This window comes from Chionomys nivalis, chromosome 1 (assembly GCF_950005125.1).
Source record: "Chionomys nivalis chromosome 1, mChiNiv1.1, whole genome shotgun sequence".
NCBI lineage: Eukaryota > Metazoa > Chordata > Mammalia > Rodentia > Cricetidae > Chionomys > Chionomys nivalis.
The window spans coordinates 193,948,922-194,021,010 of NC_080086.1; the positions used below are offsets into that span (position 1 = coordinate 193,948,922).

The 72,089-nt window shown below is 40.9% G+C and overlaps 1 protein-coding gene and 1 non-coding gene across 3 annotated transcripts; both read right to left on the reverse strand.

Annotated features, from left to right (window-relative positions):
• Positions 1-2,887: 2,887 nt before the first annotated feature.
• Positions 2,888-3,018, reverse strand: LOC130889750 (small nucleolar RNA SNORA3/SNORA45 family). Its single transcript, XR_009058634.1, has one exon. It is a non-coding gene; the product is annotated as a small nucleolar RNA SNORA3/SNORA45 family (small nucleolar RNA).
• Positions 3,019-8,757: 5,739 nt separating this feature from the next.
• Positions 8,758-42,966, reverse strand: C1galt1 (core 1 synthase, glycoprotein-N-acetylgalactosamine 3-beta-galactosyltransferase 1). Of its 2 annotated transcripts, none has more exons than XM_057780748.1 (4): positions 42,689-42,966; positions 20,293-20,529; positions 16,651-17,318; positions 8,758-13,379 (listed from the first exon to the last, which is right to left on the reverse strand). In XM_057780748.1, exons 1-4 carry the CDS (start codon positions 42,693-42,695, stop codon positions 13,176-13,178), a joined length of 1,116 nt encoding a protein of 371 aa, XP_057636731.1. In that variant the 5' UTR covers positions 42,696-42,966; the 3' UTR covers positions 8,758-13,175. The 2 variants fall into 2 exon arrangements, with proteins under 2 accessions (XP_057636731.1, XP_057636740.1); XM_057780757.1 differs by lacking the exon at positions 42,689-42,966 and adding an exon at positions 42,304-42,367.
• Positions 42,967-72,089: the final 29,123 nt, after the last annotated feature.

Genomic DNA, 72,089 nt, shown 5'->3' on the forward strand with positions numbered 1-72,089 from the left:
ACAGAAACGTATTTGCTCACAGTTCTGGAATTTGAAGACATGCTAATGTGTTGGCATGGCCACATTCTCTCCGAAAGCTCTAGATAGAATTCCCGTCTCTTCTGGCATCTAGCGGCTCCTCGCATTCCTTGGCTTGTGGGATCTCATCTTCAGCCTTGACTGTCTGCCCAGATGACCTTCTCCTATCTCTTGAAGGACATCAGAATTAGCTCATCTTAAGATTCTTAGCTAATTATCTCAGTGAAAGTATTTCCAAATAAGAACACTGTTGAACCACAACAGAGTTAAAGCCCAGGCTCCTTCAGCTTAAGTTTGGTTACTAACCAAATGGATCAATTAATTCCTGCACTATACAGTTTGATGATTCCAGAGAAAAAAAATTAAGGACTCAGTCAAAACAGTGTTTGGAAACTATTCTGGTACCTGCAATATGTTTACAAATGGAAGGAAAATACAGACTAAACATATTTACATTTTATCTCTTAGTTCTACGTACAAGTCAGACTGTTCAGGAAAAATGAAAGTGCCATTCAGTGTAAAGACACTGACCTGTACATGCTGTTGCCATATGTGGCATGAACTGGCATCTTGATAAGCTTAGTGACTCCGGGGACTGTTTCTGGATTTTCACAATAAGTAGTTTGTACATCTTTAATCTATAGATAATAGCAGGGATTTTGATTGTTTTTGTTTTTAATACGAAGAAGGACTCATCCATTGTCTTCTATCTCAGTGAAACACAAAGGAAGAACTAAGTCAGGACAGATGTGATTCAAGACATGGGAATAATCCAGGGCTCCAAGGCTTAGAGAATTAACATCAGCTACCAAACATTTCTGTCCTCGGGGCAGACGGAAGGAAGGCTGCCATGAGAAGGCTCTTGGTCCCTGGATGATCTGACCATCGCTGGCTTCATGGTGACCCTTCCCTCCCCTGCCCGCTCTTATCCTTCTATCCTCATGGCAAGACACACAAGGAACCTCTGCCAGCTGTCAGTGCTGAGAGCCCTCCTCTTCCTGGGTGCCTGAGATGCTGCTCGAGGTGTCTTGTGGCTGTTCTTTACCACTGGCAGCTACAGCACCAATGACTGAGGGACAGGAGCTCCTTTCCTCCCTGAGACAATCTCTACTATCAAAGAGATATGCCAGGTTTTTGAAAAAATTCAAAACATAGCATTCCAGTTCTACTGCCATCCTATGCACGCAGAAGGGTGCACGTTCACCCTCGTGCATGTCTTAGTGCGTCCATTGGGCCACACTTTTCATCCTAAATTCTCTCTTTTGCTTCATGGCCTGTGCTATCTTCGCATTTGCATTTTAATAGTTAACAGGCTATATTTTTAGTTATTTTGGAATTTTATGACCGTATTTGGCATATTCTGTTCCTATTTCTTGAGGAATGCATTTCACAAAATTTCTAACTTTTGAAAGCTCAGTGGAATTAAGACCTCACTTGTAAGTTTTGTTTTTGATTTTTAGAAACCAAGGTGTATAACCACATTCTGTTATCTTAATTTTGTATTGAAATAATGGGATAATCAGGACACACCCGTCTAGTCTTTTTCTACTCCTCTGGTTTTAAGAGGTGCCACCAGTTTTCATAGCCATGTCCCCTGACTTTTCTTACTTGCCTTTAAATTTGGGATCCAGTTTGACTTTGCCCAGGCCCCATGAGAATGGGGTAGGTTTTGTTTTTAGCACTGGGCATTGTTACAGAGAACCCTAAGGTCAGTTTGCTATTTCTCCTTCTACCTCTTCCTGCCACAGAAGTGGTGACTTTGTTGTTACTTAGATCCCAGGCCACTTTGACTCTAGGTCAGTCTGCAGATTCTCAAGAACTCTATTTTAAATATATGCATAATATTAAAATAGTGTTAACTACACTTTGAAGCTGCTGGTCTATTGTTACATATGCACAGTAGACTCTGAAACTAGTTTTAGATAGTAGAATTTAGAGTTCTATTTCTTGAATTTTAATCCTTGAGCCTTAATGTTTAATTTTTGATAAGTGGTTGATCTCATCTCTTACTAAATGAATTTACTGCTTCCCCCCACCCCCCAAAAAAAGTTTTCAGGGAGTATGTAAAGGGTTACAGTTTACTTTTGGGGGGTGGTGAATTTCCTGATTTGTACTTTTCTGTGTTTTGATAACACTAACAAAAGAGAGAGAAGCACTTTAAACATTTTAAAAGAAAGGATTTCTTTGGCAGACATCGCTTCTTGGTCTTGACAGCTGGTATGGGCTGATGGGTTTATGTAGAGAAGTAGAACCCCCTATCCGGGCATGTGGATTCTGGGTGCTTCAGAAGCCTAAGCTTTCTTGGCAATGTGTGGCTATTGCATGAACAGGTGAGTGCCATACTGAGTCTTCACACTTAGGGCTGGATCTGGGCAGGGGTGCTTCCGGATGCTGCTCAAGGCATCTTCCGTCTTCTCCTGGGCTGCATCTGCTCTTTCCGCTCTCCTTTCTCGAGTGCTTTCTGGTCCCTGAGATTCTGAAGTATCATCCTCAACTGTGGCATCCAAAAGAGAAAGGTCCTGGTCTCTCAGCGAATTTTCAAGATGCTCCACTATCAATGGGTGAAGAACCCAACTATTCTATGACTAATCACCTTACTGCTCTTTCTTAGGTTACTTAGCATATGGGTTTCTGCCCAGTTGTTTGTAATATTTATACAAATTTTCTTTTCTGCATTCTGTGGTCATCTTGAAAGGACTTACTTTACGCATGTCAGGATGTGAAATCTGGGTTAAAGAGATCACCCCAGAAGGACTTATAAACTATTCAGTAAGATCATTTGTGAGGGACAATATTGACAACACGACTAAGCTTGACATAACTGAGAGTGAATTTAAGTAGGTACCAATCCTCTAATGTGTGAAGTAAGGCACATTTCTGCCCTGAGCACTAACACAGGCATTGGCTGCTCCTGTCAGTACATCAAGACCAGAAGATCCTCTCTGAGAACTCTAGCCCACCAGGACATAAGCTGTACCAGGGGATGACTCTAGTTTTGGCAAGAGTGAAATTTTGATGGGATATTTTACTAGTAAAGCATTTTTAATCATGTATCTTGATTTTCTAAGTACTAATATGCCAATATTATATCAAAACCTATGTAACCATAAATATGCACATACATAAAGTACAATGTAATAAAAATCGACAAAATTATTCCCATCCACCACTGGACTATTTGAAGAGCAGTACTATAGAATTGGCTGAGAAGGAAGAAATTACTTCTGACCGTGTTGGTCTAGGATGACTTTATGGAAGAGATCAGATCCATTAAAGAAAAATCCAGATAATATAGGTGGATCCTCACTGAATAGAACTTACCAGAAAAAAAACAAAACACTTAACTGACCAGTGGTTCTTTTTCTGTTGTTCCTTTATTAGACCTTACAGTACATAGTAGTGATTAATGACCTGTTTCATTGACATGTTGAAATGTTGATCCTGCTACTTCTCATCCATTCAGACTTGGATAAATTACTTCATCTACAAACAGTTTATATCTGCTACTAGGATTATGATTAAAAGTATCACCCAGTAAAATAATACAGTGTAAAGTAGCTATCAAGACTCACTGCCTGGATGCATAATCTTAATACATATAACTACCTTTACATTTTTTTATTTTATACCTCATAGAAAATGAGTTCTCTGAGACCAACAACAAAAGAAATCATTTGTCTGTTATACAGTTTGATGCTTTACTTGAAGTAGGCACTCAAATATTGGTTAAAATGTTTGATTAGGAGCTGAACTTGCGTGCAGAGTTAACTATTTAAGTATCAGGAAACTGTTGTAAGGAGGAGGGCCCACATGCTTGTCCTGGCCACCTGGCTAGCTTAGACCTGAAATAATCACACAGAAATGTATTAATTAAATCACTGCCTGGCCCATTACCTCTAGCTTCTTACTGGCTAATTCTTACCTCTTAATTTAACCCATCTCTATTAATCTGTGCATCACCTCGAGGCCGTGGCCTACCAGCAAAGTTTCAGCATGTCTATCTCTTGCGGCTCCATGGCATCTCCCTCTGACTCCGCCCTTCTTCCTCCCAGCATTCAGTTTAGTTCTTCTCGCCTACCTAAGTTCTGCCCTATCAACAGGCCAAAACAATTTCTTTATTCATTAACCAATAAAGCAACACATAGAAAGAAGGCCCTCCCACACCAGTAAACAATGTAAATATCAATAAACAGTAAGGGAATGATATGGTAGGATCAGGCTCTGGAGGATCACAACATCCTCAAGTACTCTGTGATTCAAGAGGTGGCAATGGAACTGGGCCTGGTGCCACAAGCTTGTAATTCCAGCTATTAGGATGAGCACAAATTTAAACTCTGCCTAGACTACAGTGTGAATATTTAAAAATACAGATTATATATGAATATCCATATAATATTCATAATATACATACATTACACACACACACACACACACCACATATTTGAGATGGGGTCTCCCTATGTTATATCCTGGTCAGCTTAGGGAGACTACCATCTCAAATTTTAAAGAGATGGTTTGGGGACCATAGTTCAATGGCAGAACTATGGGTGGCAGGTTCGAGGCTCAATCTCTACTGAAAAACATGAGGTAATACAGCAATGAAGTTGTGTGAGAGAGGATTATTTTACTACTAAAGATGGATACCGTACTTGTTTACAAAGGTGTTTCTCTCCCAACTGAGGTAGATTACAGTGCGTGTGTAGTTTTTTTTTTTTCTTTATACCAAGAGATGTTTCACTTTGGGAAACAAATATTCTCCTTTTCTAGTTATTATTTGCCAATTTCCACAAATCTTTAAGATTAAACTTAACTTGCTCCATGATGTCAGAGGCCCAGGCATTTCAGAAAGATGATAATGTGCTAATTAAAAGAAATGTATCTAAACCAATAAAACCAATACATAGGTCCTTGAAACCACTGAGTGTAAGGTGAACTGGATTTCAAATCTGCTTTTTTTGAGTCATTGCACACATTCCTTCCCAATGCCTCCTGTCTATACTCCTCAGTCTGCCTTAGACTAAATCAGGCCCTCAGTGAGAACCAGGAGACAACCGTGGTCTTCTTGCTACCTTCCCACCATGTCTGAAGGAGCTAGCCATGCTTCCTTACAGCTGGGAAACAGCTGCTTCTCAAACAGGACTTGAAGTTTTGGATGTCAAAGACTGTTGGCAGTGCCGAGACATCTGTTATACAATACCAATCATTATTTTCCATTGTGATGTGAACGTCACCTTCATTAACTGGAGAATATTCTGCCTCATTGTTTCAAACAAGTGGGCAAGCATGTCTGATGTGTTCCTTGGAGCTCCTTTAAACAGCGCCAGTCAACATCTCAAGTGCCCGTTTGGCTAAAGAAGATGGTATCAACCGTAGTTTTGAATTAAGTTTATTTTACTGGGTAGTAAGAACTTAAGTATACATATATACATACATTCACTAAGTGGGTTTTAGAAACATTTCTGTAGGGAAGAAAAAACCCTCTAGATCATGTTAGCATGTATTCTCAGTCTTATCTCAGTGACAGATAGCAAAGTTGCTTAGTTACATTTCTCATTTAACTACCTAATAAGATAGAATTTCAGAACTGATTTTCAAAATATTCCTGCTGATAAGAAATGGGAAGAAGTTATAATGTTAGCAATGAGAAGACAACTGGGGTGCCAGTGGAGATGGGAATAGGGGGTGAGGTTTGAAGAAGCAGAAATCAAAAGGCAAAGGGCAGGGAAATTCAACTAGACAAACAGGTTTCTAAAAGTTACTCTGTAAACCAGAAGTCATCTCTGGTCAATTATTCTAAACACATTCATTCACCTCACTGAGAAAGCTGTTTAAATTCAGCGGGAAAGAAGCCAGAGCTTTAATATTTTAAAGAGAAATGGAATTATTAAAACAACCATAACCATACTTGCAGTGGTTTGAATGAGAATGGCCTCCATAGCTCCTATGTTCGAATATTTGGTTCCCAGTTATGGAACTGCTGGTGAAGGATTAGGAAGGTGTGGCCTTGGAGGAGGTGTGTAACTAGAGGTGGGTTCTGAGATTTCAAGATTCCTCTAAGATTCCTAGAGCTCTTTCTCTCTGCCTCGTTGTGGAGGAAGATGTGACCATGTTCCTGTCACCATGTTTTTGCTCTGCCATCATAGACTCTTTAACCAACTCTAGAAGTTTGACAAGAATGATCCCCCATTGGCTCACATCTCAATACTTGGGCCCCAGTTAGTGAAACTGTTTGGGAGGGACTAGGAGGTGTGTTCTTGTTGGCAGAGATGTGTCACGGAGTTGTGCTTTGAGGTTTCAAAAGATGTCTATATTCCCAGTGTGTTCTCTGCTTGGTTAAGATGTGAGGACTCAGGGGTTCCTGCTACCATGCCTTTGTTCCACCATCCAGGACTCTAACCTGCTGAGACTACAAGCCCAGTTACATACTTTCTTTATAGGCTGCCTTGGCCATAGCAATAGAAAAATTACTCAGTAATTTTTTAGTAAGATATATTCAGTAGTTTTTTATTTTTTCTAGTACTATAAGGTTCTACTTCTGGGAAATTTACCATCAAATCTGTATGTATTCATATAAATACTTAAAATGACAAAATTAGCATCATAATTTATTTCATTTAAATAACATTTTTTAAATTTATTTTACATACTGACTGCAGTTTCCCCTCCCTCTGCTCCTCCTGGCTCCCCACCCTGCTTCCTATCCATGCTCCTTTCCTTCCACTCCTCCTCTCTTTCCATTCAGACAGGGGCAGGCCTTCCACAAGCTTGAACAACAGCGATGGCACATCCAGTTGGAGCAGAACCGAGCTCCTCCCCCTGCATCAAGGCTGGGCAAGGTAATCCAGCCTGGGGAAGAGGTTTCCAAAAGCCAGCTAAGCACCAGGGACAGGTCCTGATCTCACTGCCAGGAGCCTTACAAGGAGACTATGCGACACAACAGCCACACAACCCTTTCTCCAGGAGCTCAGCCCAGTACTCGGATATCTGCATCTGCTTCCATCAGTTCCTGGATAGACTCTCTGGTGACAATTAGAGACGTCACCAATCTGATTACAGTACAGACACCCTCTCCACTATTGCCAGTTTTATCAGGGGTCATCCTTGTGGATTCCTCGGGGTTTCCTTGGTGCCAGATTTCTCCCTAACCCTGAAATGGCTCCCCATCAATGTCTTTTTTGTTACTCTCCTTCTCCATTCTACCCCAAAATACCTCCTGTACCCCCCAACCTGCTCCCTCACATTCCCATCCCTCCATCCTCCCCTCCTGCCCCCAGTTTACCCAGATCTCTTCTATTTTCCCTTCCTAGGGAAATCCACGTATCCCTCTTTAGGCCCTCCTTGTTATCTAGTCTCTCTGGAGCTGTGGATTTTAGGTTGGTTATTCTATACTTTACCTATGAGTGAGTACATATCATGTTTGTCTTTCTAGGTCTGGTTGACCTCAGAATGATTTTTTCTAGTTCCATTCATCACTTGCCTGCAAATTTCATGAGGTCACTGTTTTTAGAGCTAAGTAATACTCCATTATATAATGTACCACATTTTCCTTATCCATGCTTTGGCTGAAGGGCATCTAAGTTGTTTGCAGAGTCTGGCTATTATGAATAATGCTGTTATAAACATAGTTGAGCAAGTGTCCTTGTGGCATAATCAAACATCCTTTGGGTATATGCCCAAGATTGGTATAGCTGGATCTTAAGGTAGATTGACTCCCAATTTTCGAAGAAACTGCCATATTGATTTCTGAAGTGGCTGTACAAGTTTGCACTCCCAGTAGAGTGTTCCCTTTACTCTACACCCTCTCCAACACAGCATTTTGGCATCTGAGTAAATAATTACAACCACAGTATGAGGTCCAAAGCTGTTGCCACATATGCCGGTATGGATGCTAATGATGAGCATATGAGGAGCAGGTTGTAATAGCTGAGTCACACTGGTTAAACTCAAGGGACCCATGAACATCTGGACCACTTGTCTAGAAAGAGTACTAAGTCAATCTTGATTTGTATCCTAAATATTGCAGACCAACTGAACATTAGTAGACCCGAGTACCAGATTAATTCAGACTACAAACACCAAGTATTCTGGCCTACCCTCACACCTCAGTGAGCTTGTACATGTGTCCAAAGTATGCTCAAAGATGGCACCCAATTTTTATATACCAAGAACAATGAATTTCATAGGCGACTGAGAAACTCACAAAGTTTCTGTCATTCATGTTGGAGTTACTTCCTCAGAGCTCTTTGAGAAACCATGCAGAAACTACTTTTTAAAACCTGTCTTTGTTCTCCTAATACCATTCCCCTCTACTGACTTATTTCCTAGCTCGAGAATGAGAACTGGAGAACAGGAACCTGTGTGTTCTGCTTGCCACTGTATTTCCAGCTGATGCCTGCTATAAATATTTACTGAATAAATGAATCCCCCAGTTTACATGAAAGATAAAAATAATTAACAAACAGGAAAGTGATCTTTGTCCTCTCCTGTCCTGCTGGCTCTCAGCTCTTCCCTTCCTCCCTCCCCACTTTCCTTCTCTCCAGGAATGTAGAGAGTAGATATTCTAATTTTAAAGGTCCGTTATTCTAAGTCACGTGTGGAACACTTTGTTGCTTTACATAATATATATTCTAGAACAATTATGAAAGGTTATACACACAGAAAAGTTTTGATAGAAGAATCCCCCAAACTATCCATAAATAATATCACCCCTTATATCAGTTAAAAAACACACAGATGGAGCAAATTTGAACATGGTCATTTATTTTATGCAGTTGTTTGAATCCACTGTTTAAAAATTCTCAAAAGGCACTTTAAAAAACATTTAAAAATACATTTTTCTGACTAATGGTGATTACTTAAAATAAGCAAGTCACCAGACATTTTTAAACCCTTCATTGACACTATTACTTTAAATAAATTTTAAATTCCAAAACACAAACATTCAATGTATAATACAACACACTGCTCAGCAGTGAGGCTAGTTTCCCTCTGAAAGTACACTTCACGTAGACCACTCACTTATAGCGCCCTGCATAGTTGCTCACACTTAACAAATGTAACCAAAACCTCAGGAGGTAAGGGAGTTTAAACAAAGCACATTCAACTCTAATGCTGCTTTTAAGTTGCTTCTCTAAAGAGACCATGAAGTTCTCATTTCAATCACTGTTAAGATTTCAATACAGCTTGATTTATAACCGTAAGTCATCTTTAATCAACAGAGGTTAGTGTGAAATATACCACACAGCTTGTCTACCACATTTCCCATGTATGTTTCTAGCAGGCCTAATACAAATCAAGTGAAATGAAGTCAATGTATTTCTTCTTTTCTTTTAGGAGGGGTAAATAACTTTACTTCCTTTAATTACTGATGTAGAATTGCTTGATGCTGAACACGGTCAATTAGGGCAAGTAGCCTGAGAGCCAGCAGACTACTATTGTATTTTTAGTCTCATGGGAAACCTTAATGTAGGAATAAAACCATCACAGATGACAGGCGTTCTGGTCACCCAAGTCAACCACAAGGAGACAGCACTATAGGGAGCTAAAAGTGGAGGTTAAGCATAAAGGAAATATCAAATACAGAATAATGACCTCATGAACCGAGAGTGCAAGGAAACAGGTAGGAAGGAGCTGACAAACCAAGTGAGGATATCTTTCAAGTACAACAGGGTCTCCATCTGGCAATGCAGTCTGACAGGATAAGAGGGTAAAACGATTCAAACTCAAGAAACAACTACGAAAATAACCAATCAGCAAACCCAATCACCACAACTCAAAACAGTATGAACTGGTCCGTGATTTTGTCATCCTTTGTAGTAGCAAACTGACCTCTGAAATTCAGAAACGTTCAAACCGTCCAAGAGTTCAAGTGGGATAAAAACCTGCTTTGTATCTATGAATTCCCACTAGAAAAACAAGCATATTACTAATAGAGAACATGAGACTTTATTAAATCTTATGCCTCAAAACCACACTGCAATTCACACGGCAGAGATCTTAATCTAAAAGATGGCAAATAAATCATTATCCCCTAAAATCTTGTTTAATGGGCTCTACCATATACTTGGGAGAAAAATTTTGCTTCATTAGATCATAGGACAGACAAAGGATTTTTGAAAGTGACAAAACTTAAGCTGATATTAGCAGAAAATTCTTGGCATATTATAAAGTAGCATTTTCAATTTCTATTGCAAATTTTTAGCAACTACTGGATATTTTCCATATTAATTTACAGATGTTTTAATGAATCCATATGTACATATTAGTACTTACTGAACCCTTTCTGCTTAGTGAGAAATGACTAAACTTGGAGAATTGCAGCTTTTGAGGGTCCTGATAAGAGTCACTATAGGAAAATTAGGAATTTTGCCGAAACCAATGATGCACGGGCGCCCTTTAAACTCTCTAACATTTTACCTTTAATATAGTATGGTCCTGGACTACACTGATTTAGACATGTTTTAGTCTTTGAAAAATGCCTCTGTCCTGGGCAGAAATCCTGAGTGTTCCAAAGACTATTTGCACCAAAATCATGTAGGTAGACAGGTAATGGTTCTCAACATGGGATTAGTAAGACTAACTTCAGGAGTTCTTTAAATGGAACTGCTACCCACTATCCTGGAGTTTCTGACTTAGGTGGTCTGGGCAGGGTGGGAGAGCCACAACAGGCTACCAGCAGTGCTAATTTAGAAGGTATTTGGTTATGAATGTATACTCCAGGGCCTCATGCTCAAAATCAACACTTGAGATCTCCATCTCAAACTCCAGGTAAGGGTGTGAGAATCACAATTTATGAATCACTATACCAATTATGTTGTTTGACCACTTGGACCATTATTGGCTAAAAGTACCAGATGTTATATAGTATTCATGTCTGTGTGTATACATATCTCATTATTACATACATACATGTATGTGTATGTATGTATGTGCATATGCACATACATATATGTGTGTGTACATATATGTACATGTATGTGTTTATATACATAAAACTAAGCCTAGAGCTGACATAAAGCACACACAGGTCTGGATCATAAATCCCGGCCTTCTTACTATCACTGTGAGTGGAAACACCTGAATTCTTTGAGCCTTAGTTCCCTCATCTATAACATGGCCTAACACCCACCTTGACGTTAACACAAACGCACAGAGTAGCGCCGTATCTGGCACACAGCGGCACCAGATGGATTGTATGTTACGTAAATATTTCCTTCAAATCTGATTTGATCATCTCATTTACCTAAATCAAATTATTTATACGCCAAGGTAACAGAGTAAAAGCTTATACTTAAAACCATGCCCTATTCTGGGCCAGATAATGTTCTAACAACCTTATGTCTATTCATTTCTATAATTCTCATTAATATCCTGTGAGGTAGGTAGTATCATTCTCCCTAATTTTTAGATGAGGAAATTGAGGCACAGAAAGATTAAGTAAATTGTTCAAGGTTACAAAAACAGTGATGGAGGAGGAACTTAGGGCAGGCTTCTTGACTCTGCAGCCCAGGCTTCACCACAGCATTCACTTCCTATGAGCAACTGTTAGTAAAGAAGAGTAACACACATGGAACACAGGTAAAGAGCTGCTCAGAGAACAGAGGAGAGAGTCTCGGGTATCGGCAGATGGCACCACCATGAGAACAACCCAAACCAAATTAATTTGTAAAGTTGGTTGATTTTCATCATGTGGACAGAGTGATCCATAACTAGCCAATGATATAGCCACCCCTTCAAATATATCACCTATAGAGGTTATGGTTTTGGCACAATAAATATAAGTTATATTTATTATTTAGCCAGTTAGAGTCAGTGGTGTAATAATCATGCAAAATTAGCATAATAAGAAATGTAAATTATTCAAAATTAAAAATCTAGTGGAAAATCTGTAAAATATTCTGTTCTACACTCAGTATTGCTAATGACAAAAAGAGAAGTTCTCTATCCCTCAGAAGCGCTCAGCAGCCTGGAGTTAGGACTGTCCACACTGCTTCTGACGCGGTTTCGAATGGGGCTCTGCTGTTAGGACCACAGCACGACAACCATCTCCAAGTGAGAATTCAGCATGACAGAATTGGTATTTACAAATAAAATAGATGCCAGTTTAGTTTGTCTGTGTTCTTTACTTGCTAGTGTTTTTAATTAATTCTGGCCAAAAGCCACATTCAAAAATTTTTGCCAGTGTTAACAGGCACATCAGACATAAAATTAATTTTAAAAGTGCTTTAAGCAAGTTATGAAAGGCACAACAAATTCCATCTCCACAGAATGAAAATAAAAGGAACAATAATTATATAGTTGGAAAGACTTCGAATAATCGATTTACAATGCCATTAATAATTCCCGAGAGTGGTACCAATACAAGAAAAGCTTGTCCAAACAGCATTAAATTTAATTAAGTTACCCACAATTAATAATGGGTGAATTTTGGAACAGAATATTATTAAATGCATGTTTTATAGAATGCTGTCAATGCGTTGAGTAAATAAGCATGAATAGTGAAAATGGTATTCAAGGGTCAGACATTTGGAAAGGAGACAACGGGGACTTGGTACAAGGTTGATTCTATATAGAACTAAGTATATACTGTAGTCAAGGCCCAGAATAATTGGAAAATGTGGTTTATTAGTGAACTTCAGGGGGCATTCTTAGTCTATTTCTTCTTGAGGAAACACTGCCAATTTTAAGTCATACAATCACAGCAAAGTTTTCAGGCGGGAACTGGGAGGCTGGTTTGTATCATACACATGAGCAGAGTGTATACTGAGTGACAGTATTTCTTTCTAGTTTTAAGGCAGATCTGTTCAGCATTGTGTTCTCACGGTGCGGCGTAGTAGGTGACCACAAACGGAACCCCTCCAGCTCCGGTGACAACAACACACACTGTCAGGAACAGAGGACAGAGCCTCCCTAGCTCTTCTATTACCATTTAAAACACAAATTCTTCATATATATTTATATTTATATATTACTGTATCAAAACACATTTTAACAGACTTCACAGCTCTTTAAATGCTTCAGATTATAGTCATCCATTGGAAAAAATTCTATATGGAATATTTACTTCCAATCAGTTCCTCACTGGGATTTCAGGATTCTGTCAGAAAGAAGTCCTTCAGTGCAATGTAGACCATTTGACCTCAGTCCACGGTCTTCTTTCAAGGGTTGTTTAATTTTACTTTTGTATCTTCATTTTTGTTTGCTTGATTAATTTCTTTTAGTATATCCTCAGGTAAGGCAGGTTGATATCTGTATAAGTAGCCATACGGACGAAGATGATAAACGAGGTATTCTAATTCATACATAGTTGTCGAATCAACATAGTGAAAAGAAACTGCAATATCAGAACAGCAACCAGGACCCTAAAACACCAGAAGCAGACAGTGTTAGTACGGGCACAGTAGCACGCATCCCCACATTCACACCAGTTACAATCCGAAACATCAAAGCTTGAGGGAGAAGACAGGGGTGCCTAACCCATCAGATAGTATAAGATGCCAACAGTTCTCTCCCTTCCCAAGAATTTAAAACCAATAAACCTGGAACTATCACAACACTTTCAACTAAAACTGTGTTTTCTTATTTTTCATGCTTAACCATTTAAAATTCTTGATTTCTTCAAATTAAAGGGGGAGCTGTATAAAGAATAAGGCTTTATTTGTCTGGCATTTTTAGTGAATGGCTCAAATACTGTTCTTAAGCATTATAAATAAAATACAGTAAGCAAAAATGAAAACCTACTTACTAAAGAGAAAACAAAGCAGCCCCTTTTGTGGGGGACTACAAGTTACTTGAAGATTGCATGACTTTCAGGGGAGTAAAATCATCAGCTATAACAATGTCACAACAGGCATTAAGCACTGAAAACAAACTGTCTACATTCTCATATATGCTAGTTAAAAAGCCCAGTAAGAAGTTCCAAATATAGTAAATATGTGGGGGAATATTTAAGATGTAGCCACATGGAGGGGGAGAGATGGTTCAGTGTGAAGAGCACTTGTTCCTCTTGCAGAGGACCCAGGTTCAGTCCCCAGCACCTACATACATGGTAGTTCACTATCACCCATAACTTCACTTCTGACCTTCTGGGGCATGGGGAACACACACATGAAAAACAGTCACACATAAAATAAAGTAAATCTAAAGCAAACACAAGCTACAACAATCTGAGGAAAACTATAAATTTAACTAAGGACTCTAAAAAGTTCTTGGGCATTTTCATTAAATTAATGAGTTATCTACAAAGAAAGGGACATCACAGTTGCCAGAACACTTTCAAAAGCAAAGTGAGGGAGAGTGATGTACATTCAATGGTTTAAAAACTTCTTACAGTAAAAGGTCCAAACCAATATGGGCCAAATCCCAAAAAAGGCAACAGCACTACAACCAGATCCCGACCCTCCCATAGGTGATGCTATGGTAGACGATGAAGCTGCACTGGAAGAGTCTAAGAAATGACCCTATGATTCGGAGAAATCGGGAGCTCTCCATCTCAACTGTGCGCTGTTTCAGACAGACTAAAGTTAATGTAAAAAAAGAAATACCTGAAATAAAGAGTAAACTACATTTTGTCATTTCTGAACTACATAATTCTGACCAACCGATCTAACATCTTAAGTTGGCACCTAAACAACTCTGTAGGCAGGTGCAGTGGCACAGCTCTGAAACCACAGCCCTCAGGATCTGAGGACCACCGCAAGTTCAAGGCCGGCCTCCTATCTCACAAGAAAGAATAAAGACCAAAGCAAAGCAAAACAAAACTCCAACACAGCAACAAAATTTGTATTCTTAGTGATTATTACAGAGAAAAATATGTGTATTAAGAAACTCTTTAAAAACAGTAATTCACACTGCAAAGGGAAAAATTATTAAAACATTTGGTACCATTCTATGTGTTTTAGAACCTTCTGATAAATTTTATAAGATTTATACAATTTCAATACTTGCATTTTGTCTTAGAATCTTCAACCTAATAGAATACATTTTTCTAAAGACAACATTTTGCCACATAAAAGCCACTATGATTCAAGTAGAAGATACTTTATTTTGTTCCTATAAAGCACACTATTAAACAGGCCCTCTTTTTACTCTTAGAAAGAAGGAAGGATTACAATATGACAAGCATTGTGTCCTTTTGCTGCTGCTATACATGTATGGAATATCTGACATTCTTTATGAAATACTGTATGTATCTGGGTATATCTGTTACATGATTCTAATAGTGAATTTGAATATATTTTTATATGGGAAGAGGTTCAGAACTTAAGATAAAACATCAAGTTTCCTTAAAGCAAAAAGAAAATGTTGTACACCATTTGGAAATACTGGCTTGGAGTGGTACCCTGAAGTGTACTATTAATATGTTAGGGCCAGAAAAAGGAAGCATAAAGGATTACTGACTTGCTTCAGGCATTACTAATCAATAACAGAGTCTGAAAAGCAAGGTTTTATAACCCTAAACTCATTAAGTAATTCACTGTACTGGTGCTTATAATGGGCATATAGGGTTTCTCCTATCAGCAACTAAATTAATTATAGCATATTAATATATTAAATTGTCACAAAGAACTCAGATGAAGAGAGATATATCAATGTTAATACATATCATGTGTAAAAGTGGAAATTTGTAAGAAGATATAAGTGCTATAATTTGATTTTAAATGTACAAAACAATGCTGACTTATTGATGCATGTACCAACATGTAGGGAAATATGAACGCTCACGTAATAAAAACTAACATTTCATTCTTGGCAGTGTGTAGCTTAGGGAAAGAGATAAGAGAACTAGACTGGAAGGGTGCACTGGCCTCAACTGTCTCTAAGACTGATGTGCTGAAAATATCTGAGACAAGTGTGGCAACAAGATTTCTACTTGGTAAAGTCAGATGTGTACATTGAGATAGCTCAAAAAAGACAACGTAACTCAGGCACAATTGTGAGAAATGCACATTAAGATACAAACTAGAGCCATACTTATTAAAAACTGTCATAGGCTATAATACACGGTGATTACAGGTAAATGACAGACAGATCACACCATTTTACAAATGAAAAAACTGAGGCCCAAAAATTAGCCAAATCTTGTACATGAAGATCATTTCAACTATGAAGTGAAGAATAGGATCTTCACCCTGGTAACTATAAGGCTCCTTATTTAGATTTTTACACGGCTTGCAGGCCTTACCCAAGTTTGGTTCCAGGTCACCACCGTATGGTTGCCCAGCCCATTTCAGGTCACACTGTGTCCTTGATTAACTTTAGTGCTTTGGTTCTCCAGTTCTTCACGTTGTGGTGACCCCCAACCATAAAATTATTTTCATTGCTACTTCATAACTGTAATTTTCCTGCTGTTATGAATATAATGTAAATATTTTTGGAGACAGAGGCTTGCCAAAGGGGTCACAATCCACAGGTTGAGAACCACCTGCCATCACCTAAAGTCACATCTTTCTAAGTGTGCCTATTCTGTAGCTCTTTGGGTAGAATGTAAGAAAACTGGAACTTGGTGTATTGACTTCTGTAAGTTAGTGGCTGGCATACAAAGGTATCAATAGATGTCTACTAAATGGCTGGCTAGGACCTCCACTCTCACCTGCTTTGCTATACTGTAGTGCATATGACTTCTAGACTTACCTCTACGGGAGGGTAATAGTTGTAGTTCCAATACCAAAATGTTTTCGGTAGGTAACCTTTGATTAAGTGGTGTTCTGGTACAAACGGGTGGAAAGTTTCTTTTCCAGTGGTGTCTCTGGAATCTCCAGCTTCCACGTTTATAATTTCCATGCACCTTCCCAGGGCTAAGTCTTCAATGGAGGAACTATGTGTACATTTCTCTGTTTTAAATGCATCTACAAATCTTCTCAAGGCTTCTTTGCTTAGTACATACCCTGCTCCTCCACTCATGTATCCCTGCTTCACATAGGGCTTAAATCTTCTCCCAAAGTAAATGGGTTGTTCAGGGTTATACTTTGACAGAAGCCATCTCAGATTGTCCAGTATGACATATGTGTCATCATCTGCTTTCATAAACCAATCAGCATCTTCTAAATAATGGTCATACACATACTGAAAAGCTTTAATTGTTTTCCAGTAGAGCTGCTCTCTGCCTTCTTTGGTTTTCAGTCCCACAGTAGGGAAGTCTTGATTTTCTTCTGAACTCATAAATAATACTTTATTACAACGCTGGGCCCATGTAGCTTTGACATGTTTGGCCTTTTTCTCTAGATTTTGAGGGCTTGTCATAACCCAACAAAGAATTTTAACTTTCTGATAGAGGTTCTCAGCAATGTCCGTGTTCTCATCTATCAAACAAACATTTTTAAGAGTTACATTTATACAGACATAAAATCCTAATAAACCTTACCCAAGAAACTTTTCATAAATTATTTCCAAGGCTCTGTTTACCCATCTGTTATTAATGACCTTGAGAAAACACAACCTAAAATCCACCCTCTGAGAAGCTGGTTGGAAGTGCAGTAGTGTAGCATGCTCCACGGCAAACCCAGCAGTCTATATTCAAAGACCATCTCATATACTCTTGCTACTTAACACTAGGAAGAAAGTAACAGAACATTCTTGGGAATTTCTCATTGCTGTGAATGGGTTTCTAAAAGAAAGAAGAATAAAAAACAAAACAAACAAAGCCATGCTGCTGAAGTCAGTTCATTTGAAGGTCATGAGTCAACTGTTAAGAATTTCAACAAGTACCCTAAGGTGTTCTTGAAGACTTTCATGCTAACTTCAGCTGAAAGCAGAGGAGTTAATGTTAATGTAGGGTTGAGATTGCTCAGATAATACTAAGTGCGCTTCATTCCAAAATGCAAACCCAGCAGTTTGAAACAGAACAGAGCAATGGGTAGAGGTTAGAGTTCTGAAATTATTTAGAGCAGTGTCTCTATAAGCTACCATTTGCAGAGACATAGGTGGCTCACATCAGAATATATAGCCGAATACCATAACCATCAAATGAGGTTTGATAAAAAATACCTACGGCACACGGTAGTGTGCTTAGGAACTTAAACAGACCCATAACCTAGGTGTAAACAATTCTCAAGCTGTCAGTCCACAGTATGAGCATCACTGATCTAGAGGAAGGGTTCAATTAGAAGATCTAGACTAGGGTTTCTTAAAAACATATTTTTCTTCTTTGAAAGTTGTATACATTTATACAGTGTATACTGGTCACCCACCACTATATCTTTCCAACTCCCCAGTGTCCCACTCCTTCTTATCCCAACTTCATGTCCTCTTTGTATTTTTATTATTATTAATAACTCAAGTTTAATTAATACCATGCATATGTACATAGTGTGTGGCCATAGACTAGGGCTTTTAAAATGAGATGTGGTAAAGTAGCAATCTTTATTTTCAATTGTCAGAGGCCTATAAACATGGTAAAATGAATCATCAGAAAACTCTTAGCTTTGGAACATGAACAATGCAAACCCTCCACCTCTATTTTTACATTTAGACAAAATCAGTTTGCGAATCCCTGCTTTACTCCTGATTTCAACACTTGTTTAGTTACAGACCAGTATGCATCTATAAGCCACACTTGATAAGAACGCATCAGTGTTCTCACCATTTTAAGGGTAAAGGTCAATTAACTGTTGAAGCCTTGGTCCTGTAGAAGATTAACAATGAGGTAGTGTTAGTTAACTGACTAGAAGAGAACAGAAGGAAAGGTGAGGTGGCCATGAAAGAATGCTCGTGTCATGGAATACTGGAACTCAAGCAGGCGACTGCAGTCTGCAGTTAGAAAGCTTCCACTGCCCATGGAACTAAGAAATCAATCTCTTAGTCACAGAGACACACCAAAATGGGCAGCAAAAATGGTGCATACAGGACGAGATTTATCCCCACAACTGGGATCTGGCAGACCCTTTCACTCCTTCATTTATTAGCTTCTTTGTACACAACAGCTATATCCCAGAACAGAAGTGGACATATGAATGAGAAACATTTCTTGCCGGAACAGAATTCACAGCTTATCAAGGAACTTCACAAGCAAACCAGTAATTGTTGCATAGTAGGAAATGCAATGGTAGAAAGATTTCTTTAAAATAAGATACATTTAAGTGTATGGGTGTTTTTGCCTGTATGCACGTCTGAAACCACATGGCATGAAGTGCCCAAGGAGGCCAGAAGAGGGTATCTGATCCTTCTGGAAATGGAGGGCCCCTACTGTAGGTCTCAGTTTGGGTGCTAGAAATCAAACCCAGGTCCTATGGAAAAAACAGCTAGTCCTCTTAACCACTGAGCCATCTCTCCATCCAGTTGGACAGACGTATGTTTAAAGTGTCCTGAGTGCTGAGGGAAAAGAAAGTGTGGGGACTATGAAATGAGAGCAGGGATCTAAGGATGTGGGCAAAGCAGACGGGAGAAATGAAGTGGCTCCAGAACAGACATGCAGAACAAGGGTCTTCAGGAAAAGCTTACTAAAAGAAAGGACAAGAAAAGGCAGCGTGAAATTTAATCAAATATAGGTGTGTGCAGGTAGCTAGAAGCCTGTCTTGGAGAAAACTTACTTGGACTAAGAGCAAGAGATTTTGGAAATGGCAATGTACAACTGCTAGTTCAGTAATAACTGGAACCAACTAAGATGAAAAGATAAGGACTTCCCACAATTTCACAGTTCCCAGCTTACAGCAACAGTGCTAGAGAAAGGAGAAAACATGGAAATGCTATTCTGGGAGTGGAGAGGACTAGGAATTCAATTTATACATTCTTGAGAGGCTGAAGGTAAACTCAGTAAAGAGACAGCAGAAATGAACGTTCCAGAATTGGTGACATCAAACAGACAGAGCTAAAGGACAGAGACACAGAGAAGGGATATGCAGAAGACCCGTCTGAGAAAGGTTTGGTTTCAGGGATAAGAACCAGGATAAATGAAGCCACTGTAACATCTACTCACTATCCTTACTTCTATACTTCTAAGACCCTCTAAAAGAAAAATGATTAGTTAACCACTGACTGAAGTGTAAAATATATACATCTTATGTGTTTCTCTAGGGTAACAAACCCCAAACAGTTTATATAAACCATAAGAAAAATTCCCAAAACTTCTATCATGGTTTATGAACCATTTCCATTTAAAATGATTAACTTCTTAAATAAATCTTAGGTTTTTCTCCCAAGACAAATGAATCAAAAATCACCTTAATATCTGACACATGGGCTCATTTCAATCAACAGTTGTAGACAGCACTACAGTGAGATGTATGTAACTTCCCAGCACATTCAACAGTCAAATACGTCTTACAACACATACTTTACCTTTATGTTGGCTAGAGTCTGCATTGAAGTCCACTTGTCCCTTGAGGTGACTGTGTCCATTATCATCTAAATGTCCAGCATGAGGGTCATTATGAAGCATACTAGGCTGGGTGTCACCCTCGTCTCCCAACAAAATACTCAATAGTTGAGAACATAAAAAAAATCCTATTGCTGATCCACAGAGGAAGATTAAAAAATTCAGCCAAGATTTAGAGGCCATTTCCCGAGAGTGTATTTCTGTAAAAGAATAATAATAACAATTAATAAGAAATAATAATTTAAAAATTAGCATCCTGTTATAAAAGTGTAAAGCGATCTACATTATCAAGAAAAAAAATCCCGAGGTTTAGATTTCATGGGCAGTTGATATCTATGACTCTATCTGCGTGGCTTTCATGGTCCTGTGTGAACAATTCTAAGCTCTGTTGGCACAGAGCTGGGATCTCCTTTCAGCAGATCCGCCATGAGCCAAGCTTGTTTGCAGGATCACTTTCAAACTCGGCTGTCAAGTCTAGCGCCTTCACTTTTGTAGCCATCATCACTTAGTCTACTCTTCAATGTGGAGTAAGTAAACCCTGGAAAGAGCTAGAAATAAAATGCTCTAGGCTTTGTGAGCTACATACTGTTTCTTTCATCTTGTTCTTTAAAAAACTGAAGAGCCAGGTCTCCTGAGTTGGAGAGCCTGGACAGGAGTGCCTGCTCCCTCTGAGAAGCCAGGGCGGCCTTCGGGGAGAGAAGGCTGAAGGGACCAGCAGCACTTCTGAAAGAAGACTGGAGAAGAACTGGTGGTCTGGAAGAAACACCATGAAGACGAGATCAAGCACCATGAAAGAGAGCAAGCATTTGCAGAAACAAGTAAGATGAGAAATCTAAAACATTAGGACAATTAAAAGCAGGCGGTCCTCCATAGGATGGCCTGTATCGTTGCCCACTTCTACAGAAACATAATTCTGAGTAATTAATACTTGGTCTGTGTGCTACTAACAGATAATAAATTATCAGCAGTTAAAAAAGTGTAAAAGTCATCCAGCCGGGGATGACTAGGGAAGGGCTAGAGTTAGAGACAGCAAAGTTTTGGGACATAGGCTCTTGCTTCCGGAAATGAAGTTTTATCTAATTGCATTCATGTCCATTCCTCCATTCCAATCAGAGCTGATAGTTGCAACAGAAGCAACAGGCACAACAACGGCCCTGAACAGAAGTTTGCTGCTTCTGTTGCAAATCCTGGTCTCACAGCACTGCTGGATGCCGACTCTGACTGCTGGGCTCGCACTGTTAACACATTGGCTCACAAAGTCCTGCATAGCATCTGAATGTCACCAGATTTAGCACAGTGCCTAAAACATCAGGGGCTCAAAGAATACTCACTGAACTACTTCACAACCAAGTTACTGCAACAGTTTGTTAATAACCAATGAGGGTAGCCTTAAGTATAGAATTTCCCATTTTCCAAGAAAAAAATTAAAAATGCTAAGCATTTACCATATGCTAAGTACTCCACACATAATTTCAGTTTTTATTCTCACAATGTTCGTTTTACAGACAAGAAAACAAAATTTAAAAAGTCAACCTTGGGAAACAGTTTAACGTTAAGTGCCCTTTGCTGCAAAATCATGAAGATCAGAGTTTGGATCCTACGACCCAGGTCTAGAGACAGAAGGGCACAGAGAAGCAGAAAATACTGATGGAGAAACTCCAGCAAGTCATCCAGATGATCCAGCTGCGGAGACTGCCGAGGGGGCTACATTACATAACATTTTCAGTGTAGATGAAACAGCCTCATACACTGAAAAAGATGTCACAAGAGACTTTCACAGATAGAGAGGAGATGACAATGCTGGCTTCAGAGCGTCACAGATTCTCTTTAGGATTATACCAAATTTACTCTCCCTGTGTTGTGTGGCCTGCTTCTCAGGAAAAAGGCTCCTGCCACTGCAGCCAGCCAGCAGGACCTGATGGAGGTGTATTGTAGTAGGAGGCTGCTTGTTCATTCCCGGCCGCCCAGAACCAAAATAATCACACAGAAACTATATTATTTGCAATACTGTTTGGCCAATAACTTAAGCGTATTTCTAGCTAACTCTTATATCTTTGGTTAACCCATTTCCACTATTTTATATTTTACCATGAGGCTCATGGCCTACCAGCTAGGGAAGGTTCCAGATGGTGGCCTGCGTCTTTCTCCTCTGGCAGCTATGTGGCATCTTGCTGACTCCACCTACTCTCTCTCTCTCTCTCTCTCTCTCCATACATACATACATACATACATACATACATACATACATATGCCTATGAATCAATGAGGAGCTTCAAATCTTATTTAAGAGTGCATCTGCTTGAAGGGGAGGATGGGAGGAGCTTGTGGGATTGGGATGGTTGGGATATAGGAAAGGTGGATACGGGAGCAGCGAAATATATATCCTAACTAAGGGAGCCATCTTAGGGTTGGCAAGAGACTTGACTCTAGAGGGGCTCGCAGGTGTCCAGGGAGATGTCCCCAGCTGGTACCTTGGGCAACTGAGGAGAGGGAACCTGAAATGATCCTATCCTATACTGATGAATATCTTACATATCACCTTAGAACCTTCATCTGGCAATGGATCGAGATAGAGACAGAGATCCAACGGTCTGAGGTCTTAAGGTCCAAATGAGGAGCAGAAGGAGGGAGAACATGAGCAAGGAAGTCAGGACCACGAGGAGTGCACCCACCCACTATGACAGTGGAACTGATCTATTGGGAGCTCTCCAAGGCCAGCTGGACTGGGACTGAATAAGCATGGGTTGAAACTGGACTCTCTGAGCATGGCGGACAATGAAGGCTGATGAGAAGCCAAGGACAATGGCACTAGGTTTCGATCCTAATACATGAACTGGCTTTGTGGGAGCTTAGCCTGTTTGGATGCTCACCTTCCTGGACCTAGATAGAAGTGGGAGGACCTTGGTCTTCCTGCAGGGCAGGGAATTTGGACTGCTCTTCAGTATCGAGAGGGAGGGGGAATGGAGTAGGGGGAGGAGAAGAGGAGTGGGGAGAGGGGGAGGGGAGTGGGGGGAGGGGGAGGGAAATGGGAAACGGGGAGCAGGTGGAAATTTTAATTAAAAAAGAATAAAAATAAATAAATAAATAAATAAAGAGTGCATCTGCTTTAGACAGTAGATGGATCTGGCCTAAGGAAACTGTTAACTACTTGGAAAGGATTAGGGATTCGACAATCTTGATGCGAACTGGAACATCTGCGATTTGCGGAAGGCATCTTACAAACTGATTTGACCCCTCTGGTAATTCCAAGGAATTCCAGACTGGCGGAGGCAACAACTGTAGGTATGGTGGGATGGCAAGAGAACTAGAAATGTGGACAGAGGACGCTGAAATTTCAGGCTAGAAGTGCAAGTGAAGCCCGAATATGTGACCAATTAGAATTTCATAATGAAACTTTAATTCAGTCCAATAATCACCAGTTTCTATCCCACAGCTTCCATGTGACAGAACGATCTTTCACAAGAGGAAGTGTCACCGATGTGGCAATCTTCACTTCATTCTGCTTTCAGAAATGGTCACAACACCCTCTCCCCAGCCTTCAGTGAGCAGTCATCCTGAGTCCTCCTTCCACTCGAGTGTGACTCACTCTTGGAGATGTGGATGTCTTCTAGCAACAAAGTGTTTTATGTTTAATCACTGCTTATACTTTTAAAAGACAATGTTCCTGCTCAATTACAGTACTATGTAAATGTAACATATCCTGAGAAAGCAAAAATGTTTTGATTCGTTTTATGTTGTGCTATCTGCTTTATTGCATAAGTCTGAAATGGAACTCACATTATCTCTGCGGCATGCTTATCCATGTGTCTCTTCTGCTGTGCTGAGTTTTCAGTCCCCCACCAGGAGTAAGGGAGTAATTTTACTGTGAGACAAATTCCTCATCCAGTTGTCAGGCTTTTAGAATTCCTCTGGAGTCCACAACAAAGTCCCTAAGACCGTACTGTCTTTTGGTCCTTCAAGTACTTCATATGTCACATCTTGCAAAAGTTTCATCTTAGCATTTGAAATTTTGCTCTAGATTAATATATCTGTGAGGTACATTTACATATTCATAATATACTTTTCATACCACGTGAAACTGATTATACGTCTCCATCCTTCTCTCATACGTTCCTCTTAAAACTGAGGTGACTCTTGGTGGTACTTTACAAAGGCTCCGTGTTAAAATTTATTTGGATTTGTGGCCTACCTGGCAGAAGTAAGACTAAGGAAAGCAGCTAAAGAGTTACAGCTGAGAACAAGCCAGATCTCTCTGCTTCCTAACCTGGGGAGATGTAACAAGCTCCCTTCGCCATGGGAGCCAAGCTGCCAACCCTTCTCCGCCATGAAACTGTGGGCTAAACTAAGCCCTTCCTCCTACTAGACTGTATTATAATTAAAAAACAACTGACATCTACTTCATTTATTGAATTTCAATGCTAATGTAAATCCTGCATATCAAATTCTCTACACTTTCTCTGGAAACAGACATGTTCTTATAAGACAAAATGCCACCATCAAATGTCCATCAAAGCTAACAATAACACTCTTACTCATAAAACCCTCAGTTAGCAATCAAATTCCCCTTGCTGTCTTCTACAATCAAGGTGTCTAGACTAGCTCTAAAGTTATAGGCTGCATGCATGAGTGTATGTTCAAGTGGGAATGTATGTACACGTTCACATGCGTGGACTTCAGCGATGCTGCCTGGTGTCTCTTATAGTGGTTTATTATTTGTGTCTTAATAAAGAAAGCTCGCCTGAAGATCAGTGCAAAGCAGACACACTAGGCCGGTCATACAGGCCAGGCAGTGAGGGCACACACCTTTAATCCTAGCAGCTGCACTAGTTGGCCACAGAGCCTGGAGGTGGTGGTGCACACCTTTAAACCCCAGCACTAGAGAGGAAAATAAAACAGGAGGAGACAGGTCTCGCTTTCGGTCTCAATATGAGCATTCATGGAAGCAAGATCTCCCATTTTCAGTCTGAGGTAGAGGTAAGAGCCAGTGATTGGCTGCTTTGTTTTTCTGACCTTCAAGTTGAACTCTAATAAATATCTTTCTCTGGGTTTTTATTATCTGTGCTACAGTCTCTATCCTAGATTTTTGATGCAGGATTTTTCACCGAACCTAGGGCTTACTGATTCAACGACATTACCTGGTTATTGAGTCCAGTGATCCAATTCTGCCTCTCCCGTGCTAGGACACAGGTGTAAATCATGCCTGGCTTTTTGGCTAGGAATCCAAACTGCTGACACAAGCACTTTTTCAATGGAGCCATCACACATGCATACACACATGCATGCAGCCTATAACTTTAGAGCTAGTCTAGACACCCTTCATAAATGTCTTTTACAACAGGTTTGTTCAAATCAGAACTGCATTGGTATTCATGCAATTTTTTAAAAAGGGTATTTTATGTAACAATATTTGCGGTAGTTTGAATGCAATTGGCCCCATAATCTCATAGGGAGTGGCACTATTATGAGGTGTGCTTTCTTAGAGTAGGCATAGCCTTGTTGAAGGAAGTGTGTCACTGTGGGGGCAAGCTCTGAAGTGTCCTATGCTCAGGATATCACCCAGTGAGTCGGCTGACTTCCTGTTGCCTGCAAGAATGTAGCACTCTCAGCTTCGACACCATGTCTCTGCTTGCATGCCACCATGCTCCCTGCATGATAATAAGGGACTGAACCTCTGAAACAAGACGCCCCAATTAAATGTTTTCCTTGTAAGAGTTACCATGTTCATGGTGTTTCTTCACAACAATAAAAACCCTAACTAGTAGAGAAGTTGGTGCCAAGGACTGGAGTATTGCTGTGATAGGCCTGACCATGTTTTGGTTTGGAGGAAAGCAAACCCAAAACTTTGGAGTGTTTTAAGTACTGTTTAACGGGACGTGCTAGTAAGAGCATGGAAGACAGAGGAGCTAAGAGTTATCTGAACTGTTGGGGACTCACTGAGAGATTTCAGAGGAGAATTTTAGTATGCTGCCTACAGATTCTTCTTGTGATATTTTGGTGAAGAAAGTGGTTGCCTTTTGCCCTTGTCTGAAGAGTCTACTTGAGACAAAGTGAACAGTTTTGGATTAATTGTATTGGCAGAAGAAATCTCAAAACAGCCTAGTATAGACTCTCTTGTATGGATATTGGTGGTAACTCTAAAGAAGATTTATAATGAAAAGGAGTAAAACTGTGCATGGTAAATTACAAAAAGTAAACTTTGAGGAGAAAAAGAGCACCAGGAAGTGAAACGAAGGTAAATCCTGTGTTCAAGAAGATAGATGGATTGCGAAATGGAACAAAGGGAGTAGTGGCCTCAGGGCAAGGTCCCGCCCAGCTAAGTTTCCAATTTGTGAAAAGGAATTTAAAAAAAAAAAAAAAAAACTTAGAGCCAGGTGTGGTGGGGCACACCTTTAATCCCAGGACTGGGAAGCAGAAGTTGGCCGGATATCTGAGTTTTCGGCCAGCTTGGTCTGCAGCCAAGCTTAAGCAGTGAAGGACAAAAAGCCGGTGAAGATGTGATTGAATGAGGGAGCCATGTCCCAACCCCAGTAAGCAGCAGAATCTGGCAGCTTTGGCCATGTGGTTCTGGGTTTAGAGTTAAGGATAGAAGAAATGGGTTATGGATTGCCTCCACGCCTAAAGAAAGCCATTGAAACCAGTCTTGTGTCAAGGGTGTCCCTGATGAAGGCCTACTAAACAAGCCATTGCATGAAACTGAAGTTGAAGCCTGGTTTGTCTTGGGAAACCCAAGATGTTAGAAATGCCAGAGCTGTGGGACACCTGCTGAGGACAGCTGCTAACAGGGAGTAGAATCAGCCCAAGAGAAAGAAGTGTGCTGCATTCAACCAAGCTGATCAGAGTTGGAGATCTGAAGAACGCTCTGACATCAGATAAAGAGCTGCAGAATTTGGAGCTTACCCAGCTGAGTTTTGGTCTTACTTTTGTCCAGTATTTCCTTGCTATGTTCCCTTCCCTGTGTTTTGGAATGGTAATATATATCCTGTGCCATTATATGTTGGAAGTATGTGATGTGTTTTTTGATTTTGATTTTTACAGGGGGATTACAGGTAAGAGATTGCTATGTGTCTCAGAAGAGACTCTGAAACAAGTTTGAGACTGATATAGACTATGGGGACTTGTGAAGTTAGACTGAATGCATTTTTTTTTGCATTATTATATGGCTATAAGTCTTTGGGGTCCAGGGAGTGGAATGTGGTGGTTTGAAAGAATATAGCCACTCAAGGGTGTGGCCCTATTAGGAGGTGTGGCCTTGCTGGAGGAGTGTGTCACTGTGGGGGCAGGCTTTGAAGTCTCTTTGGACTCAAGCTTCCCTCAATATGACTTTGAGTTGACTCGCTGTTGCCAACAAGATATAGGACTTTCAGCTACTCCAGTACCTCATCTGCCTGCATGCTACCATGCTCTCTGTCATGTCGTGATAATGGACTGAACCTTTGAAACTGCAAGTGAGCCACCATAATTAAATGTTTTTCTTATAAGAGTGGCTGTGGTCATGGTGTCTTTTCACGGCAATAGAAATCCCTAACTAAGACAATGTTAAATATGAAACCAAAGTGAAATACATATTTATCTAAAAAGGCAATTACCACAATAGACCCAGGATATAAAATCTAGATATCATAAAGTAATAAAATATATTGCCAGAGTCAGATGCCAAAAGGACCAATTTTTTATTTTGATTTTTCAAAGTTTTCTATTTAAGTATTCATTCTAGAAAAATCATATAGCAAATTCTTTCTTTAAAAGTTTGACATCATGATTTATTAACAGGAAAAAAAACTAAACTATACTGTACAGAAAAGTACAGTTCAACCTCCAAAATATCACAAGAGCAAAGAGAGTGTGGAGCACATCAGTTATCTTAAGTTACGCTGCCTGGATGCAAACTCTAAGATGAGGCACTCGAGTCAAAATAATTTACTGAAAAGAATGGAAAATTTAAAATTAGAGAGATACGACTTTATCTTTCTGAGGGATTTCAAAATACTAGGTCAAGGGGATACGAGAGACCAAGTTTAATTAACCTATACCCAAATAAACTTTAAGAAAATCCAAAAAACATGTTCCCCAAATAAACTTGGGTGTTATCCAGTGTGCTCCATTCTGTAGTTTAACTGGTGAGATCTAAGGCTGCATCTGAGGGACGCATGCCACGCTTACAGACACCACCAGGGTCATCTCACATCTATCTCTTTTCCTTTCTTAAGAATTCCTGTTTGCTTGGAACAGGGTCGTAAGCAGGGCAGCTTGGTATGCAGTGTAGTTTCAGAGGAATCCTATCTCCACTTTCCAAGTGCTGAGATTACAAGCAGGGATCAGGCCTACCCCAAGATTTTCTTTCTTTCTTTCTTTCTCTTCTTTCCTCCTTTAAGGAGAACTGCGCTATTTATTCTCTTTAAATTACCCAATCCCTTTTCTTACAAGACACTGCTTCTCTGTGAGCATGAAACTTCTGGCAAAAAGCTGATGCAATTCCTCTACCTGGGATTTTTGTCTTTAACACTTGTCTGAAATTTCTGTGCCTTAGGATCACATTTCAATCTGTGTCATCTTATTTGCTACTTGGAACAATCCAAATAAACTCTCTTCACCATTTTGGATCCCAGTTTCTCCTAAGAGCCAACCAAAATATTCTCTGGAATAACTTTAAAAGAAGACAGACAAGGGAGGAAGCTAAACAAAAGATCCCAAGTGAGGTCACAAGGAGGGCCATTTAACTCAATCCGTCAAGGCAGAACTGGTTGATCCTTGCTTGAAGTCAGCCTTAGGAAGAAAATGTTCTAGCAACTTCTACAGCATTTACATTGGCAATGCAGCTTCAGATGTAGTGGGGCAGCCACATTCCACAGAGAACAGAGAACTAGATGTTGAGAATGAGCACCAGCAGCAGGACAAAGTGACCCCGACTAGCCTTTGGAAAGAGAGAGCCCTGGCGTCATCTACTACCATGGTTTTGAGGTAGGGAAAGCTAAAAACTAACTAGTTGTTAGAACTGTGAAATTCCAATAGGGTTGTCCAATGATGCACTCACATTAGATCAATTTATGATTGAGGAACATGTCCAGAGATTACAAGTAATTTTTAGCACCACTGTAAGTTATGAAGTCAGCTAAAAATTATCAGACCTTTCAGGGAAAGCACTACGTAACTAACAAATCTAAGAATCATGCCAAGTCTATAGTTCACGGTAGGAGCAAGCCAGTAAGCAACAGCCCTCCATGGTCTCTGCATCAGCTCCTGCCACCAGGTTCCTACCCTGTTCAAGTTCCTGCCCTGACTGCCTTCAAGGATAAACTGTGATACAAAAGGAAGCAAAATAAACCCCAAACTGCTTTTGGTCATGTTGTATCACAGCAACAGAAACATTAACTAGACGCTAACTAAACTAGCAAACCCTAAGACACTTGACTCATTATACAGTTATCACCCAAAATCTCACTCTAAAAACTATTTGAGTACAGAGAAAATTTATTTGGATAACCTGATAAATACATCATAAAAACTGAAAAACACATTGAATGATTTAAAACTCTGATGCTGGGATGGTTCAGTGAGCAAGTGCTTGCTGCATAAACCAGACTACCCAAGATTAATCCTAGAACTCACAATGGAAGGGAGAACTAACTACTGAAATTCGTCCTCTGGACCTCCACACAGGTACTGCAGAAAGTACATACCCATACCCATGCATCACATACTATAGGGATTTTCTTAAATTCTTGCATTATCATTAAACAAAATCCTGACGTGCACTGACTCCCCGTGGGGTTAGATTCTGATAAGATCAGAGTAAAGACAAACAGTTAAAGGCCCCGTGTTCTATCATGAGGATAGAATCCTGGCGAATTGTCTCCTGTCAGTAAAAACTTCCAGAAAGCAAAATAAAACCTCTTGTCTGCCACAGTTGTTGACAATGAGCCTTTTCTCAGGACAGAAGTAAGTCTGTTCTTCAATTTCAGCCAAAAGGAAGCAAACTACAGTGCTTCAATATCCTGAAACACTGCCTGTCTTGGGTGACCACAAGGGGTGCATCTATCTAGTCATAACTTCATAGCTCTATACTTTACCATGTCATCATGACGATTGGAATTCCCACTCCATTTCTCAACTTAAATTGAAAATTTTAACTTTTTTTTCACTTTTAATGGGCATATTGCGGCTTCTCTTTAGCATGGCCACATGGTCCCTGTTACCATTCTAACAGTTTGGAGCCATTATTTAATAAAAACAAAGGTTGACAGTGGAGCTGACAACCAGCGTGTGCAGCATCAACGCCTGAGAAGGCTACGACGGCTAAGCCTTTCCAATACCCAGGAGAAAATCACACTGCTAACGCTGGCAGACAAGTTCCAGCTCTAGTACGTCTCTCTGCCTTCCTGCTCATCTGTACTGTCTATAAAGCCTTTTCCCCTCTCTCATATGTTACAACCCGACTGTGGTTTCTCCTCCCTCTCCTCCTCTCCTCCAGATCCACTCCTCCTCCATGTCTCTTCAGAAAAGAGCTGGCCTCCCAGGGATATCAACCTGAACAGGTTAAGCCCATTCTTAAAGTTTGCCATGAACTTTTATAAGGATGGGTCTGACTCTTGCATTTTTCTACCCTGAATAACCTATCACATTTTATCTTATGGACAGATTAGCTTTGGTATTCTGACACCCATGGCTCAACCATCACAAGTAAATGAACGACTGTCCCATGCAGCCCTTCCCTGTCCCTCCACTTGCACCTCTCCGACACCCATGCATTATCAGAAGGCTATGCACCTCTCTACCAGTAAACTATGAGCTTCCTATATTTGTTATTTTTAGGATCGCTGTGGCAAAATGCTTCATATAAGCAGCAGAAAGGAGGAAAATTTTATTTTGATTCCCACTTTCAACAGATTCAGTCCACAGTTGCTTGGCCCAGTGTAGTTGAGCCACCAAGTACAGGACATCAGCACGAACAAGTGGCAGTCTCTTCTTCCACGTCAGCCGACAGGAGGCACTGGCCATGATTTACCACACCGGAAGCCTCCCAGGAATAGCTAATATTCTCGAAGCCCCATCAGTTCTGTGCCACCAGCAGCCTGAAACCCAATCCAGGGCACGGCCTTGAAGACTTAGTACATTATTTTGGAATGGTTTTTCTTTTTCCCTATCTCTATCCTCATGAGAACAAAGCACCCTTTATTGGCACTAATTACCGAGACGTCTACCTTCTGAGACTAATAAATTGCCGTATCTATAGATACTTCTTCCCTTTCCACAGTCACAGTATCTACTGAGACACTAAACTTGAGAGCCTAGATTAACTTTACCAATTATGATGAACGTATCAGTGTCCTTAGATGTTCCCCTACTAAATTAAATATTAGTTTAAGATAAAGGTGTAAGTTATTACCACCATTATTGATGCCATAGTACTGCACCAGAGGCACACACCAGTGCAAGTATATAAAAAAGTAAATAATAAAAATAACAGGTATATGTATATTTGTACAAAAAAATAAGTTAACTGATAATTTGACCGACTAAAGAGTTAGAAACACTTTAAAAAGTGTTTAAAGGTGGCTATTTGTGAAGTGAACCACACTTTTATATAAAGATTATAAGTAATTATGCAGAAAATAATTGTAACAGAAGCAAGAAAAGCTGCAGGTGACAAAGAATAACTATCGCGTTAAAGTACAAGGTTCACATAAAGGGAGCTACGGTTCCACTCAAGGGTGATGAATTGAAAGGCAAGACACATTTCTGACGCATGAACAATCAACAGATTCTGGGGAAAGGGCAGGCTAGTATTAGGAAACAGTTTTCCCACCCAGACATTATATGGTATTATGTTAACCATTTTAGAACTCTAAGATAAACTATCAACGGCTCAAAATTTCCTATGAAAGACTTGGAAAGTAAGGTAAATTGTAAGCGGTTTAGAAGTAACTACCATCTTTCCCTCTGCTAGGCCTGCTAGGTAGGTAGCTGTTTGTAGAGTTCGCATTTGTGGGGCGGTTGTTTGAAGGTCATGGGGACAAAGGTGGGCAATAAAAATCTGTCTTCTGAGTCCTATAGACTGCTGACTGCTGCTTCTGATCACAGATCTAGACACAGATGGGCAGTCACTACCGATGTACCTCGTCTGCCCTTGTAAGCCCCTCCCCTCTGGGTAAAGTGACTTCTAGGGGATTTGAAAGGCTGATGATACCTTCCCCAACCCTTTTTGTTTTTTTCTCCTCCACCTCCTTTTAGGAACTAGACATTAAGAACTAAGACACCCACAGGAGCAACTGCATGCACAAGGGCAATTACAAAGCCAGAATGGAAAACCTCAGAAATACCTTGTTTATACTGATCCTTAGCAGAGACGAACTACAACAATCAAAACCAAAACACCAAACACCGGCGAAAGCGACAATCTGATTTCATGATCACATTATTAATTGGAAACATGTTTTCTTTTTTCAAATAACACAAGGAACACAAGGGAGAAAATATGATTCATGTATAGCAATGAGGAAGCGAAACCCAACAACTGTTGCTAAGACAGACCTGACGGTCATCTACTAGACAATGACTCTGAAGAAACAGAAAACCTAAAAAGGAAACCAAATAAAAAATCTGAAGCTTAAAAGCATTGAGCATTATTAACTAAATTTAAAAATCTACTAGAAGAAGAGGGAGAGAGGGAGGAAGGGAGGGAGGGAGGGAGGGAGGGAGGGAGGGAGGGAGGGAGGGAGGGACACAAATTTGAGCAGGCAGGAAAAGAAACAAACAGCAAGCCTGAGGACAGAACAATTCAAATGCCCAAGGACTAACAAAGAGGATTGTAAGGTCTGTGGACAGCATGAAGGAAGGAGTCCAGCAGAGGCACGGTGGAATTTCTGAGCAGGAGCGAAAGACTATTCAGAGAAACAACCACTAGCAACCTCCAGATTCAATACAAGATTTCAATATTAGCACCCAACAGGCTGATCAGACATCAGGGAGGATGATCGCAAAGATTTAAACCAACATACATTTAAATCAAACCTTAGGCCAGGGACAATTTTGAAAGCACAAAGAAGTGATTCATGGCCTACAATACAAATGACTGTCAGAAGATTATCATATTTCTCATCAGAAACTTTGGAAGACAGAAGGTAGTAGGCTGATATATTTAAAGTGTTAAGAAGAAAAAAAAAATCAACCACGAATCCTACATCTGACAAAATTTTCCCTTAAAAGTGAAAGGGAACTTAAGACATTCTTGTGTAAACAACACCAAAAGCAATTCATTAATAGAGACCTGCTCTGCAGGAAACGCAGACTCCTGTAAAAGTACATTAGACCATAAAAAAAAACAAACATTAAACACACAGGTAAACAGAAAACCTCTTACCATTATAACTTAGGTTTTTAGCTCTACACTTGGTTCCCATATAATTTAACAGATAGTTTTGACACACAATGCATAAAGATGTAACTGTGTAGAATCAACAGTGAACTGCAGGAGTTAAAAAAGAAAGACATTTCGGTGTACTATAGAGGTTAAATGGGTATGGACTCTAAAGCAGCGTTCCCTTGATACCCAAAGAAAACAGCTTAAACAACGTACTCAAAGGAAATGAGATAGAAATGCAGTAAAGGGGGAGCTGGGAAATAACTGGGAGGAGTCCCTCCTGGTTTGTAACTACTTTAAATGAAAATGGATTAAGCTCTAACCGAGAGGCAGACACAGGCAGAATAGATAAACGTGATACAATAAGCTTCCCATCCAAAGACACATAGTTGAAGAGATACTACACACAGATAGTCATCAAGAGGACAGAAGATAAGAAAATGATGTGTCCAATAAGAGACCACTAAAACATATGAAGCAAAAAATAAGTACAAATATACTATATGATCATGAACCATAAGCCTTAACACTGTTAAAATACAGTGTTGATGTAGAGTCAGTATAATTACAAAAATGCTCTATAAATTCAATGAAATCTTTAATAAAATCCCAACAATATTTTCAAAATAGAAAAATTATAACTTATAAAAATTAAAATTTATATGGAATCAAGAGGCCCTAAAAAGTAAAAACAATAATGAACTTATTAGCAGCAAAAACAAACAACATAAAACCTTTTGCATCTAAAGACTTTATCAAGTTAAAAAAAAAAATCAAGGCACAAAATGGATAAAACCCAAATCATATAAATAATTTGGGACTTATGGGGCTTATGTTACGTGATGAACTAAAACTCAGCTACAACAAAATCAGTTCAACTCAAAATGGACATGAGGCTTGAACAGTTGTCCAAAAGATAGACAATCAATAAGTAAGTAAAACAATTCCTTATATGTCTATCATTAATGAAATGCCAGTTCGTACTCATAATGAACCCCACTACCAACAATCACAAGACAAGTGTTGGCAAGCCAATCAAGAAATTGGAATCTCTGTGTATGGCAGCAGAAATGTAAAATAGAACTGCAGCTGTGGACAGCTGTTCAGTACAGCGGGTCCTCAAAAACTAAAACTAATTATCACTGGGTGTGGTGGTGTTTGACTTTACTGCCAACACTTTGGAGGAAGAGGCAGGCAGATCTCAAGTCAGTCTGGTCTACACAGTGAGTTCTAGGCCAGCCTGAGTAACAGAGTAAGACTCTGTCTCAAAAAGGAGATCCAGTAAGTCCACTTCGGAATGCATACCCTAAGGCCTTCAAAGCAGAATCCCACAGGTATTCTTTCCCCACAGCAGTACCAAAAATAACTAAAATGAAGTTGGGTGTTTACGGCACACCTTTAATCCCAGCTGTGAGTTCAAGGCCAGCCTGGTCTACAAGTGAAAGTTCCAAGACAGTCAGGGCTGTCACAGAGAAACAACTGTCTCGAAAAACACAAAACAAACAAACAAGCAAACAAAAACACACACACACACAAAAAAAAAAAACCTAAAATGGGACAGGGGGTGGGGGCGACTCACACTATCTACTAACTAATAAAAGATTTAGTAAATATGCAAGGGACAATTGATGAATCCAATGTTACAAACAGATAAAAGGAGGGCATTCTGTTAAGTGAAACAAAGCAATCATAAGACAGCGTATGGTTTTCCTTAGTACTTTCAGTAAAACTCAGTCCCAGGGCAGAACTTGGGTTGCCAGGGTTTGGGTGTTGAATGGGACTCAGGGTTTGAATGGTTTGAGTTTCAGCTTCACAGGATGCTGAGTTCTAGAGTAGGACAACGATAATGGGTTCATCACAGTGTAAATGAAACAGCGGAATTGTACAATTAAAAATGATTAGGATTAGCATTTTAGGTGTATTTTATCACAATAAAAAAATGTTAAAGATGTCAGTTCCCTACAGATCAATCTGTGTATGCAATGGGATCCAGCCAAAACACAGAGTTTTAAAAGTTAAAGAACTCTAAAAAATGTTGTAAAACTTTGGGAAAATGAGAGTGCAAATATTTAATTTTTATTTATTTATGTATTTATTTTTAAGATCACATCACTACACAGCCCTGGCTGTCCTGGAACCCAAACTGTAGTCTACCAGCCTGGAACTCAGAGATCTGCCTGTCTGTCTCATAAGTGCTGGAATTAAAGACCTGTGCCACCAAGGCGAGCCAAGGAATGGGGAATTTTTGAACGGTGAATGGGTGGCGGAAAGTACACAATGCATACTGCATTTTAAAATAGGCTTACACTGAGACGTGGTGGCACACACAAATAATCTCAGCACCTGGAAGGTGAAGGCAAAAAGATTTAGGACTTAAAGGCCAGCCTAGGGCCACCCTGAGCTAAATTGTCTCAAATACACATCCGCATATGTTCTTTCTCATCACTAAACAAACCAGAGATGAACAGAAAGATTTAACAATTAGATGTTGGGACTGGCAGGTCAATCACCATGTCTGTAAAAGCATATCAATTAACAATAGATTTGCTGTACAACTCTACAGACTGCCAGAAACCACAGCGCTTGAAATGCCATCAGTGAGACTGACCCTCCACTTTGTGCATGGCTGACTGATGATTCTGCATCTGAAGCAAGCTCAATTTCCAACGCGGGGCTTCAGGGAAGGGTGCACATACAGAACATCTCACAATTATCTTACCTCCATGGTCTCCACACACCATGCGAAATCTTTACTAACCTTTTCCACACCCAGTCTCGATGTGTCTGTAAAAGTACTAAGCATTGTGACACTAGAATTCTGCCTCAACACCGCCCTCCTCCAAAGCCTATCCACACATCACTGGTCTTCCTCAGTGAGACCTACTCTTCCGCAGCTGTGCCGACTCCTGCGTGACTGCTAACGAATCACTTCCTCTTGTTAACCCTAGACAGACACCTGGTAGTCTTTACCAGAAGGATTTCATCAGGTTGAAGTGGTGTGGAAAAGCAAACAAAACAAAACAAGTACACGTGGAAATGGAATACATAATCCACCCAGCATCTGACATCAAGGAAGGGACGGCTTATGCAAGGCATAGTATGAAAATAATTAGTCCTTTGGAAAAGACAAAAGCAACCAGCTGAGGTCTTTTCTAATAATTAATAATAACAAATGCTTCTAAGATTTCAATATTTTAAAAACAGACTGAGAGAAAACCTCTTAGCACATTTATCCAGTGAACTGAGAGCTTCTTCAGCTCAGAAGCTGGGCCTATAGAAAACCAGTTTACTCAGTGGGCAAGTCCTGGGGGCAAAGCAGCTGGCTCAAAGGCTGTTTCTTTATAACATGAGTGCACAACATAAAGACAGATGATTAACAACATAAAAGTACAAAAGACTCAGGAAAACACAGAGTTAGTCAAGGCTGATCAATTTCACCAACAATTAAGGAAAGGTCAAAAGGAAGAGGGTCTTTCTAAGCTAGCAACTGGCACAGTTTCTACTGTTTGTTAACATACAGCATTTACTAACTGGAACTACACACTCTTACACATACTTTTACTGTCTTTTCAAAGAATATTAGGCAATTATCTTAGAAGCTTAACTGAATATACCTTGAACAATCACTTCAAGATCAGAAATTTAAAGCTTTTATAGATATTCGTGACAGTCATATGCTCATATGTTGGTTCACACAGTATTAAACTCTGCAACTGTTAAAAACAATGACCTACATGTGTTGATGAGGAAAATATTTGCACCTGTGGCTAATATTTTCATTGGTAATACAGTACATAGAGTATAAAACGAAACAAACAAAAGAAAATGGGGGGGGGGGACTTTTCAAAGGACAGGCGGAGCATTAGGTTTTATTTTTAACTCTAACCTGGCTCTCCCCCAAAGTCTGTATGAAACCTTGCCCGCCTATTATCTCTCCCACCGCCCACAAAAATAGCAGCATGTTGGTTCACACCGGTAATCCCAGCATTTGGAAGGTAGAGGTAGAAGGACCAGAAGTTCAAGGTTGTCCAGCCCCACAAGGCCTGGTCTCAGAAAAGACAAAGCCAACACAACACCTGTAACTCCTGGTCCCTTAATGTCACCACTCAGCAGCACTGACATTGACAGTAAAGAAATCCACCGCTCTCCACTCCATCACGATCATGAATTTCCCCCAATACAACCTCATTTTAACTGCAGAAAAGACATTTTGTAAAACAAAGTACTAAAGCCAACATAGTACAATTTCATTGCATTTTTAAAATAGTTAATACATACACACACACACAAATTTCTGTATATGTAAAACAAAGCAGCTCCCCTCCATGCACCTGCGTCAGCTCCGGCCCCGTTTGAGTTCCTGCCCTGACTCCTTCAGCGATGGACTATGATGTAGAAGTAGAAACCAAATAAACCCTTTCCTTCCCAACTTGCTTTTCGGTCATGGTGTTTCGTCACAGCAATAGAACCCTGACTAAGAGAGTAGTTTATCTAGAGAGTGAAAATGAAAATTTATTAATTGTCCATTAAACCTCTTGATCATTTTCAGAATTCTCTAAGATTCACAACCATATGGAATCAAATACGCACTTCCACCTTGACCACAGGCAACAAGACCAAAGCCCCCCCCAAAAAAAAACCTTAAATACTGGTAATTATCTTAGCTACCCAGCAATCTATGTCTCTTTCACTCAGAATCTGATTATTAAAACTAGAAATTGGGGGAGAGGGGATTACGTGTCTGTAGGGTGCTGGAGGTCAAGCCCTGGCTCACATGATGAGCAGTCAACTGTACCGAGGCACCACAGACACACTCTTCATGCCCCACTTACTCGCATCCACGCCCAAGCACCAAGTGCTGCCAACTTTACTTTGTTTTTCTAACCCACTCTCCTGTTATCCACTCTGCTCTCATGGAAGCGCCTGATGAGCCTGTCTCCCCCATACATGCTACTCTTCTGCTCCTTATTCCTACTCCACTCAAACAGTGGTCCTGCCGCCCCATGAATCATCACAGACTTCTACAGCTACAAGTGTGCAATGAACCATCTTTAATTAGCATGATGTATAAACCTCTGCTTGATGATTCTGTCCACATTTCCACTTCATCTCTCCACTAATCCATTCATTGAGCTTGACTGTTAGCCACCCCACTAGCTCCACTATTCCTCCCGCGTTTCCTGACTAAAATGCCCTCGTCCTTCCACTCCCTATATTCTCACCTCAGCGATTTTAAGTCACGTTTTCTGAATCTTGGTACTAAGTAGTAGCGAGAGCTAACAGTGGTGCTGTTGTGTCCTATTAGCGCATAATATGTTCAGCAGCTCCCTCCTCTGTTTACTAGATGCCAATAGCATTTCACTAGTAGTGACAACCAAAAGCCTGTCTGGACAAGAACCAGCGTTCTCCTCCGGAGTAAATCAACCTCAACCAAGAACCACTCCACTAGGAAAGTGCAAAGGCTCAGTGACGACCTGGGTTCAATCCTCCAGAACCCATGTAAAAAAGCAAGGTGCAATGGCACCTGCCTCTGCAAGGCTAGGCCTGGGGAAGCAATGCCACCCCACCCTCCACAGGAACTGGCTGATCAGCTATTCTCACAGAATTGGTGAGCTCCAGGTTCTGGGAGAGATCCTGTCTCAAAAAATCTGGAGCAAAGCAACTGAGAAAGACCCCTGACTCTGACCCGCACTGGCACAGGCATGCACTTACACACGCCCCTGCACTACTTGGTGGAGCAGTTGGTCATATATACATAAGACACTTCAGAAAGAATATAGCAAAACTAACTGCAACACTGATCATCTTTAGGGAGCAGGGTTACTAAGGTAACCAGAGGAGGAGAAAGCTTACTCTTCACATTCACTCTGTCTTGTACCTCTTCCGGTTAGCTTCAGGCTCTACTGCCTCTACCCTGGGCTGAACTTAGTCTTTCAACTACTCTAGCCAATACTTCTCTTTCTCCCTTCTGTCTTCAGTCCATTTCTGCTTACAGGTGAAATCAGACCCCATTGCCCATTTCCTCAAAAGCCTCTACCACCTGCCTAACTTCATTTTAAAAAGCCAAAACCTTAATCCAGTACTACCCAATACTGTTTCCCCAGTGTGTTGTAGCTTTGGACTCCTTGCTTTGTTCCTTAACCACGTGTTGCAGGGTCTTCACACTTGCTTACACCATCCTCTCTCTCTCAGCTACTTGAGCTCTTTCCTTCTCAGGGGTCTTCCCTGGGCACATCTTAGCAGTCAGCATCTTTCACTTACCTTGTTTATATCTAGAAACAAGGCGTCTGAGTGGTTAGCCTATCTGGAAGCCTAGTTACAAGTTTCCAAATCAAGAAATCTGCAGTGAACTTTGAAAATTTGCCATTTGAACAAGTTCCTATGAGCTTGATGCTATGAGCCTAGGCACCCCATTTTTATAACCAATGTTGCAGGGCCACATGGGGACAATGCCCTGTGGTAAGAGACACACGCTGGAGTGATATAGCAGAACATCAAGGACAACCTAAGACACAAAAGCCTAGAGTAAGGCAGCAGATTCTCTAGAGACAGCATAGCCTTGCGAACATTTTAAATGGCCCAGTGTATGGTGCTTTGTTTTGGTAGCCTCAGAACACTACAGCAACAAGAATGCAAATAGCTACATGGAGCTGGATATAATTTCAATTCTGTGGTTAAAATGTGCTTCAGTATTCAGCTTTCATTGTAAAATAATCTGGTTTCCAAATTCAGACTCTCCCAATAATGCCTCCCTAGGCCCTGAATGCACTTCACATTGCAGGTGCAAGTAATTTCTTCCAAGTTTCTCCTTGCCTTCTGCCACCTTCTAATGGGATTCCCTGGTTCATAAAGAACAACTTCCTTTTTCTACACATAACAGACACTGGCATGGAGTAGGGTATTCTAGCCCCCCGCCCCAAGGGGAGGGCAAATGAATTAGGTGCAAAAACTTGAGTTTTTGTTGACATTTGTTTCTTGCCAGATTCATAGATAAAATATTAACTTCACATTTTATGGAGCAAGCCTTTCCTTTCTTCATTTGAAAGAATAAAAGCGATGTATTATGACATCTATAACCTGTAAGTATATGGATCTCATCTTGCATTTTTTTTTTTTTTTTGGTTTTTTTGAGATAGGGTTTCTCTATGTAACAGTCCTGCCTGTCCTCAATCTTGCTTTGTAGACCAACTCACTGAGATCCAGCCTATCTCTGCCTCCCAAGTGCTGGAACTAAAGGCTTGCGCCTGCCACCACCACCCAACTAAATTTTTAAAAAGACCTTATTCCCACCAGATTTAGCATTAAAAACATCTATCTTTCTTTTAACCTTGATAAGATTCTCAACTAGCTGTTTTACTAAAATCTCAATATTTTAAAAATATTGTACTGAAAAACCAAAACTTTTGAGTATAATAGGTAAATAGCAGCCATTAAGGTAACAATTCCTATTTACATTTTATTTATAAATCCACACACACAAAAATTCCAACCAATAATTTCACCACAAGATCTGGCTTTACATTACCATGAATTACAAAGCCAAGCTGCATAACACAATTTTCATTTCAGCAACATCAACACAGAAACAGTATACAGCCAACATATTCACAGTGGAGCACCTCTACATATGATCTACCAAACATTAACTCATTCTATGTACTCTTAAGGAAGCTGCTTCTAAAATTCTAAAATTTTCTTAATATTAAATTTATTCACAATTATAGGCTACATGATTGGGAAAAAAAAACTTTAAGTGGCCAGTAACCACAAAGTATTTGTAAAATGCTGAGTCCTCAGTAAGAGAAACAGGAAAAAACATAAATTTCAAGTAAATCTGAGACACTGACTAGTTCTCCACTAGTCCTGAATTTAAGTGACTCATACTTGCCTTTTACTTAACATATGGTGAACAAAGTTAACTGTTTGGTAACTTGAAAGTTTACATTCATTAAATATACAGCAAAATGGCAGAAAATAAAAGTTGGGATATACGTGCTCAGGGTGCATAACGCTCATCTGACGTGTATCTGCTAAGAGCCTGGAAAACTGTCCTCTAAATACTTTCTAAAAACTCAGAGTTCCACTTCCAAACTTAAACCAGAACCAAACAACTGTAATGTGCACAGCCCTTTTTCTTGGCATCCAGGCAGAGCTATCTATGGTCTATGCTCAACTCCCAGTAAATTACCATATTTCTGTTCCTTGCACGATGCCTAATTACTCAGTTTGATGCATAAAAGTTCTCACTGCGTAACTTTTTAATTCAGAATACGGTTTCAGTCGTTATGACCTAAAAGGCAATATCGTGTGGCATCCACAGTGAAATAAAAAAAAAAAAACTAGACTAGAATTTTTTTTTTTCCAGAATGTAAGGGACCCTAAAGGAATATTCCCGCCGCTTGTTTTTTAGACACTGAGAGTGGAAGGGAGATAAAAATTTAAAGGAAAAAAAAAACCCAATTCTCAATCCGAGTTACAGTCAACTCGTGCTTGAGACTATGCAAATTCAAAGCAGTTCGTTTAACTAGCCACCATCTAGAAATTCCATCAGACTTTGTTACCAGAGGGGAGGAAAAGAAATTTAAATCCTTGTGCGAGCCGCAAGCCCCCAACACACCTGGCTAGTTTACTCAGCCGCAGAGAAACTTCCAACCATGATGAGGCAGCCACAGACAAAGCTGAGTGTCCGGCCGGCCGGCAGGCAAGGCGACAAGCTGGCCCTCGGGACCCGAGCTGCCGGGAGGTGCTCGCACCTGAGGGCAGGGCTGGCGGCCGCTGGGCGCGCGGAGGCCGGGGCGGGGCGGCGGGCAGGACCGCTAGGCGCTGGCCCGCCCCGAGCACCTCCCGCCGGACCCGCCGGGCAGAGGAGAGCGCAAGGGCGGCCGCTCGCCCACCCGCCGCCGAGACACCTGTTTGGCCGCGCTCCCGTCCCCCTCAGTCGCCCCGCCGCGGGCAGCCGAGCCCCAGGACCCGCAACCCTCGGGCGCCTCCGCCCGCCCTACCTGACATCAGCCGCGGCTCCCTCTCGCCCCTCCCGGAGGCGGGGAGGAGGACGACGCGACCCTCGACCTTCGCTGCCCCGGCCGGCCGCAGCACGGGCACGGGCCGCTAGCCAGGGCCGCCCGCGGCCGCCCAGATCATCCCCCGGCGGCGGCGGCGGCCGAGGCGGGCCCGGCGCGCGCTCCCGCCGCTCGCTCCCGCCGTTCGCTCCGCCCCTCCCCGCCGCGCGGCCTGACCACGGCCCGCCCACGGAGCAGTCACCACCCAGGGGTCTGCGAGGGCTGACGTCGCGGCCGCCGCATCAGCCCCAGGGAAGGGCGGGGCCCTGGCGGCGTGGGCGGGGACACGGCGACGTGCGGACGCGGGGATTGGCTGGCTGGCGCTCGCCCCGCCCTCCTGCGGAGGGGGCTGGGAAGTCCCGGCTTCCTAGGGGCGAGGGTTTGGGTTTGGCCCCTTTCTAGGGAGGTTGGCTGGGAAGTCCAGCGCTAGCTTCCTCTCTCAGGGGAAGCGACATTAGCAGGGGGACATTAGAGTAGAGGGGACTTAGGGACTGTCATCTGCGGAACAAACCCTAACGCCGCGCTGACCTCTAACCCATCAGCCCCTTCATTCTTTTTTCCCTTGTCCTCCCACAGTATCTCTCTGTCCTAAGAAATGTGGCATAAGGAAGTATGCAGGACGGGGCTATGTGACCAGACGTAAATGCCCCAGAAGAGCAGAGATCCCCGGTAACGATAACGGAAAGCCTCCTGGAAGAACGCGTGTGTGGTGCTTTACATCTGTCCGGCAATGGGCAAGTTCTTTAGAGATTTGCGAAGCTCCTCTGCCCTTCATTGACAAAGGTGCTGTGAACCAGGAAGCTATCTCTGCGACAAAGGAAGTGGGCTGCCACCTGTTGAGGCAGCAGGGAGTGGAAGTTAAGATCTAGCGACTTTGCTGGCCCTAATCAATACCGACATAGCCAGGCCCCGGGATGGAAAGGTTGTGCCGGGTTTGGTAGATGCTCAATTTAGGCAGCTCAGAGCACACCACGACAGAGCTAAATAAAAGTGAGGGTTTTGAAATAAGACACTGAACTTTATCTGAGTCCATTTTCTGCCTCTAATACTAACGATGCTGAGTCAGAAAGACCGGTATATTTTGGCTGATTGTAGACAAAGATCAAAGAGCTTATACGTGGTGACATTTTCACTTGTCAAGTTTTGAACGGAGGCAACAGGATATTATGACAGGAACAAAGAGCTTAAAAGAGACCTAGCCAAACTGACTTTTACAGCAATCTCCATTAATCCATTAGTCACATGAATGGATTGAACTATTCCTCAGGGCAGAGTCCTAATCAGCGCGTGTTTACTTAGCCTCAGCTGGAGATTAAACTTAAACTTTTGTCTTGGAAAGGCGAAGCCACATTCATACCATAGCCGGCTGGGTTCTAGGTAATGGCCCATTCATTGTGTAATTTTTGGAGGTTACTGAACAGTGTGTTTGGTAGGAATAATAATAAATATGTTGGCTATTGCTGTTAATTTGCCTCCAATTTACTTGGATTCAGCTTTCGTGCCATTTGCTAAACCAAAAAAAAAAAAATCTTCCAAAGGAAGTTTAAAACTTGAAGCAGTTAATGATTTTAGTGAGGGCAGAGTGATAGATAGGCCCGGGCCAGAAGAGAAGGGCAGGGTGTGTGTCTTGACATGCAGGTAAGTAACCCTTCTCTGATCCACGGTCTTCCAGTTTGTCTCCCAGACATCCTTAGCATGATCCCTCTCTTTTCTTGCTCCTGCTCAGCCCTAACACTTCCTTCACACAGCTTCCAAAAGAGCGTTATACTAGTCATAAAAGGAAAAGACCCACCTAGAAGTCCAAGTGTTCTAAATATAAAACAAACCTCAGAATTCTCCATGTCCCTAATTTTGTTGAAAGTTACCATCACTAAAGAATGACATCATTTTAGCAAAGATCAGACCACCCACCAAGGGTAAGTTCTAAGTTTAGTTATAGTCTTATCTAGCAAAATTACAGGCAAAAGGGGATGTAAATAGGAACGATATTAGTCAAATGACCACTCCCTTCCTTAGTTTCTTTTGAAAAGAGCTATTGTTTTATGAAAACAATATATGCACATTCAAGCAGATTCAAAACATGCAAACCAATTCAAATAAAAATGCAATGCAGATAAGTTGTGAAAATCTCATAATCTAGAGATAATAATTTTGAGGATTCTGATGTTCTTTTTGTTATTTCTCTAAAACAAAAAAAAAAAGGAAGAAAGAAAGAAAAAGCCCAAAAGCACAGAAATTGCATGTGTGGCACATGGCTCTTTTCTCATACAGTGATGCATGCATCCCAAGTCCTTACTATTCCAACAAGTCTTTGATGATCTTACCCCTATACAACCATGCAGTTATCTCCTTGGGAGTATCCCCAGAAACAATGTTCACAGCAGCTAATTTTCTCAGTTTTATTAACTAGGAAAAAAATAACTACTTTTGAAAATATACTTTATATTTGGGGTGCAAAACTGACTGGACTCCCTCCTTTAAAACGGATAAATCCCAGCTAGTATTGTCATCTATCTGGTTCTTAATGTCTCAGAAAAATGCTTGGGAGCAGAATCTGTATCAGAGCTCCTTGGAAGAGGACAGGACGTATTAGTTGTCTAACCAGTATCTTTTTTACCTTTCTAGCAGAGGCATGATATGTAGGACAGCAATGTATCCAACTGGATTTGTTGACTTCCTCAGACCCATAAGTTATGGCTGGCTGTGTCCATTAGTGGACGTGGGCGTCTCTAGAGCACAAGAGAAACTTCACGGAAGAAGTGCCCTTTCCGCAATCTGGCCAACACTGACCGCCTTTCGCACAGCAGGGATGTAGTGATAGCAGCTTTGGTGGTTACTGTGACTGGATTAAAGAACACCTAGGAGATGACTGGAACACACTCCTGGGTCTCATTTCCTTAGGCCATTTGATACTGATGGTTCTGATCCCTTGATAGATTGATAATATTAGGGCATCATGGTGAGGCACATGAGGCCACACAACCTTGGACTGAACTCTCTAAAGTCATAGACCAAAGCAGTATTTTCTCCTTTACGCTATTGATGCCATGTATTATGTCACGGTGACCAGAAAAGTGAGTGTTGCAGACAACGCAAAGGTGGATCATGTATTAATAAATGCTGCGAACACTGTGATTAGTGCGGGATGTGGAAGAAGGTACTGGGCTCATGCTTGCTTTGGAGAGTCACCTTTCCAGGTCTGGCCAAAATCCTTGTGGACTCCTGTTACAGGTTTTGTAAGTTGGGTTTGTGTTAATAAACACTGAATGCAATTCCTAATTGATAAAATAAGATATGTCATCATTCATCACTATATAGAGACTTTAGCACGGAGTTGTGAGATGAAAATAGAGACATACTAGGCAGACAAACAATAGTAAGACATTCTCAGAAGATTTGCTTTAATTTCACCCCAATATTAGATATACTCTAACCTGGCCTGCTATGAGAGCACACACACTTAATTCCAGCACTCAGGAGGCAAAGGCAGGTGGATCTCTCTGAATTTGTGGCCAGCCTGATCTACATTGTAAGACCTTCATTAAAAAGAAAAATCACAAAAAAATCCCAGATAAATAGATTAACAATGATTTTACAATATTTAAGTTAATGTTTTAAGTTACTTATCTCCACTCAAATGGAAACTGGAAAATACACCCTCAGATTCTATGATGTCTCTTTCACTGGCGCACTCAATGGCTTGTGCTGATGACAACAAAGAGGATGAAATAGCATGGCCTGGCTACTCCGAGAGTTTGCACAATGTATTCCAGCTTTCTTCTTGTTCCCTTCCTTGAATCACTTGCTGGGGAAAGAAACTATCACATCATGGCATCATAGTATCAAAACTTCTGTGGCAACTTTACTGAGAGGCCGCCTCAATAAGTAATTAAGTAATTAAGGCTTCCAGTCAACCACCATGCAAATAATCTTCAAAGCATATCCGCCAGTCCCAGTCAATCCTCAGATGACTGGATGGATTCCTAGCCAATATCTACCTACCTTCCTTCCTTCCTTCCTTCCTTCCTTCCTTCCTTCCTTCCTTCCTCCCTCCCTCCCTCCCTCCCTCCCTCCCTCCCTCCCTCCCTTCCTTTCTCCCTTTTCTCTCTCTCTCTCTCTCTCTCTCTCTCTCTCTCTCTCTCTCTCTCTCTCTTTCTTTCTTTCTTTCTCTGTACCTTTAGAGCCTGTCCTAGAACTAATTCTTGTAGACCAGGCTGTCCCCATATTCACAGAGATCCATCTGCCTCTGCCTCCTGAGTGTTGGGATTAAAGGTATGTGCCACCACTGCCTGGCTCCTAGCCAACATCTTAACTGTAGCCACCAAAGGGACTTTGAGCAAGAATCATTCAACTAAATTGCTCCCCAATTTCTACCCCACTGAGGCTGGCGTAATCCATGTTTAAATAATTGTCTTACCTCACTAAATTGGGATGACTTGTTACAGAGCAATAGGTACATAAGAGGTGGGTATAGTAGAGTCTAGAACATTCCTGGCATAAGCAAGTGTGTAATCATTTGTTGTTTGAATGACTAATTGTTGAATGACTATGGTAGACTGTTGAATGATCTGTCATAACGTAATGAGTCACATACAGTGCTGATGGAGGTGGGTCTTGTATTAATCTGTTGCTTTCATTGGTTAATTAATAAAGGAACTGCGTAGGCCCATTTGATAGGCCAACCCTTAGGTGGGTGGAGTAAACAGAACAGAATGCTGGGAGAAAGAAGCCGAGTCAGTGAGTCGCCATGATTCTCCCACTCCAGACAGAAGCAGGTTAAGATCTTTCCTGGTAAGCCAGCTCATGGTGCTACACAGAATATTAGAAATGGGTTAGATCAATATGTAAGAGCTAGCCAATAAGAGGCTGGAACTAATGGGCTAGGCAGTGTTCAAAAGAATACAGTTTCCGTGTAATTATTTCGGGGCATAAGCTAGTCGTGCAGGCAGCCCGGTGGCGGAACACAGCCCCGCCGCTCCTATTACAACAGAGTGGCACCCAACGTGCTAATGAACTCCACGTAAAACCTGAGAGGGCTTAAAAAGGAGAGAGAAAAATTTAAGACAGTTTTTTGCTGTATGTGGGTTGCATGCGGCAAAGAAATTGTCCTGACTCAGCAGCAAGAAAAAACTGGCTGTTTTAAAATGCCAGCTTTCTGGGCTGTGCCACCATCGCGATCTCTGTCTGGCTCCTGCAGGAGACAGAGTCTTTGAATGGAGCATTTGGAGTAAAGTGCTATGGCTTGCTTGATGGCAATGTGGACTGCTGTGTGCCTGGAACTGTGTGTGACTCAGGGGCACCAAATAGTTCTGATGCAGGAGCAGCTCAGCTCTGCCAAGATGAACTGTGCTGGTCTCAGGCAGGAACTACCGTAATTACCATAGTAACAGCGCAGTTAAGGTTTAGACTGGGCAGGACACAGGCAGTATCATAATACCTCTAAATGGTGCAACTTAAGTTTTTAAGAAGTGCTTAACATTTTAAGAAATGCTCCTGGATAGTAAAAAAATTACAGATTCACAATAGAACTGATTCAGACACTGTTGGATGAATGTACATAGGCTTGAGAGAGAGAGAAAAATATATATAAAGAATAAAGTTAATGTCTTAAAAAAAAGGGTAAAGTCTTTAAAGAGACAGAGTACAGATAGTTATAGATTAAAAGAAATAAAGAAAAATAAGCCACGTAAAAATGGAAAATTCACAGAGAGTCTGGATTCTTTGTATTATTGTGTTTTCTTTAAAATTTTTGACTGTAAAGGAGCTAACTGCAGAGAGACATTTCATTATATGGGCTGCTAAACTAAACCAAAATGGATATAAGGGTATTATGATTTCAGAATTTGGTTCTAAGGATATGATGCTTTGGAGAGGGTCTTCTTTTGTTTTCACAGAGGATGAGACTCTGTGGATTGCGTCTATCCCGATATGGTATGATAGACCACGCCCTCCTGAAAGGTTGCTGTGAACACCTTCAAAAAATTACTTCACTCAACTGCCGACTGAGATGACCCTGGCACACAGGTTATACCATGAAAGACCTAATTAACGACGCCCCCATTCAGCAGGAAGCAGTTTGGAGAGAAAAACTGCGCCCATGTTCCCAAATATGGTTTATAAATGTTCTTTTACATTTAAAGGGGGATATGATATAGATATGAATAATTTACATTGGTGTGAATTTGAAGGTCAATTTTGTTATATGTATATACATATTTCTAATCTTGATTAAGGTATTGTGATTGTATAGTTCATTTAAAAATGTAATGTATATAGGTTGTTAATGGATAATCATCAATAATTGTCAAGCTTTTAGTCATGTTAGTTAGATTTTCTAGATGTGCATAGATATATTTCAGCTAGATAGGCATTCTTCATATCTTTCAAAGACTGCAGAATATGGCATTTAATGTTTTAATAATTTAGGGCTTTTCATGATAATGAGACACGTCTGCTCCTGGTAGCACCAATCTTCTTCAAGAGGAAGATGGGCACCAAAGAGGCTCCTTATGGAGTTTGATAGCCATTTGGGCATGAAACTGCTCTTGCCTGGACTGTTGCATAAACTGGATACAAAGAACCCGCAGAGAGAGAACTGCTGAACTTGCCTGAAGGTGAGATGGTCTTTCGGGGTTCCTGACTCATGAAAGAGTCTGTGAGACATTCTGCAGAACACAGCAGATAGTGACTGAACTGTCTTTGGAATTTCCTGCTTCATGAAAATGTGTCTGCTGGATACTGTGGGCCTGTAGGCCGAAGATGGATGCCCCAACGGTACAAAAGAACTTTGGGTGACTGTCCAGGCAGCGAGATGTCTCTGTCATTTCTAAAGCTTGAAGTTTCTTATTTCTTGTTTGCTTAGGTAATATTATATCCTTCTGAAGTCTTTGATGGAGTTAAAGAATGGTTAGTTATAGTTATAGTTTTCCTTAGTTATGATAAAAGATAAAATAGATATAAATATTGTAACTGTAATTCTTGCTTGATAACCATTTTGTTATATGTAATTTTACTATGTTAAAGTTAAAGCCTTTCTTTTTTGTTTAAACAAAAAAAGGGGAAATAATGGAAGAGTTACTTTCATTTAATAAAGAAACTGCCTTGGCCCATTTATAGGCCAGCCCTTAGGTGGGTGGAATAAACAGAACAGAATGCTGGGAGAAAGAAGCCGAGTCAGTGAGTCGCCATGATTCTCTCACTCCAGACAGACGCAGGTTAAGATCTTTCCTGGTAAGCCAGCTCGTGGTGCTACACAGAATATTAGAAATGGGTTAGATCAATATGCAAGAGCTAGTCAATAAGAGGCTGGAGCTAATGGGCCAGGCAGTGATTAAAAGAATACAGTTTCCGTGTAATTATTTTGGGTAAAGCCATGTGGGCAGCCGGATGCCGGGGACACAGCCCCGCCGCTCTTATTACAACACAATGCTGATATTATTTTTGAACTTTCACATCAATATTATATAAAGTTTTTACAAAGAGCTCATAGAAATCAATTGAGAATAGAATATATCTCATAGAATAGCTCCCATAGAATCTCGATGAGATCTGATATTGACAGTCTTAAATATAAACTTTATATTGCATGGCAAATAGAATACACAGTCCCTGAAACTTAGATTCTATGCCTAATTACCCGAGTAATCTAACCCTTCTAAATCTCAATTCCCCTAGCTTTTAACTGGGGACAATAATGTTGGTCTGTGTCAAGAGACAGCGCATGACATTTTAAGTGACTGTGTAACTGGAAAGTCACAGCCTTCTTCTCATTAGGATGCAGTGAGGAGGGACTGTAAAGATGGCTCAGCAGTGAAGAGCAGGCCCTCACATACTGCTCTTCCAAAGGACCGGAGCTGCATTCCCAGTGCCCACATCCGGCAGTTCACAACTGTCAGTAACTCCCGTTCTTCCCATCTCCTCGGCCACCAAGTGTGTATACTATACATACACACAAGCAAACAAACACATGAAATAAATAAATCTTTTTTTAAAAGTTAGATTGATGAAGTTTGTTTTAAAAATAATCATTAAATATTATGTGTATGCATATCATGGAGATTTTTTCCTAAAGAGGAAACATCTTGCTGGCTGATTCATATATATTTGTAAAACATCAGCTTTATTCATAGCAAACAGGTTGAATTTAATTGTGTGGAGGATGGTGGCTAATTGTGTGACAAACCTCATTTTATTAGCCTGTTGGAAATTTATTTTGCTTTAAAAAGAATACACAATTATAACTAGCTGCTTTTGCTTTTCAAGAATTAATTTGTAACTGGGTTCTGTGTCTGTCCCTCTTTGCAGCACAGTGGTGCTTAAATATTCCTCCTCACAAACAAACATTTAGCCAATAATTGTCTGAAGTTACAGTCAACAAGAAAATAAATAGTAGACTATATTTTCTTCTCTTTCAGGGAAGAGGACTGTGAGGCACAGGGGTAGCGCTGATGCAGTTACTGAGAGTCCTCGGTTCTGTGGTGCTGTAACAATATATACCAGGGACCTGAAAACAACAGACCCTGAATAGTTCACATTTCCCCAGGAGTCCCATGCGGGGTTTCAGACCTAAGTGCCTGGTTTCAGCGTGGGTAAGAAGTTACTGCGGGAGGAGCTAGGCCTTAATGTACAGGGCAAGCACTGCTCTTGCAATTCTCAGGTCTCCCTGGCTCCGTCCTCCAGTTGTCCTGCTTACCCATGAGGGACAGGTTTCAAAACCTTCAGTGCTTAACAGAAGGGGCACCCAGTACCAAGCCCTATATATACTATGTTTCTTCCACACAGAAATAGCTATGATAAATTTTAATTTATAAAGTAGGCAAAGTAAAAGATAAACAATAGCTAATAAAAGAGAATAATTATAATAGTACACTATTAAAAGCTGGTCTCCCTTCTCCAATCCTGTGGTACCTTAGAAACCCCAGTATATACTTCTCTTTTCTTATTAAGAACTTTTAAACCTTTCATTTAAAGAAAGTACATTCTGGCTTCTCTTTGCTGCAGCTGTAGTGTTAGTATCACCATCCTTCACTTTGAGGCCACTATTAAATAATAAAAAGAGGGTTCCTTGAGCGTGAGCAGTGTGTGCGGTGGTGAGCTGAAGAGAGTTCCTTCAGTGTGAGCAGTGTGTACGATGGTGAGCCGATAGAAGAGATGGCTGTGACGTGTGTATTGAGTGAGTGGTGTACATGGTGATGATGCGCTAGACAACGGGGTTAGTCCTTGCCCGAATGGAGTGGGATGACCTGAGATTTCACCATGCGAATTAGAACTACGTTTTTGAGTGAGGTAACCCAGACACAGAAAGACAATTATCACATGTAGTCACTCATAGGTGGTTTTTAAACATAAAGCAAAGAAAGCTAGCCTACAAATCACAATCCCAGAGAACTTAGACAACAGTGAGGACGGTAAGAGAGACTCACATAGATCTAATCTACATGGGAAGTAGAAAAAGACAAGATCTCCTGAGTAAATTGGAAGCATGGGGGCCTTCGGGGAGGGTTGAAGGGGAGGGGAGGAGAGAAAAATGTAGAGCTCAATAAAAATCAATAAAAAAAGACACTGGGAAAGGAAGGCTAGCGCACTTTCTGAATTGACTGACTGAGGAAGGGCGAACCGTGAAGAGCAGAGCAGGGCAGGAGATAAAGACAGTCTAGGAAATACTTTTAACCTCAAGGGAAGTGGACTCAGCATGACTCATGTATTAGTGTGAAAACAGGCTGCAAGGCGTATACCAGGAACTGGTATCATCTCGACAGTGTGTGCTGCTCATGGGGTCAGGTTCCCTAACTTTGTGTTCTCTAACTTCCTGGTGTGATAGTCACAGTATTCTTCTGGTGGCTCACCAAAAGCGGTGAACGTTGTTGTAAGTGGGATAGCTGAAGCTTGCTTGGAAGCCCTGAAGGAGTCAGTCATTTATAAATATTCATACTGTTACTGAAACATAGTCTCACAAATTTTTTTTTGTTTTTACTTTTTTATTTTTTATTTATTTTTTTTAATTAAAATTTCCACCTGCTCCCCGTTTCCCATTTCCCTCCCCTCCTCCCAAATATTGCCCTCTCCCCCCACTTCCCTCCCCCTATCCCCACTCCTCTTCTCCTCCCCCTACTCCATTCCCCCTCCCTCTCGATACTGAAGAGCAGTCCAAATTCCCTGCCCTGCGGGAAGACCAAGGTCCTTCTATCTACGTCCAGAAAGGTGAGCATCCAAACAGGCTAAGCTCCCACAAAGCCAGTTCATGTATTAGGATCGAAACCTAGTGCCATTGTCCTTGGCTTCTCATCAGCCTTCATTGACCGCCATGCTCAGAGAGTCCGGAATCAACCCATGCTTATTCAGTCCCAGACCAGCTGGCCTTGGTGGGCTCCCAATAAATCGGTTCCACTGTCACAGTGGGTGGGTGCATGCCTCGTGGTCCTGATTTTTTGCTCATGTTCTCCCTCCTTCTGCTCCTCATTTGGACCTTAAGAGCTCAGACCGTTGCTCCAAATTGAGACTCTGTCTCTACCTCGATCCATCGCCAGATGAAGGTTCTAAGGTGATATGCAAGATATTCATCAGTATAGGATAGGGTCATTTCAGGTTCCCTCTCCTTAGTTGCCCAACGTACCAGCTGGGGACATATTCCTGGACACCTGCGAACCCCTCAAGAGTCAAGTCTCTTGCCAACCCTAAGATGGCTCCCTTAGTTAGGATATATACTTCGCTGCTCCCGTATCCATCCTTCCTATATCCCAACCATCCCAATCCCCCGAGCTCCTCCCATCCTCCCCTTCTCATGTTTCTCATCCCATTTCCCCTTTGCCCCATGCCACCTCACCCGCAAGTTCCCAGTTTTTGCCCTGCAATCTTGTCTACTTCCCCCTCTCCATGCGGATGACTATATGATTTTCTTTGGGTTCACTTTCTTATTTAACTTCTATAGGATCACACATTATATGCTTAATGTCTTTTATTTATGGCTAGAAACCGATTATGAGTGAGTACATCCCATGTTCCTCTTTTTGGGTCTGGGATACCTCACTCAGGATAGTGTTTTCTATTTCCATCCATTTGCACGCAAAATTCGAGAAGTCATTGTTTTTTTACTGCTGAGTAGTACTCTAATATGTATATATTCCACACTTTCTTCATCCATTCCTCCATTGAAGGGCATCTAGGTTGTTTCCAGGTTTTGGCTATTACAAACAATGCTGCTATGAACATAGTTGAACAGATACTTTTGTCATTTGATGTGGCATCTCTTGGGTATATTCCCAATAGTGGTATTACTGGATCTTGGGGTAGGTTGATCCCAAATTTCCTGAGAAATCGCCACACTGATTTCAAAGAAACTAAACTTTAAAATGCTAATGAACCCAATAAAAAAATGGGGCACTGATCTGAACAGAGAATTCTCAACAGAAGAAATTCAAATGACCAAAAGACACTTAAGGTCATGCTCAACCTCCTTAGCGATAAGGGAAATGCAAATTAAAACAACTTTGAGATACCATCTTACACCTGTCAGAATGGCTAAAATCAAAAACACCAATGATAGCCTTTGCTGGCGAGGTTGTGGAGAAAGAGGCACACTCATTCATTGCTGGTGGGAATGCAAACTTGTGCAAGTCTCACAAATTTTAACGCATAGCATGGGAAAATTATTTTTCTTTTAAGTTGTGTTTTTAGATATAAGAGGGAGTTTATAAAGTAGGTCACTTTTTATCACATGTATCTGATTGCACCTATCTATGGATATTAGTGTGGTGGTATGCATGTGTCATGCCACATAGTGGGGGTCAGAGGACAACCTTCAAGAATTGTTTCTCTCCTTTCACCATGTCTCCTGCTGGGCAGGAAGCACTTTCACCCCCAGAGCCAGTCACCCAGCCCTGCAGCAGGTATCTTTTAGGGCTTCTCCGCCTCCAGTTCTCCCATTCCTCGACTCTTCTTCTTTAAATCTTACGTACAAGTTGAATCCCACGATCATGTCTGTAAAGAAGACTTTCTTCCTACTTGGATTTCTCTTGCAAGCATATATTTCAAAATTTGTTTGTTCTTGTTAAATTAACGTGACTAGATAATTTTCCACTCTTCCACACATATTTGCCAGGCTCAGTGAGCGATTCCCACTTATAGTCAGAGCACTTGGAAGGCTAAAGCAGGAAGACAGAGAATTGGAAACCAGCCTGGATTATACATGAATATCCTCTCTCAAAAATATGAATAAGTTAAAAAAAAGCTACACAAATTTTTCATAAAAATGAAAATATATGTAATCACTTCATTTAGGTAAGGTGTAGGTAGTTATTCTTAATGCATGAGAGATGAGCAGTGGAAACCAAACTGTTGATCTAAGGAGCAACACAAGGCTTGGGAAGAGCCTGGAAGCTGGAAGGCAGCCAAACAGCAGAGGAGGGAGCTCCAGGTCCTTGTCCTGTAGGAACATCAGAAACCCGCAACTGTTAAAGCAATTTTGTGAGAGCCATGGAAAGAAGTCGAGTCTTACAGCATCCAGCTAGGCACTAACACAAGGAAGGGGCACTTGACAGCGTGAAGGATGTTTCCTGCTGGTTTTGCTATCCCTCCTCTTGCTCTCCTCCACAGGAAAGCTCTGTGGCAGTGAGTCTTCAGGCAATAGTGGTGAAGTCGCAGCCCTGCAATGCCACTACAACCACACGAAAAGTTAAAGTCTTAAAGCGGTACCAACACAGCTGCTGATGATAGCATTTACCAGGTTCCAGGAGGAATAAAACAGACTTGGTTCTCAAATTCAAGAGTCTGTCTGAACCTGACTGCGGCACTGTGAGCTGAATGAGTAGTCCCATCCCACATCCAAGCGCTATAGTCCTAAGGGCCAGTGTGACCAGACAGAGAGCCTGCGGGGAAGCAGCAAAGGCTGAACGAGGTCCTGGGGGAAGATCTAGACTGACAGAGCTGGTGCTGCTGTAAGAAGAGGGAGAGATGAAGAGACAGTGTTCTCCCCTGCCTCTCCCCACCACTTCCTTCTTCTTCCCATCCTTAGGCCCTCCCTCCCTCCATCCCTAGGTGTATCTACAGAGAAGACTATGTGAGGCTATTGTGAGAAGATGACTATCTATAAACCAGGCAGAGAGCACTGAACAGGACCTCTGGGTTCTATAACTCTACAAAAACAAATTTCTCTTCCTTAAGTCACCTAGTCCCTGATATTTTGTTACAATAACCTAATGGATTAATGCAGTAATAGAGAATACTGGATAAACTCTATCAAATTTAGACAATAAAATACTTCATGATTTAAATCTGAAATATCTCCGAAGACATTTGAGTGCTCCAGCTTATACTGCTATTTTGAAAGCTGTGTGACCATTGGGAGCTGGGGGCTACTGATACAAGTAAATTCCAAGAGGTGGGCCTTTGAAGGTTATGGCCACTCTGGTTTTGACCATTCTATGTTTTCTGTGTTTTATGGTCTATGGCCTTGTGAGAAGTCCCCACTATATAATCTCATTCCCACAGATGGATTCTGTCACTCTGTGTTACACACACACACACACACACACACACACACACACTAGACTGAAATTTCTCTGGAGCCATGAGTCTCCTGTGTTTCCTTCTTTAGGTTCTTCATATTGGGCACTTGGTCAGAGTAAGGAGAAAAGTGAGTAGTACAGATTTTATTCCACACTATAAAAAAATAAGATATCAAGATACTAAAAGATATACTGGAATCTTATATGCATATTAAGTGAAAAAAAGATATGAAAAAGCTACATGCTTCCAACCAGATGGTTTTCTAGAAAAGGAAAATCTATGCAAGGTGACCAATGGTGGCTGGAAGTTTGAAAGGAAGGTGGCATAAATAAGTAGAAGATAGGAGATTTAGGGCAGAACATTACGATACTATAAAGAGAGTACATATCATTTCTTCAAACCCATAGAATGTAGATCAGCAAAAATTCAACCTAACGTAACACAATGAACTTCTAATAAAGCCTAAAAAGAGATTACAAATACAAGTGCCCTTTATAGATAATGAAGGGAAAACCATCAACAAAGCACTGATAAACTTAACCCAAAATTTATAATATGAACAGCCTGAGCAAACAGTGGGCAAGAGATGAGATCAGACCACTCTCCAAAGAAGAAAGATGGATGATAAGCACAGGAGGATGTGCAATATCCCTAAGCATTGATGTAGTATAAATCAAAGACAAAAGGGAGGTACCACTTCGCACTTACCAGGCAGTTATAAGGGGAGAATACAGAAAATAACAAGTTTTAACAAGGATGCAAAGAAGTTGGAACGCTTGTACATCACTAGTAGGAGCATACAGGGGTTCAGGCAGTGTGGAAATGAATGCATTCCCTAAAAGCTAAACACAGGATTTACCAAATATGTCATGACCTTTGTGTTTTCTGTGACAAGGTACCTGAAATAACATGTTACAAAAGGAAACAGTTACTATGGCTCAAGGTTTCAGAGGATTCAGGCCATTATAGTTCACAATTGGAGGGCCTGGTGGAGAGCTCATGCCATGGCGCACCCGGCACAGAGGCGAGAGAGAAGGGAAGTGTGCCCAGTGATGTACATCTTCCAGCAAGGCTCTACTTCTCAGTCTCTACTTTGTGCTAAAAGAATACTGCCAGCTGGGGACTGAAACATTCAGAACACAGCACCGTACAATCCTCTAGTTCTTTTTGAGATAAGCTTTTAAAAGAAAAAGGAGGGTCAAGATAATATGTCTGTACATGAATGTGCGCAGCAACAGTATTCATAAAAGCCGAAAGGTGGAAATAACCTAAGGGCCCAGAATATGATAGCTAAATCAGCAAATTGTGTTTTGTTTAGACATCTTGTTTCCATGGAGAAATAGTGATCTGACCCACCCCCCCCCAAAAAAAGTAAGGGGTGAATGATTTATTTTGGATCCTGCTTATAGAGATTCCGTTTCAAAGAAGGCTGGTTCTATTTTCTGGGCATGAAGTGAGTCAATGTATCATGGCTGGAAAGCAACATAGAACAGGACTGTTGGCCTCTTGACAGCCAAGACCCAGGAACAAAATACAGCCCTCAATAGCATTGTCCCATCACCGTGAAGGCAGACTTCTGATCAGCCACGGTGACAACACTAGTGACGGTCGAGTGCTCAGCCCTAACACACCAGCCCTCTTTGTGGCCTGTTTGTGTCTATTTTTGCCAACATTATCTGCACATGTATACATCTTTTCAGATATAAATCGCACATATCATATAGTATGGGAAGCCCTCATGTTTTCTGAGGTGGTTTTAAAATTCCACCGTGACTCAACCTGGTATATAATCGTGTGAGAGAAGATGTATTTCTCAATACTGACTCTGCTCCTCTGCCTTCTGAGTCTCATAGTTCTTAACTGCTGAAGGACCAAGCTGAAGTATTTTGCAAAGAGTGTAGCACATTACTATAAATGATAGTTCTTATCAACAACTATAAAGATGGCAAATGGATTGACTGATGATTTTGAAGCAATATTTTTCATCTAATATGTCCATTTTATGCTGTATTTTGGCCCCTTTGCAGAAAGTACTGAGTACCAAATAAAAAGATACTCAGTATAAAGATGCATATATGGAAATGATGTGATTTTTAATCCAAGAGACAATTATCACATCAGTAAATGTGTTAGACAAAGTGATTTCTAAGTTCATTTTTAGCTGTTAAAACCTCCATGGTCTACAGAGTAGATTGACTCCCCAAAAATAGTACAAGTAAAAGATGTGTACCATCTGAAGAGAAGCCAGAATGTAACTCTCCCCAAAATAGAGGCAACCATTTCTGAGAATCTGCTTTGAATTTGAGTCTGACGTCATTAATAATCAAAAGGAACAGTTATTGATATGAGTACATGATATTACATGTGTATGATTCCTACATGATGCAGTTGTAATGTGTATGTAATGTATGCATGTGTGTATTGTGTGTGCATGCTCCAGTATATATAAGAAATGGTTACAAGACCCTTAGACATCAAAACTGTACAGTCAAACCTATGACCTGCGCTTATAATTCAATGCATTAAATCTCTAGCTTACTTCTACTACCAGAAACAATCTAAAATTGTGTAAAGAGTTGTTATTGTTTAGTCGATAATGATAAGCAAAATCTACAAATGTTCAGCTCACATTTGAATTTTAGAAATATTTGAAGGTCCGCAAGATGTGTCATCAGAGAAGGGCACTTGCTATGCAGGCCTGCCAACCTGAGTTCAGTGCCTAGACTCTACAGTGGAAGCAGAAAACCAACTGCCCAGAGTTGTCCTCGAACCTCCTCACATCTGTTGAGCTGTGCACTCACATATATGTTATATACACAAACACACACAACAGTAAATAAACTCTAAAAAAAAAAAATCTTTGACTCATGGTCTGTTGAACCCATGCATGGATATGGAAGGATCACTATGTATACAAATATACATTTATGTATACATTTATATGTGTACATTACATGAGGTGTATATACTATTAAAAACACATTTTCACCACAGCTATATCATACAGGAATAATGAAATTGAGATACAGACTGGTTGAATAGCTGACTCAGTCTACCTGCCCGTAAGTGTAGAGTTAAAGGGCTGGAGCGATATCTCAGTAGGAAGGTCTATCTTTGCTCTTCTAGAGGACCTGACTTTGGTTCCCAGAAACTTCATCAGGCTTCTCACAACTGATTTCTCCTTTAGCTTCAGGAAGTCTGAGACCCTCTCTGGCCTCCTTAAACACATGCACACATGTGACAAACGTTGGCTCAGGTGTGCCAGTGCACATGCGCATGCACACACACACACACACACAATTTCCTAATTGCATTTCTTTTTAAAGCTCAGAACTGTGTCTAATGCGCCTTGGAATATGATTTTTTATTTACCTTCATACAACACAAAGCGTAGCCTGCACTCACGAAGCTTATCACACTGACAGAATTAAACTAATCAGAGCCAAGGACAGCGCTCTGCAGTAAATCACTGGCCGTCAGAGAACCTCTCCACCCTGGCCTCCCATTTAAATATTTGTCCTTAGAGAAAAGATCTCATTCTAACATTCTAAGGGGCATACAGAGGAATACACTGATTTTACTTTATTCTTTAGTTCTAGCAGGAAGAGAGTAAACGGCTTGAATATTCCTATTTTCTTCTAAAAGGAATGTGCTATAAAGTTAATTCAATAGTAACACACAGGAGCCATTTTCTATTTAGCAAGTCCTCTGAACACTAAAGGAGGCATTGTGCCTGGGGGTCCTAAAAAACAGTATGAATCGTGTCTAAGAGAAGCACTTTGAGTGTTAAGACAGTTCTCAAATGAAGTCTTTTAAAGGATAAAGAATCTCTTTGATTGAAGAAATTGCTCAAAATGCACGTGTCCACATTTTAACTAAGGGTAGCTAATGAAGGAATACAAAATTTGAAGAAGATTGGGGAAGAAAATGAGAACAATACCGTAATATAGGCAACTGCAAAAAAGAAGCTTACTATACTTAAAAAAAAATATCTTTCCATTATAGAAACCAATTAACATGTGGCTAAGAGACCAGGAACTGTATTACAAGTTAGCACCACCTCAGGAGCCAGTCAGGGTTACAGAGTGGAGCAGAATCAGAGACCACCGACAGACTGCATTGCTAGGCTCAAAAATAAGCCCATCTTTAGGTCGAGGCAAAACAGAATTACCCCAAATATGTTACTAAAAACACACCGAGTAACTAGAATACAAAAACCATAATCACCACATTCTCCAGAAGACTAACTGAAAAAGCATCCCCGTTGGGGTCACAATGCCAGAGGATTTTGCTCCACCCAAACCGCAGGCAACAGTGGACTCTCTGCAGAGCGTCAATAGGGTTAGCAGCTGGACAGAGGGGCGGAGGGAGAGAGCGGAGTTTGATGGTTCTGTAAACACTGCAGTAGATAAATTGCCAACAACCAGTTGAAATGAACAGGACCTTGCTCGGAGGGTCTCATGAAAATACTGCTAGGAAGAAGATGGCACAAATCTCCGATTTACAGGGGGATGAGACAGAAATGTTCTCAAGCAAACACAGAGGGAGCCATAAGGAGTGGAATGGTTTAAATACTTCAGTGAATCCCCAGAAATACCCAACTAAACCTTTTTATTGTGGAAAAAACTACTTTCATTCTCTGTTGTGAAAAATGCCAGGTGAAGGGAACTTAACGTGAGGACAGAAGAGTAAGGGAAGGAAAAGAAGTATTAAACACTGGGGACAGAGGCGGGGAGGTCAGAGGAGTAATCTCTAAAAGTGGCTATCACTAGACAAAAAGCCTGTTTAAACCTGTTATGAGTCCATCTATTGATCATTCTACCTGCCTCCTTTGGTGTTAGCAAAAGGGGGGAACCTTCAAGTAACAAAAAGCCTCCACGGTGCCTCCCAGTCCCTCATGAGGAAACCACGTCCTAAATGTGCAGCATACCTGATTTTGTTTACACACAGAACAAAAGGCTTTCCTGATTGTTAAGTTTCATTGCCAAGGAGAGTTAGACTCGCCATAGACACACACTGGATGTGTCTGTGATGGCATTTCTATAAATGTTTCATTGAGCAGGAAAGCCCCACTCTGAAGGTGGGCAGTATCAGCCCACAAGCAGGGTCTCAGAATAAACAGGAGCAAGGAAGCTGAAGGCCAGCATTTATGTTTCTTTGCCTCCTTCATGTGGGTGCAGCACAACCACCCGCATCATACTCAGCCGCCACACCTGTCTCTGTCGCTGGGGACAGTGCCTTCACACTGAGGCCAAATAAACCCTCCCTCAGCTGATTCTGTCTGGCACATGATCCCAAGAACAAGAAACTAAACATAACTAATATAAACGTGGTAGAACAGCAAAGACATGCTTGCACAAAAGAACAATGAAACTACGGATAATAAGTGTGTGCTAGAAAGTAATCAATAAAACAAATCAGGTGAAAACTAATGTAACAATGTGACCTAAAACTAATGTAACAATGTTCCCTAAAACTAATGTAACAATGTTCCCTAAAAAGGAAGAAAGCAATAGAAACCATCAAAGGACAACATACATGGCGGGTAAACATCAACTGGGGGTTGCCATAAATCAGAACTGGACTGATTCGCTGTTCTCTGGGGGTTATTACAGTTTACTCAATACATAAAATATTTCCCTTTAGTTTCCAAGTGAAATACCAAAGCGTTTTAAGGATCCCCTTTTGCTGTATAGAGCTGAACTCATATTTTCACTCAGCTTCTTGAATCTATCAAAAGTTCTTTTCAATTTCTCATTCTTTATTGTTTTCTAATGGGCAAATGCCTCTGTGGTAAAAGCAATGAACTCTGGGTTCCCTTTCTTTTTTAATTCTGGTCCCATAAATCTACATTGTGTGGTTTTCAACACTCGATTTGTTCTTAAGCAACCTACTCCACAATCATCAGAGGTAAAACCTTGGAAATTCATTTTCAAGAGGAATATAAATAAATAAATCTCAAGAGGAAGGGTGATATAGAAAGTGGAACAAGAAAGCCCAGCCTGTGTGTACATCACTGTGGAAGGGGCAAAATGAAAGCATTGAACAAAGCAAATACAAGCTTCAGAGTGCCTAGAAAGCCTCGTGAGATAAAAAAGAACACCTGTATTGAAAGACCACTATTGATCTTGGAAATACTGAATCTAGAATGTTCAGTGCTGAGGCATATTTGAACAAAACTGAACAATTAAAAAAAATCCTCTATGTGTATTTAGGCCTTAAAGATTGTCACTATAAAAATGAATAAATCATACTTACATCTGACTTTGTTTTCTCATAAAATGGTGGAACAGTGTGCTTACAACGCTAAAGAAAATACGAAGCCGTGATTCTTATACACAAGCTACTTTGAAGTATAACTTACACAAAAATCAAAGCAGTTGTGAACACGCAAGTGCACATAGCCTGTCATTCCCTGAGAAGACAGAAACAAAGCTCCCTTGAGAACGCTACAGGAGAGGCTCCAACGGAACTGCAGACATGTGAGAGCTGCTGATAAATGATATTTGAATAAATGATAGATGAGTGAATCTCTAACTGTGTGTGTGTGTGTGTGTGTGTTATTGCCTTTAAGGTTCAGAGAGAAAGGAAAAGGAACAGGTGCTGTTGCCATTGGCCGTCACACAATGCAATGGAATGAGAACGAGCTGAAAGAATGTTACTTTTAGAGAAAAACCTTCGATCCAGTAATTTAGCGCCCTTATTTCTTAAATAAGAAAGCTGTTGTGTGAGTGTTGTGGCTAAGATATACAGATGGTTCATGGCTGAGCCAGGAAATCCATCCAGAGTTTTCTGGTGCTTACTTGAGTTAGCTTTAAGAGCTTATTCGATGACATTAAATATCATTACTCATCCTCCCAAATAAACAAAAAATTCTGTTCCTTGTAACTAATAGCAAAATAGAATAATTTCATTCACTTAAAGTTTGCTGCAACTTATATCTACTATAGAAATATTAGAAATAAAACTTATTATTTATAGTTCAGTGAGCTGGACAAAAACTATTACCAGTTTGGGGTATTTTCTATCTTTGAATAGCAGTATACTCATGTTTAAAAGAAAACTAGAAGTATATGCCATATAGGTTGTCAGACTTTTTCTCAACATATATTATGATTGTTTTTCACTATTAGTAAATGCTGTACTAAATCACAGTCTTCAAAGCACATTTATATAAATAGAAATGGAAACTTGTATGTTGCCTTGTGCTTTATTTTCCTGAGGCTTCTGTGTGTGTTCATTCAATATGTTTTTAAGTAACCCTTTCTTGTCTGTGCCTAATTGGAGCTGCCTGTCTCCATATTTGGAAGCTGAGTTGGTAGAGCCTTTCTTTTTCCAGTCCACGTCTTATCAAGCATATTAAAGGGCAATAATTTTTCACAGAAAATAGCAATTTCATTTCACCAAATGAAAGTTTAGTTCTAAATGACTATTTGATGTAAGGTAACTGTTCCTATAAGGGTTTAATGTGTGTGTTTCCATACTTTGCATTATAGTCCCAGTGAATTGTTGGGGTTGTTTTTTGGGACATCAACATGTTTTACAGGCTTAAGATTGGTTACTACATTTTGCATCATTGCTGGGAGCAGAATCGAAGGCATCTAAAGGGAACAGATGGCTGCATAAGAACTAGAGCATTATATGATAAGAAATAGTCATTAATTGTAGAAATCTCCTTACTATGAGAACATTTATAAACAAAATTAATATCTATAAATAATAATTGATTTTCTGGAGCCATATTGCTCCCCAGCCTCGATTCTCTTATTTATAAAATAAGAATATTAAGAGCATCGACTGTAAAGGAGTATTGTGGTCAAATGATGCCACGCTGCCAGACGCTTAGTGTAGGTGTCAACAGGCCTCAGCAAGGGTCAGTCAATATGCTGTTAGGTGTCAGCTGGTCTCAGCAAGGGTCAGCTGCCATGCTCTCACTGCTGTTGGGATCATTATTGCCACTGAGATCCTCTGAGGATGAGAGGTCGCAGCTATTCACAGCTCTGCCTTCCTGTGGGTGACTACAATGGGTCTCACCAGTGTCACTCACAGACATGTGAGGTGGCTTCCCCTTCTCTTCTGCTCCACTCCCTGGGTGGGAAAGATTCCGTTATTTTTCAGCGGTCTTTTTGAATAGGAGAGTACCCAGCTAGGGCTCCCTCTGCTCTTGGGACACTGGTCAGCATCATTTTGATAGATTCTTGGACTGCTTCTTGGCACTTGGCTTAGTGTCTGGTATGTGACAATCCTCATTGTTGCTGTTATTGCTTGACACTATTGTTCCAATCTTAACTAAGACCTCATTGCTGTCCCACTTCACATCCAAGTTCTCAGAACCATGCTCAATTAAATTTGGGTTGTAGAAGAAAATCACCAAGTAGAATAAACAAAGTTTGGGATTCAGGTCAACTTGAATTCAAATCTTAGTATTAGTGGCTGGTTTTGAGGCTAGGATCTCTTGTATGACCTCTCTGTGAGGAAGTCTTATTAGTAGTTAAAGGGACAAGATAATGTCTTCTTAGTAGGGGTTGAAAGATGAAAGAAAGCAGTTAACATGTTTGGACTAAAGTAAACTCCAACATGTTACATATTTAAATATGTATCAGTCTCAATTTATGCCTTTCCTCCTCTTTATTTTACTGTTCTAGTTCCAAGTTTGCATTAAAGATTCACAAAACAATGATTTCAAATTTATTTTCCACACCCCTTTGGCTGCAGAGTTATCTTTCTGGCTTACAGAGGTAAGGCTCTGACACCTCACTTTCTACAACTTCTTTGGCAATGGCTTTCCTTGGAATAATTTGTTTTTATGTGTTTGACTTTGCCTTATTTTCTGATTTTATTACTTAACATAACCATTAATGTGTTTGATTACTTTTAATTAAGTTGAATTGGCACCCGAACATGGAAATACCCTTGTTTCTTATTAGACCAACTTTGTCCTTTGCTGATTGTGGCAGTCCAGTCTGCTAATTTTGCATTTTACAAATTAATGTGGTAATTCTGCCCTGATAGCCATCTTAGAAGAAGTGCCAATTATAAAATATTTCTTTTGAATGAGCATTACCATCATGACACATATTTAATAAGAATATGTAGTATTCATATATAGAATATACATATATAAATTTATCTATCCATCAATATAGTTTTAAAAATAGAGAATGCTTTTTTCAGTTAGTGAGGAGCTCACTCAGCCTGTGTTCTCAGAAACTACCTTGCTTCACCTGTCACTACAGGCCTCTGTCTGCTCTGTCCCCTCCTAGGATGGAGCTGCATAGGCTACAGTTAATTAAACCCCTTAGGCACTTGGCCAAAGCTCAAATCTCTCATTATGGTTTATATGTGGTTTATATGGTTTATACCTCTTAAATGGTTTATATTTTTAAATATGCTCTATTATACATATCATTTTGACTTCTGAAAATTATTCAGTCTCCCCCAGCATTCAAACAACGTAAGATTAGCAAAGTCATTGCCAACTGAAGAAAAAATGGCAGATGACTTTAGGAGAGGAATTGTAAGTGTGTATATGTGAGTACAATCATTTTCTCTCTGTCTCTCTGTCTCTCTGTCTCTCTCTCTCTGTCTCTCTGTCTCTCTCTCTCTCTCACACACACACACACACACACACACACGTACTGAGAAAGAGTAAAAGAAGGTCTTTATCTTTTCTAAATTCTGGGCCCTTTCATCCCCCAGGCAATACAAACTGCCCTTTCTAAATTCTGAGCCCTTTTTCAAAGGTACTGAGTTCTCTTTTCAGAGCAATAGGAAGCTTCTTGTGTGCTAAGGTCTTAGAAGATGGGAACGGGGTTAGCGTGAGACCAGAAGTGTCAGGCAACGTGTGTGATTAGAGCTCCTGCAAACAGCCATGTGTTAGTCTGAGGGGAAGGTCCGTCCAGGCCTGGACTCTTTGGAGCACGGCGGGTGTGTTAGGGTGTCCCACAAGGCTCCCATGCACTGCATGAGGGAACCGTGGGAAGTCTTAAACTGCTGGGTGTGCTTTCCTTGGAATCCAGTGGTCTCTAGAATTGATGGCATCCTAATGAGTTCAACAGCAAACACCTCACATTCTCCAGGATCCACAAATGACTTTGCAGTAACTTAGCCTAGGTTTATTGAGTAATCAGCATATGTCCTGTTCTTGGTTTGTAATTAGACTTTTCAAAGGGGAAAGGGACAAAAATCCTTTTCTTCCTAAAATTCCTGTTTCCATCTTGAAGCCAGAGGCAGCAATGTTTATGGCTGATTGGATGTAGAGAGCTTTAAAGGGGACGCCAAAGCTTTTTACCTAAGCAACTGGAAAGGTAAGGTTTTATTTATAAGTAGATTGTGGAACTAGGAAAAAAGAGTGTTCTGGGTAATATCACATATTGATTTTTTTAATGGTATGTTAAGTTGAAGTGTCTATTAGATGTGCCCTTTTAGATATTCGCTGGGTAGTTGAGGCATCTATTAGATGTGTAGTTTAAGATACCTGGTTGGTAGCTGAAGTTGCAGCTGAGAGGTTTGCAGTAGAGGCCTGTGCTATGAGTGTAGAGACTCACTGGAGAGCATTTAGATGGCATTTACAACCACTTGGGGGGACAAAATTCTTACCCTCATGACCCTGACATTCAACTCCTGCTTTGGCATAGAACCAAGTACATGTTACAGGTCAGATCAGGACTACGAGTGGTAAGCCACCCATTTGATATCAATATTGTTTTAATTTAAATACGTAATGAAATGTGGACACTTTGGATAAGAAACATTCAGTGAGAACTGTACTGGCGTGCATTTGTCACAGAAAATCCGAATGCCCAAGGAGTTAAGCAAAAACAGTGGTGGGTATGACTAGAAGAGAGGAGAAAAACCTTCCAGGTTAAATTGAGCAAATGGTATGGCATCCAGATCAGCAGTAGCAGAGATTCTGTGAACCCATGGGAACTACAATGGATATGTGAACTGCTGCCCGGAATAGCTGGAGCTGGAGCGATGGACCCAGGAGAAGCAGTTCTGAGAGCTCGTGCTCAGTCAATCTCCAGGCCCCAAGAAATGGGGATGTGGTGGTTTATGATGTTCAGTGCTAATCCAGACACTTGTTACTACACAGCATTGTGCATTTCAGCAAACCTTCTGAAACCTGAAATGTGCTTGCTTCTTTAATGCAGCTGTAAGTTTAAGGAGATTGCTCCCACCTGAACGGCAGCATGAAGTTGAATGTGTTGTTAGCCTTTTTGTTAGACCCCTCTTTCTCCACTTCCAATGTACTAAGATTACAGATGCATGGAGCCATGTCTGCCTTTTATGTGGGTACCAGGGATCAAACTCATCATGCCTTTCCTGCAAGTTCTTACTGAATAGACCATTTCCCAAGCCCCTATATCTTTTAAAAATAACAATAAACTTACTGACATCGTGGTGACATTAATCTGTCATGAGGTGGTTCTCCCATGGCCTGAGCACCTCCCATTAGACCCTCCATCTCAGCAGTGCTGCGCTAGGGATCATTGGCAGCACAGAGACTTTGCAAGCTACATATTCAAACCATCACAACAGTGGGGAGAGAAACTGAAGAAAAGAGAAGACTTTCTAATAAAGAAAGCTCAGAGTGGATATGGTTTGCAGTTGTTTCACAGGCTGGTACGCTCATGCCCACCATGTTACGTATGTAAAGTATCAGCTGTGGGGATGGACTCATAACTGCAAACCTCAGAAGAACACAGCCTGTGTCGAACGCTGGAGACAGATAAGAACTAGCCACCAATACCCAAGACATCTGTTGCTCGTTGAAAACATTTTGAAATTGAAGGATAGTTTTAAAAATGGATGTTTTTGATGATGATAACATGTCTTTGGGTCAGATTCAATGATGACTGTTTCCTAAAACTGAAGAGCGCTGTTGACCTAAGCTTCAAGCATTTGATTCCAAATGTGGTATGTACTCATGATTTTACGATTCTTCATGGTAGACCAAGAGTTCATGGATCTGAAATAAGTGATCTGTTTCTCAGGTAGTTTATGAATTTCTTGCCAAGCAGCAGGATGAGCTCGGAAACAGTGACATCTTAATCTTGTTACCGGTGTTACTAGAGTGCCAGTTCTTCCGTCTACTTCACACATTGAATCTCCTGCACTCTTTACACAATCATTCACTTTCATCCCTGCTACCTCTTCTTCATTCTTCACAAAGGCCAGATTGATCTCTTCCTCATGTCGGAGCTGGTTACCACTTGTGGGTTTAATGCGAAATGAAAATATGGGGCCACTATATCAGGTGACTCAGAAGTTCACCCGAGTGGCTATTGAGCTGTAAGGAAAGCATGAGGTATTTCTGAGGGGCACAAGCCACACACTGTGCCTCATGCCTTTGAGCTAGTCATTTCTCTACTCACACGCTCTCTCTCCAGGCTCCAGCATTTTCTTCAGGCTATTTTGATCAGGAGACCTTCCAGGAATGTCTTCCCCAGAGTCCTGTAACCTCTCACCTTTGAATGATCATCATTGGACCCTTTTATGTCTCATTTATTGCCTATTTCCCTCCACTGGATTAGAAAACCCAAGAGAACAGGAACTCTGTATCTCCCCAGACTCTGGAACGGTGCCTGGCAATTATGCCTTAGACAAATATTTGCTGGACGGATGACCAAATGAATATCTTTGCTTTACCCAGTGAAACTTGAACAATCTTGTATTTTATTTTTCTCCCCTTTGTAAAACGCTTCTAACACGTAGAGCAAATGGTGCCCCTTCTACCTCTTCTCTAAGGACAGTGTAGTCTACAAAGCTGCATCATGAGCAGGAAAAGTGAAAGAGAGCCTTGCGACCCTGTGGAAATGCACAGAGCTTTGGACAGCAATTCTTTTAGGAAAGTCTTCACTTCAAATGTGTGTGTGTGTGTGTGTGTGTGTGCTTGTGCATGCATGCACATGTGTGTGCGTGTATGTGTGAGTGGTTTATTTCAATTTGTATTTATTATTTGAAGCTAAAACACACTCAGTTTCTCCCTAGAAAACAAGGCTTTTTGGGTGGTGGTTTTCTGTGTGTTATATACAGGGCTGCGGTGGCCTCAGGAACTTATATTTTCCTCTTCTCCACGCTACTGCTGCTCTCAGATTAGGGGCAATGGAAAGGACAGAGGAGAAGAGCAAGGCACCAGAGATGCAGGAAAGAGGAAAAAATTTAATTTAAGATGCATCACTGTCTCCAGGAGTTATTTGTTAATTTTCTAATAAAGGCTTGCCAGTGTGCCCCAAATGGAATTATTTAAACAACCCCAGTGACCGTGTCTGGGACTTTTCTTTCATCAGATATCAACCACATTCAGCTTAGCCTGCACTATCTCCTTTTAATAAAATCCATTTCAGTAGCGTTCAAGCCTTTCAGCACTGGGTGCTTACATATTGGTTTCTTAACAATGTTCTTGACCTTTTGAAGTTAGCATTTGTTTTTGTGTACCCTGGAGTTTTCCTCTCTCTCTCTCTCTCTCTCTCTCTCTCTCTCTCTCTCTCTCTCTCTCTCTCTCTCTCTTCCTTTCTTCCTTTCTCTCTTTCCTTCCTTCCTCCTGCCTTTCTGTCTTTCTTCCTTCTTTTCTTCCTTTTCCCCCCTTTTTCTTAAAGATTTAAGTAATTTTCTGCTTTCATAATTGGATAGTTCTGTTGACTTTTGAGATTTTACCATTTTATTTAGTTTTTTCCCCCCTCTTCTTCTTGCAGCTTTTAAACCCTCCTTTAAAACACACAACCCATCTTTTCACAAAGGTTCACAGAGTACCCTTTGTGAAAGAGAAAACTGCTCAACTGAAATGTTTCATGTTCCAACTTCCTTTGAATTAGAAAATTTGCTTGTTTTCCCTTTTTAAATTTAGCTTTCTTTGAATTTAAAATTTTTTAGGGCAGACTTCTTCTGTGGGAGATTTTATCACCCTCAGGGTAAACTCGCCACCTCTGACGGCAAAGTCGTCATCACATTACGCTGCCATTACATTTCTCTACGTTTCCGTGGGATGCACGGCGAAGGTGTACTGAGCGCTGACTGCGCAGGCAGGAGTAAACGCAGCACCACGCCGGCCAAGTTCTCTTGGAGCCTCGCGCTGTTCTGAAACTTCCTTTTTGCATGAGAAAACAGTTTGAGAGAGCATCCATCCAAGGTAACACAGTAATACTCAGCAGAGCTGAGAGTCAAAGGTGAGCTTCTGTCTCAAGAGTTGATGTTCTTAACCAGTAAAATGCAATACTTCTTTATAATTCTACCTTAGACAGTGTTCCCGCCTTTGCTGCCCAATCTTTGCTACAGTTGTGTATAGTCTTGCTCAGCAAGTAAAGCCTGGCAGCACAGGCTCTGAACCAAGTGAAGCAGATCGAAAGCCATGGCCAGTACATAGGAGACCAAACAACTTGAGTACAGGCACGGTAGCTGTTGAGCAGCCAGCCCAAGTCCCATGAAAGAGAACCTCACAGTGAGTGGGTAAACAAAGCTCAAAGACCAGCATGTAGACCCTTACAGCCTGTGCTATCCACCAGAGCAGGTCATTGTTCGGGATGGTCCCCGTCATTCTTCTCTTTCCATGCTCATTTGGAGGTCACTTTACTCACCTCTCACCAAGAGTAGGTATTGATTTCCTGTCCCTTAAATTCTAATCAACCCCTGACTTCTTTAAATCAACAGAACTTGCTAAACCAGATAGGAGCTTGACTTGCAGGCTTAGGCCTTAAAAGGCCTCACGGATTCCTTTTTGACTTGGGGGATCGGCCTTCATGAAAAAAGCGACAATTGCCTTGTTACCAGTTGAGAAATGGGGATGGAGACTGACGCTCGGATAACATTAGCCTTGTCAGTCACGTCAGCTAGAGTTTCAGGCTTGCAAATGAAACCTGGCACCCTGAATCTGGCAGCTTTAGTCAAATGCCCCAGTCAACACTGAGTGTGCAGAGGCAACTTGCCAATTCTTACTCAAACTGTAAAATCATGACAAATAGGTCACAGACAGTCATATACCTCACGGTAACATTTGTGCTGATGATGATCCACATGAATGATGCTGGTACCATGAGATAACAAAGCCAAAAACTTCCCAAGACCTGGTGACATTTGTAATGTCAGTGTGGTGCATTGCACATGTGTTTGTGACGATGCTGATGTAAATAAATCGACTAGCTTCCCAGTACTCTAAAAGTATAGCTCATACAATTGATTAGCATGCACAGCACTTGATATTGATGATGAAAGATTTTTACTCCTATATCATATATATTTACTATACTGTGGTTTAGTTTGCTTTGTACTTAAAAAAAAGAAGGAGAAAATTTAGGTGTGCAAGTCACCTTTTCTATATAGGTATACTTACTATCCCGCAACAAAGAAGTCTCTCATTACAGCAAATAATAATCTAACTTTTAGACTTTCAAGGAAAACCACAACTGGACACAATGTACAGATGAACAGACCCTGGAAAGCCCAGACTCAGTTTGCCCATCTGTATCACAGTTCCTGTATCTAAGGTTCAGGGAACAGTGCAGAGGAGAAGGCGGGAAAATTCTAAGAGCCAGAATATGCAGAAGCCCGCTATAAAACAGTCTCCCTGGAAATGGCTGTGCAATAAGATCAGAATCAATGGACATGTTAAACAGAAAGGGGGAAATTCTCACAGGGTCCCTCCCTAAACAAAGAGCCGGTAACTACACGGAGAAGAAGAATTAGGGATGAGCCCCCATATGGTTGTTGAATGCAGAGTGCTCAGCCCTGCAACCATATACACATAAACAACGAAAACAGTTTGTATCTCTATAGATATATGTATGTGGCAATAATAAAGAAAAAGAGCGTATCAACTTGGGTATAACACCAGATTCTGTGTTAC

Bases quoted from the DNA above. Each gene is read 5' to 3' on its own strand.
- C1galt1 (XM_057780748.1), bottom strand. The intron at 17,319-20,292 runs GTAAAGTATGTG...TTTGTTTGATAG, and splicing joins AGACTCTAGCCAACATAAAG to ATGAGAACACGGACATTGCT. The intron at 13,380-16,650 runs GTAAGTCTAGAA...CTGGTGTTTTAG, and splicing joins ACTATTACCCTCCCGTAGAG to GGTCCTGGTTGCTGTTCTGA.